Source organism: Microtus pennsylvanicus, chromosome 8 (genome assembly GCF_037038515.1).
Source record: "Microtus pennsylvanicus isolate mMicPen1 chromosome 8, mMicPen1.hap1, whole genome shotgun sequence".
Lineage (NCBI taxonomy): Eukaryota > Metazoa > Chordata > Mammalia > Rodentia > Cricetidae > Microtus > Microtus pennsylvanicus.
In genome coordinates, this window is record NC_134586.1 from 58,401,169 (window position 1) to 58,462,116 (window position 60,948).

Genomic DNA, 60,948 nt, shown 5'->3' on the forward strand with positions numbered 1-60,948 from the left:
AAAATGGGAGTAATGGGTCTTTTTGTTGCTTAAGAAGCTATTTTATGGGACTGGAAGTTTGTAAATTTATTTTCATATTTGCTCTACTTGGTATTAGTTATAGTTATTTTGAGACAAGATCTTGTTGTTTATGCTGACTTTTGAACTCTAGTCCAGGCAAGCCGTGAGCTTTTTGTTCCTTTTGCCTCAGTCTCCAGAACAGTGTGATGGCTATGCACATTTTTTTTTTTAATGGGGGGGGGTTAGGTTTCCTAGACAAGGTTTCTCTGTGTAACAACCCTGGGAGTCCTGAAACTCTTTTTAGACCATTCTGGCTTGAACTCATGAAGATACATCATCTGCCTCTGTCTCTCGAGTGCCCTCTGTCTCTCGAGTGCTGGGTTTAAAAGTGTGCACGACCAGCCTGGCTGATCTTTTTGTTTTTTTAGTTGGTTTTATTTCCAATTATGTGACTCCCTCTGCAGCTGGAGTCACAGGCAGTTGTGAGCCACCTGGTGTGGATGCTGGGAGCCAAACTGGTCCTCTGCAAGAGCCGCAAATGGTCTTAACTATGGAGCTGTCTCTTGATCCTTAATTTTTCTTCCTTTTTTAATGGACTTATTCAAGATGAAGCATGCCATTTCTAATATAAGTGGACTGACTTTGGGCTGATTGGCGTATTCGCATCAGCTGTCAGCACAGACAGGTGAAGGTCACGCCTCCCTGCAGTGTTCCACATGCCTGTTGGCAGCTTTCCATTCCCCTCTGCCTCAGAAAGACTGCGCTGGTTTTCGACCTGTGTGGTCACCAGCTGTCCTCCTGTTTGTTGGGGTGCCCATCTGTGTCCGGTCCTTAGTCACCGCAGTCAGCACTTGAGCGTGCACTTTGTGCACTTCCTTTCCAGCGGGCCCCTAGGTGATCTGTAAAGCCCATAGTCTTTCCCCGAAGTCCCATAGCAGCACCCCGCTTTTCTGAAAGGTCTGGAGCGGCGTAGGATGGTGCTGGCCATTGGTGCTTAAGTCAGACTCGCCGAATCTTTGCGAGAGACTAACTGTTGCCTACCAACTAAACTGGTTCATTTTAGTAGTGGTGTAAATAGTACAGAAACATTTTCATTTCCTTTTTTTTTTTTGGTTGCTGCTGAGAATGAAGTTTTTAAAATAATTTTTTAATCCTACACTATTGTGAATCTCTGTTTATAGTATTGGTCTTCCTTTATTTGCATGTTGATGACTTTCCTTACTTAACTTATTTTAAAATTTATTTGTTTTTGAGACAGGGTTTTACTGTGTATTCCTGGTTAGGTTGGAACTTGCTGTGTATATATACCAGGCTGACCTGGAACTCACAGCAATCTGCCTGCCTCTGCCTCCTGAATGCAGGGATTAAAGATGTGCACTACCACACTCAGCCCTCTCTTACCAATTTAAATGAGCAGTTTTATGTAGTAGACTGTTACAGTGTTGCCAGCGGTTGTAAAGCTATGACACTGGGTGTATGTGTTGGGAATGTTGACATTCATTGTTTCAGGGCGTGTAGTCTTGAAGAACTGATATTAGCAGTTTTGTTTTCTAGCTGGTTTAGGGGAATTCCGAATTCGAGACCTGAATGATGAAATTAACAAGCTGCTTAGGGAGAAAGGACACTGGGAGGTCCGAATCAAGGAGCTGGGTGGTCCTGACTATGGGGTAAGTAAGCTATAGTTTGATCTGGATTAAGGAGCTGGGTGGTCCTGACTGTGGAGACCAGTGGTACTCGAGACAAACTGCTGAGCTTGCTGAAGGGCGAGTCTAACTGTGCATTGTTTTCAGGTTCAATCCACGCCTATTCAAGGTTCTCAAGGGGAGCCAGCTGATAGTAACGAGAGCAGCTGCTACCTGTTGACAGGATACCTGTGGAAAGGATGGTGGCATAATCCTGAAATACTGCATAGCTCAGGCCTTAGCCTAGGCAAAGTACCTGTTTAAAATAGCATGGCCACCTTACATTCTTTCCTTGCGCTCCCCAGAGACATTCCTGCCTGTTGTGGGCTTTTCCCCCTTAGTATCAGATTATGGTAAGACACCCACACCCACACTTTTATATTTTTGAACAAGGTATCTATTGCATAGCTCTGGCTGTATTGGAACTCACTATGTAGATAAAACTGGCCTCGAGCTCACAGAGATCCATCTGCCTTTGCCGGGATTAAAGTCTTGCACTACCAATCCTGGAATACACTTTATTTTAAATTTAGATTTAGTTTTGCATAAGTACGTGTGTGTATGTATGTGTGTGTGTGTGTGGGTGTGTGTGGGTGTGTGTGTGAGAGAGAGAGTGTTGGTGCCCATGGAGGTCAGAGGAATTTCAGCTCCTGGGAGTTGGAGTTTCAGGCAGTAGTGAGCTACCTGATGTGGGTGCTGGTGATCGAACTCAGATCTTCTGCAAGAGCAGTACCCGTTTCTTAGGTCTGAGCCATTTCTCTAGCCTCAGCATATACACTTTATACTGCAATCTCCACATATAAAAGTATGCTGAGAAAATTCTGTGATATTCTTTGATATTTCCATTCTGTTTTTATTTTGATATTTATTATTGTTTTTCTTTTGAGACTGGGCATCATGTAGTTCTGGTTGGCCTCACAGTAACCAAGGTTAGCCTTGAACTGCTTCTTCCTGCCTCAGCCTCATGAGTGCTGCAGTTTCTGGCATGTACCACCACACTCGGTTTTGTTTGGTGCTAGGATTGACCCTAGGACCTTGTGCAAGCTAGGCAAGGCCTCTACTGATTGGGCTATATCCCTAAGCTCTTTGGTATGTTTTTTCTTTTTCTGTTTTTGCTTTAAGTTTTTGAGACAAAATCTCACTGTGTAGCCAGGGTATATGTAGTCTAACCTAGCCTTGGATTTTTGGCAGTCTTCTTGTCTCAGGCTCTCAAGTCCTGGGATTGTAGGGACGCACCACCACACCCAGTTTTATTTGGGGCTAGGCAAGCACTGTGCTGAGCTGTATTCATATCCATGTTGATTTTTCCTTTTGGCTTTTAATGTTTCTTAATGACATTTATTTATTTACATTTATTTATGTGTGCGTGTGTGCGCTTGTGCGTGTGTGCATGCATGTACATGCCACAATGCGAACTTGGTGGTCAGAGGACAATTTGTAGAAGTCCCTTTTCTACCATGTGGGTGCTGTGAAATTGAACATGGGTCATCAGGCCTCCTTCCTTTGCCCTCTCAGTGCTGAAGTTAGAGATGTGTTACCATGTCAGGCTGTGGTTTTTGTTTTTGTGGTCTGGGACTGAACCAAGGCTGTTTGCATGATAGACACGCACTCTACTCCTGGTCTATGTCTCTAGCCCTAGGTTAATTTTTAAGAAGTTTTAAAAACAATCCTCACTTGTTTTTCCATGTGGGGTGTTTTCCATGTATGACATTATTGTCTCAATGTATCTGTAATCACAGGAAAGTAGGTTCATGTATCAGATTCATTTTTCTTTTCTCTTCCCCAATAAGAAAGTTGGTCCTAAAATGCTGGATCATGAAGGTAAAGAAGTCCCAGGAAACCGTGGCTACAAGTACTTTGGGGCAGCAAAAGATTTGCCTGGTGTCAGAGAGCTGTTTGAGAAAGAACGTAAGTAGCTCATATTTGAGGAGGCCTTGGCCTTTAATTGTTGCTAGCGAATGAGAGAAGGATGCCATATACTATGCAGTGTAGGAGTTATTATATCCAGATTTTTAAAAATAGCTTTAGAGCCAGGTGATGGTGCGCACGCCTTTAATTCCAGTAATCAGGAGCCAGAGACAGGCGGATCTCTGTGAGCTCGAGGCCAGCCTGGTCTATGGAGTGAGTTCCAGGACAGGTTCCAATGTTACAGAGGAACCCTGTCTCAAAAAAACAAAAACCAAAAAACACCCCCCCCCCAAAAAAAAAGCTTTAAAATTTTATTCTTAATTTCATTTCATGTATTTGGATCACAGTCTCATGTAACCCAGGCTTTGAACTCCTGATCTTTCTGCCTCCACCTGCTAGGATTATAGATGCCTAGCTCGTTTTTTTTTTAAGACTTTATTCCATCTGGCCTCAAACTTGCCTTCAGAGTTTTGGAATTACAGACTTGTGTTACCATGTAGGATTTCTTTTTGTTGTTGTTGTTGTTAATTTTTTTTTTCATTTACTTTTCATCTTTCTTTATTGTAATTAACATTTCTCTACGGTATGAGTATTTGTGTGTGTGAGGGGTCATGTGTGCCGTAAGATCGTGTGCTACAGAGGACAGCTTGCAGGTGTTCTCTGCTTCCACCGTGTGTGCCGTAACATCGTGTGCTACAGAGGACAGCTTGCAGGTGTTCTCTGCTTCCACCGTGTGTGCCGTAACATCGTGTGCTACAGAGGACAGCTTGCAGGTGTTCTCTGCTTCCACCGTGTGTGCTGTAACATCGTGTGCTACAGAGGGCAGCTTGCAGGCGTTCTCTGCTTCCACCGTGTGTGCCGTAACATCGTGTGCTACCGAGGACAGCTTGCAGGCGTTCTCTACTTGACCATGCGTGTCATCAAGCCTTTACTCACTCAGGCATCTCATTGCGCCATTTACTTTTTTCTGAATGTATTTAATTTTTCTGCTATGTTAATTGAACCCTAGACCTTGTGCGTGCGTGCGAACACTCTACCGATGATTTATGTCTTCAGCCCTCAACGTGTATTTGTATTTTCGCTGTGGTTTTGTTGTTGACATAGAGCCCTTTCAGTGTTACTTAGGCATGTCGTAAACTTGTGAGCTCCAGGACTCAGATGACAGCCCGGCTCAGTCTCAAGTGGTGTGCATGTCAGGAGTGTCTGTCCGTCCGATCCCCCGCCCCAGACAGGGTATGCTTTGGAGCCTGTCCTGGAACTCGCTCTGTAGACCAGGCTGGCCTCGAACTCATGGAGACCCCTGCCTGTTTCTACCTCCCAAGTGCTGGGTAAAGGCATGTGCCACCATTGCCCAGCTAAAGAGAGAGTTTAAAGTCCCCTTGCTGACCCAATGCAGGTCTCCAGCAGAGATGACTGGAAACCAGTATCATCTTGGTGTTTCCGTCTAGGCCCTTCTCAAGGCCTAGGTGAAAGATTATTCAGTCCCAGTTGACGAAGAGTGTACATTTTCTCTTTTCTTTCACATGACTGGACTTTAAAACTAGTCCCTGTGGTCAGGAGGAAGGCAGTGCTTTTGTTTTCGCTAGTGTGATGACCACCCTGTCACAGGACATGAACTGAAATGGCAGATAAAGTTGCCATTTCCAACTGAGGTCTGCCAAACACGGCTGTCCCCTGCCTGCCGGGACACTCCTTGATGGATCACTTAACAGCTACTGACTGCATAGTTGGTTGTGAAGAATTAAAGTGCGTCCTGTCCCGGGCTTAAGCTGATGGGGAAGCACTTGCTGAGTGTGTATGCGGAGGCCCTGGTTTTGATCTTTAGAACCAAGAAAAATAAAAGGATCACCGTGGTATGAATTATTCATACTTAACCATTCTTTTGGTAGTATTGGTAGGCCTTTATTTCCAGTTTTCAAGTTCTCTCTCTCTCTCTCTCTCTCCCTCTCTCTCTCTCTTGCTTTTCCAAGACAGGTTTTCTCTGTAGTTTTGAAGCCTGTCCTGGAACTTACTTTGTAGACCAGGCTGGCCTTGAGCTCACAGACATCTGCCTGTCTCTGCCTCCTGAGTGCTGGGATTAAAGGTGTGCACCACCACTGCCTGGCTTCGTTTTCTTTTTTCTTTTTCTTTTTTTTAAAGACTTATTTATTATGTATACAACATTCTGCCTCCTTGTATGCCCACACACCAGAGGAGGGCACCAGATCTCATTACATATGGTTGTGAGCCACCATGTGGTTGCTGGGAATTGAACTCAGGACCTTTGGAAGAACAGCCAGTGCTCTTAACCACTGAGCCATCTCTCCAGCCCAAGACTTTTGTTTTGAGAAACGGTTTCTCTGTGTAACCCTGGATGTCATGGAACTCACTCTGTAAAGCAGGCTGGCCTCGAACTCAGAGATCACCTTCCTCTGCCTCCAAAGAGTGCTGTTAAACAGAGAAATGCTGTGTCTAAAAAACAAAAAAAAAGAAGAAGAAGAAAGAAAGCACAGTGTGAAACAGCATTAAAGTGGTTTCTGGATACCCCATGCTGATATTTATGGTATTAGCTTATCCCTAGTGTCTTCACTATTGTATGAATAGTTCTGTGATGCATATCTCTGCCTAAAAAGCTTTGTTCTGGATTGTGTATTGAAGAATGTTACTAGAAGGTGCTTCAGACTGAACTTGGGACCTTGTGCTTGCTTAGCACAGTTCATCACTGATCTAAACCCCCAGTTTGTGGATTTAAATCATGAAGATTCCGTTTATTTACTTGTTATTTATCTGGTTTTGTAATGTTGAAGGTTGACCCCAGGGCCTGCAGCATGTGAAGCAAGGCTCTAATCACTGGCTTACACCCTTAGGCAAGGGTAGATTTCTTTAATTTGAGTCCACTTAGCTTTAGAGAAGGTGATTCCACTTTCTTGATCCCATACATGATACAGAGAAATGCTGACTTTGTGGCATTTCCATGGCCATGTGTCATGTGTGGCTCTAGCACCGTATGGAGAAAAGTTTTGGCTCGAGGATGATCTTGATGGGAATCAGCTAAGTTGTTGCCATTTCTTGTAGCCCTCCCTCCTCCCAGAAAGACGCGTGCTGAGCTCATGAAGGCGATTGACTTTGAATACTATGGTTACCTGGATGAAGATGATGGAGTTATTGTGCCTTTGGAACAAGAGTATGAAAAGAAACGTATGTCTGTGGGTGCATCACTGTATATAGCTGTGGGCATGTCACCGTATATAGCTGTGGGCATGTCACTGTATGTAGCTGTGGGCATGTCACCGTATATAGCTGTGGGCACGTCACTGTATGTAGCTGTGGGCATGTCACCGTATATAGCTGTGGGCACGTCACTGTATGTAGCTGGCACCTGGCTTCTCTTCTCTCTCTTGAAAATGATTTAAAATAGTGCATGGTCCCAAAAGCTGCCTTTTATTGTGGCTAACAGTCTTCAGTGGACTATTAGTGAGCTGACATGTAGGTGGCAGGTGAGGCAGTCAGGTCTTGCTAGGCTCAGAACAGTTGGTGAAGCCACAGATCTTCCTCGGTCCTGATCCTGTTTCTGGCAGGTCACAGTCTAGATCCTTATAAGCTAGCTTTCCTTGAGCCTGTTTCATAGTGCCTGTATTAGTAGCTTTTAGATCTTTGTCTTGTACCATTGACAGCTTACTGACGGAGAGGGAGGTGGTGTCTGTACAAGGGAGTGCTTCCTCCTTGCAAAGCTACCATGCCAGCCTGAGATGTGTGTCCATATCTGTTCCCATAGCAATTTGGGAGTGCATGGTGAGGGTGGGACCCTTTTTCATGTGTGCTTGTTAGGCAGTCACTGGAGAGGATTTGGAGATATTGTTACAAAAACTGTGTTGCACGCACTTGAAGCTAGAGGCATTGTAGGACAGACTGTCCTTTGCAGCCATTTTCACCCTTTAGGGCACAACCAGGGTGTCCTTTTCCAGAGGGGCTACCTTGGCCTCATAGCCCAGTGGAATGTTTTTAAATACTCTTTATTCTGCTTTGTCTTCAGTCAGAGCTGAGCTGGTGGGAAAATGGAAAGCAGAGAGAGAGGCTCGGCTGGCAAGGGGAGAAAAGGAAGAGGAGGAGGAAGAGGAAGAGGAGATCAACATCTATGCTGTCACTGAAGAGGAGGTACTGGTGTGGGGTCCTCTTCTCTGAGCTACAGACTACACCCGGGAGGAGGCTGGGTCATGGCTCAGAGCCCAGCTGCCTCACCTGCAGGATGGAGCACAGGGAGGGTTCCAGACAGCAAGGGCGAAGGGAGCTCTCGTTAGCTTCCTTTGAACAGATGGGACAGTTTATAAACGCAGTTGAGGTCACATGAACTTTATTAGTCCATGACATCAGCACTTGGGTCACAGAAGTGAGTAGTCTGTAGTAGTCTTCCGTAGTCTTCCACACCCATTTCACAGATGGAAACAGGCCCCTGGGCTTCTGCAGAGGCTTGTGACCAGAGAGGGGGCTGTGGTCTACACCTCCCATGCAGAGCCCTTGGGCTCCAGACAAGTGTCCAGCATAGCCTTGCTGCTTGGACCAGTCAGAACACATCCGATTTGCTGTTCTGAGATGAGGTAGATTTTCCTTGTGCAGTTGACAGAACTTGCTTGTTCATCTCTGGGAAAGAAGCAGGAGCTGGGTGGTGGTGGTGCATGCCTTTAATCCCAGGCAGAGGCAGGTAGATCTTTGTGAGTTCAAGGCCAACCTGGTCTACAAGAGCTAGTTCCAGGACAGGCTCCAAAGCTACAGAGAAACCCTGTCTCGAAAAACCTAAAGAAGAAAAAAAGAAAGAAAAAGAAGCAGGTTCGGAGATGGGCTCGATGACTTGGTGAATGTGTTCCAGCATGTGGAGGTGTCTGCCCAGGTCCAGCTCACCTGCTGCAGAGATCAGTAGAGCGTTTAAAACAGGATGGCGGCAGTATGTCCTGGGCTTTCTCTGGGTTACAAATAATGCTTGATTCTTTAGGTGTTTAGTTAGTGGCGCTGTAAGCCATGCTCAGCCTCAAGCAGGAGCAAAGTAAGCAGCATGTGCTGGGAGACGCATTGCGAGTGAGGACTGAAGGCAGGCCAGGGGTCGGGTGTAGACAGGTGTAGTGCTGGGGTGATATGGCCGAGGAGTAGTGCCCCCCAAGTCCGACTTTCCTTTATGTAAAAACAATGGAAAGGATTTTTTCCTTTTAAATAATTTAGGCTTTGTTTGTTTGTTTTTATGGTACTGGGGGAGGTAAGTCCTATACCACTGAGACTGTCCCCGGGTCTCTTTAATTTGAGACAGGGTTTCTCTAAGTTGTTCAGGTAGGCCTTAAAAATTATTCTCCAGGGGCTGGAGAGATGGCTCAGTGGTTAAGAGCATTGCCTGTTCTTCCAAAGGTCCTGAGTTCAATTCCCAGCAACCACATTGTGGCTCACAACCATCTGTAAAGAGGTCTGGCGCCCTCTTCTGGCCTTCAGGCATACACACAGACAGAATATTGTATATATAATAAATAAATAAATATTTTAAAAAAATTATTCTCCAAACCAGGTGGTAGTGGGGCATGCCTTTAATCCTTGCACTTGGGAGGCAGAAGCAGGAGGATCTTTGTGAGTTTAAGGCTAGCCTAAACTACAGAGCAAGTTCCAGGACAGCCAGGGCTGTTACACAAAGAAACCCTGTCTCAAAAAAGCAAAACAAAACAAAACAAAACAAACCCCAAAAAACAACAAAAAATTACTCTCAAGGCCCACGGTGCTTGTGTTTTTTATTGTTAATTTTGGAGACAGGGTCACTCTGTAGCCTAGGCTGACTGGAACTTGAAGCAAGCCTATTGCCTCAGCTTCCCAAGTGTAGGGTTACAGGCTTGTGCTACCAGGTCCGATGAGTGACACTGTCTGCAGAGTGTGAGTGCTTATGTCGCTGTGACCTATTCATGGCTGTCTGTCTGTCTTCTTTAGTCTGATGAGGAAGGCAGCCAGGAGAAGGCAGGGGAGGATGGTCAGCAGAAGTTCATTGCTCACGTTCCGGTGCCGTCGCAGCAGGAGGTAGGATGGGTGTTACGCCCAGCTGAGCTTTCCTCCAGCTAGGCTCACCTTCCTGGTGTTTCTTGTCCTTCCATTCCATATGCAGCCTTTGGTCCTGACCATGTGCTCAGAGGACTGTGGGGTCTGTGAAGTACAGGGCCCGCTTGATGGGATTGACAGATGAGCTTTGGTTGAATGTTCCCAGAGGGAAATAGCTGGTTCTTGCAGACAGTCTTGACTATGTATGCCCCTGCAGGTATTCCCTGCCTGGGTTGTGGTAGAGGTGGAGGCCTTGCTGAGGGCTGACTTCTTCACTGTGGGTGTTCACAGATCGAGGAGGCGCTTGTACGGAGGAAGAAAATGGAGCTGCTGCAGAAATATGCAAGTGAGACCCTGCAGGCACAGAGTGAAGAAGCCAAGCGGCTGTTGGGGTACTAGGATGAGCCAAGCCCTTCTTGGACTCTGGGAGATCTGGTGGGTGTGCTTGTGACGCGCCTTGGGCCTACCCTCCTCATAGCTCCCCTGAGCTGTGGCTAGACTGACCAGTACTGGGAGGTCCTGTACTTTCTCATCCTTTCCTGGATATGTGAGCTGGCCCTGCCCCTGACTTCCCAGTAAGCTGTCAGGATACCGAAGACTAGCCATCACTTTTTACAGATATCTTTGCTACCATATGGCTCCACTTATTTTTATTTTGGAGTGTGTAAAATCAGCTCTCTCACTGAAAATTTATTCTGCCTTGTACTGTGATTTTGGGAAGAGAGAAGGATTAATTAGTAACCAACATTTAAAAAAATGCATGATTTTTATCCAAATCATGTTCAGATTCAAAGGCATATCTTCTCTGGAAACTGAGATGGTGTGTCTACCCTGAAATGGAACTCCACCATCAGCAGTAGAGCCTTCCCCGTGTGCTGGTTAGAGCTTTACTTTCCATGGTCCCCTCTGAGAATCTGCTTCACCCTCCCTCTCCTGTCTTGTGGACAGGAATTCTAAGTTTGCAGTTTTACTTTTATAACTTGTTTCAGAGAAAGCTACTTTTATTAAATATTTTTAATAAGAAAGGAAACATCTGTGCCTGGACCTTGTCCTGTGGTGTATCTAGGCCGAGATGACATGGTGTCGGTCAGGAAAGGTGCTGAGCACTGTGTAGAGAGGGTGGTGGTGCCAGGAATGGTGTAGATTCCAAGGCTCCACCTGGCATGAGCATACAACTAGCTCGTATTCACAGCTGGGGATGGCTGTATGCTAGCCTTTGTGGGTACACAGTGTACACCCTAAGTGACCGACTCCAAAGTACCACTTTGAGCTGAGTCTTTGCTACGGAACCAACCTGTCTCCAAGCCTGAGCAGTGTGAGCCACAGGCCTCCTGTTCTGAGGGTAGTGGGAGTGTCTGGGAGACTAGTGTCATAGTAAGTGGCAGGGATCCAACCCAGGCTAAGGGAACAAGGGCCCTTGGATCGGAGAAGCTTTCAGGGAAAGGATGTGGGCTGTTTAGAGACTGGGGAGAATTTGCCTGTGGAGCAGCATTATGGAGGATGGCAGAGCTATGTAGTGATGAGGCTAGCAGGTCTGCTTTTCGTCCTGTCCGACTCCCGCATGGCTAGCTTTACACCCGAAATAACAGCACACAAATTGTATTCTTTTTTTTTTTTTTTAAATTGTATTCTTTTAAACACTGCCTGGCCTTAGCCCTAGCGTCTAACTGGCTAACTCTCACATCTTGATTAACCCATTTCTAATAATGTGTGTAGCACCACGAGGTTACCGAGAAAGATTCAGCATGTCTGACCTGGCGGCTGGCTCCATGGCATCTGACCCAGAGAGGAGAGGCACGGCAATTGCCTCACTTCCCTCTTCCTCCCAGCATTCTGTTCTGTCTGCTCCACCCACCTAAGGGCTAGCCTATCAAATGGCCAAGGCAGTTTCTTATTAACCAATGAAATCAACACAAAACAGAAAACCCTCCCACACCAGAGCTATGTCCTGTAAATGGCCTTGTTGGAGGTGAGTCAAACAGGGCTGTGCTGGCTGACTCCTGTATCAAGGACATGAAGTATCATGGTTGGTATTTGATCATCTTTTCCCCTTGTTTTCTGGATTAGCTTTGGTGACACACAAGGAAAATTAGGGTGATGCTATGTATGGGCTGTATATTTTAAGATAAGTTCAGAAAGAAAGAAGATGCAAAAGGAATGAGGAATGAGAGGAAGAGGGCATGATTGTCTTTCTGACCCCTGGGGATTGGGTGGGTGGCTCTGAAACACACAGAGTGGTCTTTATCAGCTAAGATGGTGTCATCTCGTGACAGTGACTGTTAACGTCCACTCAGCTCACCCACTAACTTGTATTGTTTTATTTATTTAGTTTTTCGAGACAGGGTTTCTCTGTGGTTTTGGAACCTGTCCTGGAACTAGCTCTTGTAGACCAGGCTGGTCTCGAACTCACAGAGATCCACCTGCCTCTCTCTGCCTCCCGAGTGCTGGGATTAAAGGCATGCGCCACCACCGCCCAGCCCTAACTTGCTTTAAAAATGTTCATTCAGCTGGTGGTGGCTCACCTTAATCCCAGTACTTGGGAAAGTAGAGGCAAGAAGATCTCTGTGAGTTCAAGGCCAGACTGGTCTACTGAGTGAGTTCCAGGACAAGCTCCAAAGCTACACAGTGAAACACTGCCTCAAAAAACAAAAAGAAGAAGAAAAAAGTTAAATCTAGGAGTCCAGAAAAATGGCTCAATGCTGTCTTTGCAGAGGACCTGGGTTTGGTTCCCAGAGTAGTTCATAACTACCTATAACTCTAGTTTGGGGAGACCTGACTCCTGTCTTCTTTGGACCCTTACACACACATGGTGTATATGAACTTATGCAAGCACACAGACATAAACGTAAATGATAAATCATTTTAAAAATTAGTTTGTTATGTGGGATGGGGAGGGCACCATGGAGCGTGTGTAGAGGTCAGAGAACAACTCTCAGCAGCCTGCTTTCTTCCACCATGTGAGGACTGGAGGATCCAACTCAAGACCTTATGTTAGAAGCTAGCACCTTTACCCATTGAGCTGTCTTGTCCACTTTTATAAATTAGATTTTTACATTCCTTTTCCTTTTTTTGATACAGGATTTCTCTGTGTAGGCTGACTATTCTAGAACCCTATAGACCAGGCTGACCTGGTCTATAGATCAGGTCAAAAGATCCACCTGCTTCTACGGTGCTGGAATTACCACTACCACTCAGCTAAATAAATAAATCTTAAAAAAAAAAAAGACAACATAGGACTTGATAGGACTCAGCATCAGTGGGTAAGAGCCGCTAGTGGGTAAGAGCACTTTGCTACTCTCCCCGAAGATCTGAGGTTGTGGTTCTCAGTCACAGGCACCTGACTCCACCTCTGTGGTGGCCGATGCCCTCTTCTGGGCTCTGCAAGCACCTGCACAAATGTGGCCTTCAAACATACATAAATACAAAACAATTTTGTTTTTATTTTTGTTTTTTCAAGGCAGGGTTTCTCTGTAGTTTTGGAGCCTGCCCTGGAACTCACTCTGCAGACCAGGCTGGCCTTGGAACTCACAGAGACCCACCTGCTTCTGCCTCCTGAGTGCTGGGATTAAAGGTGTGTGCCACCACTTCCTGGAAAAAAATAAAATCTTTAAATCTTGGGTCACTTAAATTTGAGATACACATTATTTCAAAATTTGCAGTTGAAATAGGGCTTAATTCTTTTCTATAGGAAAAATAGTTTATTGAGTGTAATTTTGAACTATTCCATCTTAAGTGAGCATAATGCATTTAAAAAAATGCTGCTGTGCTTTTAAAAAATTTACTACCAAAAGAAGGGAAGAGGCTGAGTGATACTGGCACACACCTTTAATTCCAGCACAGGTGGATATCAGTGAGTTCAAGGCCAGGTTGGTCTATAAAGTGAGTTCCAGGACAGCCAGGACTTCTAAACAGAGAAACTCTATCTTGAAAAGCCAAAAAGAAAAAAAAAGGAAGTGCTGATCTTATCTGATGAGATGTGATCTGCACAGCGTAGAACACTCTCCTTGACACATTTTGTTGTATTTGTGTGTGTGGTATATGCATGTATGTACATGTGTATGTTGTGAGGCGGTGCCTGTGTATGCATTTATATGTAGAGGCCAGAGATTGATGTTGGGTGTCCTGTATTGTTCCCCCTATTGTCCCCCTTCCTTTGTTTTTAAAGACTAGGTGTCAGAAGGGCAGTGGTCCTGCATACCTTTAATCCCAGCACTTGGGGCAGAGGCAGGTGGATCTTTGAGTTCCAGGTCAGCTTGGTCTACAGACTGAGCTCTAGGACACAAATGGAAGAAAGGAAAGAAAGAAAAAGACGAAGTCTCATTTGAACCTGGAGCTTGCTGTTTTGGCTAGGCTATCTGGCCACGCCTCCAGGATCTGTCTGTCCGCTGTGTCTAGCACCGTGGTTTCAGGTGTGCACCTCCTCACCTGACACTTCACACGGACACTGGAGATCTGAACTCAGATCCTCATGTTTCACCGTGGGCATTTTATCCACTGAGCCTTCCCTCACCCCCGTTTCTAATGGCTTTAATACATTTCCTGAGTCATGTAGTTCTCACCACTGGTCGTTTTTTTATTGCTTGCTTTTGAATGTTTTTGTTTTCTGACACAGTTTATCCCTGAATGGCCTGGTACTATATAGATCAAGCTATCTTTGAACTAAAGGCAATCCTCCTGTCTCAGTCTTCCAAGTGCTGGCATTACAGGTGTTCATCACTATACCTGGCTTCACAGTCCAATTTTAAAATGTCATAGCATTCCGTGAATGAAAGTAGTGGGTTGGCTTTTGCTGACACAGCCCACATGCAGACAAAATCCCTTCTTCCCTGGACCCAGGGCAGAGCAGAGGCCAGTGAGCCATGACTAACTACCCCTCCCCCTTGCTCGTGCTTACCTGGCTCTGGGACTCCCTTTTCCCTTCACCCTGGGAGCTAGACCCAGCTGAGGGGTACTTCCCACCCCAGAGCCATCTTCAAGGAGGGCACCACTCTGGTTCAGCGTACATACTGGAGTGGAGGCAGTTTCTCCACCACCAGAGATGTGCCAAGGCAATACTCGGAATTCGTGCCCAGTGGCACTCTAGGGGTTCCTTGCTGGAACTGCTGGGCTTTTCTCACAGGGATGGAGTTTCAGCTGTTTCAGAACAAACGGCTCTTCTGCTTTCTCCATGTGCCAGTGAGGCTAGTCACAGGGCCCGCGGTGCTGGCGCCTGTAGGCTTGCTTTCTGTGTTTTCCCTAAGTTTTGGGAGATCCTCTTTCTCTTTCCTACTGGGGAAGGTTTAGATTTTGTATTTTACTCATGGATGGATCTCAAGGCACTAGAACAGTGCGTGGCCACAGCCATTAATGAAATCTATTGAATTAAATATCCCTGGAAGATCTAAAGGGTTGTCTGAAGAGACTAGAGCATTCCGAGTTTCCTCTCATCTTTAGGGATGGGGCCTGTTTGGTCTAGTTGAGACTGCTTACAGACATTTGGGTCCCATTTCTGCTACCTCTGGCTTTCCAGGCCAAACCTAGGAGCTGGTCGGACCACACGTTTTCCTTGTACCTCTTTTTGGGTGCAGGTGTGTTTTGGTTGCGATCTGGACTGTATTCCTAGGGAGTCCAGATTTGGCTGGACTCCTGTCTGGCCTGTCATTCTTCCGAATGGGACTCTGGGTTATTCTGCCCTCAAGAATTTTTCATTTCCTCTTCATTTTTGACCTAATGGAGGCTGCCTTTGCTGCGAGTTACCGGGGCTTTAGCATTTCTGAAGTGGCAACATGGAGGTGGTTCTGCCACAGCCCTTCATTGTCAGTCCTACCCCGGAACTATGCTATGGAGACCTCATGCCTGCTCCTGACTGGGTGCAAGCCAGGCGAAGGACAGAGGCAGGCCAGTGCGAGCTGGACGTTTGTCCCGGCTGAGTTGGGCAGGAGGTTAGGTAGGGATTGACTGGCCATAGCGGGCAGTTGTAGACTAGTAGGGGCCAAAGACTGCGAGGGGGCACATATTGAGACCGGGCTGAGGAGGGGCCAAGAGCTGCGGGGGGGGGGGGGATTAGGGAGGAGTTAGCTGGAGGGCAATGAAGAGGTGTGGGCGGATTTCCGTCTTGGATGCGGTGCCAAAGGCGAGGACCAAGCTAAGGCGGGTTCGGAATCACCAACCAAGGCGGGGTAAGAGGTGCTAAGGGCGAGGTCAGGGCCAAGTGGAGGATCAGGGAGCTGTTGACCACGGATCGGATCCGCACTATGAGGTGCTGAGAAGTGAGAAAGAACGGTGCTGAGGGCGGGATCAGGGTGATGTTGAGAGAAGAGTCGGAGGTGTTGACCGTGGTGGGGTGCGGGAGCTGCTCCGGGAAGAGCCAGGGAGGCGAGAAGCTTCGAGGGGTGTTTTGAGGGAGAGTCGGGACCCTACCGACAGGATAGGAGGCGTTGGCTACGGGAGGGGGCATCTGGGCGGTGCTGGGGGCGGGACCCAGACACGGAGCGGCCGGAGATGGGCGGTGCTGGGGAGCAGGGAGGCTCGCTCCGCCCCGAAGGCGGCACCCAAGCGGGCCTGAGGTAGCCCTGGGCCGGCCGCAGCACCGACGGCTGGGAGAGCTCTGCCGAGGGCCGGGCGCTGCGCTCCCGGGCGGAGCCGAGTCCGCGGGGCTCCGGGGCGGGGCGGGGCCGTCGATCGGTCAGCCGCGCAGCTCGTTCAGGTGCTGCGGCAGCTCCACGTAGTCAGGCGGCCGGCCGGCTGGGGCGCACGGACCTCGGCCCGTGACTGTCGTAAGCCCAAACCGGGCCCCTGCGTCCCAGGTCTCCCGCGGAGCCATGGCGGGCCCGGGCCCGGGGGATCAGGACGAGCACTACGATTTCCTGTTCAAGCTGGTGTTGGTGGGCGACGCGAGCGTGGGCAAGACGTGCGTGGTGCAGCGCTTCAAGACCGGCGCCTTCTCCGCGCGTCAGGGCAGCACCATCGGCGTCGACTTCACCATGAAGACGCTGGAGATCCAGGGCAAGCGGGTCAAGGTGGGAGGCGGCGCGGGCCGCTGCTTTGCTCCGGGCGGGCGGTTCCTGGCCAGTTCTTCAGCTTCCCCTTCTTTGGGAACGGGTCTGGGCCTTGATGTCCTCACTGGGTTCAGGTCAGAAAGCACCGCCTTGGGCTCTGGGAGCGGTGACAGTAGGCGGCTAGAGCCAGGAGGGGGAAGCCTGCTCCCGTGCTCACGGCATGGGGACTCCTCCAGAATAACTTGCAGTGGAAGGCAACCTGCAGGCCGGTCCGTGAGCGCCGCGAATGCCGGACAGACCCTTCCCTGCGCGGCCCTCTGGGGAGCACTCAGCCAGATTAACGACATCCCCGTGACCGGGAGGGACCAGGAAGTAGTGGCTGCTAGAACCGGAGGGCCAAAAGTTTTTTGTCAGAATTTTCCTCCGTGGCCACGCCTCCCTGCAGTCTCCTTTATGGACCTGGTGGTGGAACTCGACTCCACCAGGGCCAGCGCCGGGTGGGGGTGGGGGCCTCCCCAGCTGGGGTTTGCTAGAAACTGAAAACTTCACAGATACCGGAAGGTGGGGGAGAGAACCAAACTTTGGCAATGACCCCAGCAGAAACAGCAGGATGTGGTTGCCACAATGTCCTGGCAGTGATGTGATAAATAATATTTGGGATGAATGAAATCAGTTTCTTAACCTAGGTGGCTGCCCTCCCGATCAGTAGCATCCTGGACAGGACACAGCTTTGTTCTTGCGCACACAAGCACTCGGTAACTTGCCCGACTCGCACCCGACAGAAACCCTTTGCCATTTTTCATGGTTTCAGCTTCACAAGGATCTTCAAGACTTCTTTAAAGAGTACTGGGTGGGGGCTGCCCTCTTTTTTTTTTTTTTTCCAGGAAGTGAAGCCCGGGGATGAGAGTCTTTTTTTGACCCTGTTGCTGCTGTGCCTCTGTTTATTTGGGTGGCTGTAGGCCTGCCCTCTGTTGCCCTTGGCTGGGATACTTAGCTCTTTGTTTCTATAAAGTTGGGATAATTTCTGGGTGTAGCCTCTCTCCTGTCCCATCGCGTAGAAAGAGGAAAGTCTGCAGTCATTTTTATGTGCCTCTAGAGATTTTCCTGCAAGGTTTCGGTCTGTTTTTCTGTGAAGTGAAAAAGGGCGAGGTGCAGGTAGGCACTTTCGTTGTTCTGGGCCATCCCTTTGGAGCAGGTGGCCAGGGAAGGGCCCACATGGGTGGAGCCTGTCCATAGTCAAGTTTGCGCCCTCTGATAATGCCAGCAGTCAACATTCAAAGTGCAGTGTGGAGAACAGAAAGCAGAAGGAGACACTACCTTCTGGAAAGCTGTTGGCCTGGGCCTGGTGTGTGGATCCCGGTGCTGACTGGTCAAGGAGGGGGCAGTATTCCTGTTTACCTGTGGAGATAACCCGTCACCCAGTGTAGCCCTGGCTGGACTGTGCACTTGAACTTAGGTTATGCAATACAGGACCGTGCAGTTTGCTATCTCTTTTCCTTATGGTCACTCCAGAATTTCCTCTTAGGAGGCGATCTGGTGGGCCTGTGAGTGGCAGAGCTGTGTATGTGAGCTGCTTGTCCTTTCCAGAAGCTCTGGTGAGGCAGCTGTTTAATGGGTGTGTTCTATAGACTGGAGGGTATTGTTACAGTTAATTCTTTTTGTGGTGCTGCGGCTAAGTGCTTAAACTCTACCGGTAAGCCTGCCTCCCACCTGATCTGGGCTTTGTAAGAGTTTGGGGAACCCTAGAGACAGGCCACCTGTTGTTCCAGCTCTTCAGAGGTTGGAAGTACCCTGAAGTGAAGGCCAAGAAGGCAGAAGCTTTACTTTCCAACAGGTCAGAACAAAACCATCTTATTCCGTTTTGTGTTTCAGTTGTCAGAGCAAAACCATTTTTTATTCAGTTCTGTGTTTCAATTTTACTTATTTGTTTAAAGAATTCTGCCAAAATGGACCTTTGAAAGTAGCAGATCCAATCAAGTTCTTTTTTTCTGTAGTCATTTTCCACTATACTATCCTAGTTGAACAAAACCATCTTATTCCGTTTTGTGTTTCAGTTGTCAGAGCAAAACCATTTTTTATTCAGTTCTGTGTTTCAATTTTACTTATTTGTTTAAAGAATTCTGCCAAGGGCTGGAGAGATGGCTCAGTGGTTAAGAGCATTGCCTGCTCTTCTAAAGGTCCTGAGTTCAATTCCCAGCAACCACATGGTGGCTCACAACCATCTGTAAAGAGGTCTGGTGCCCTCTTCCGGCCTGCAGGCATACACACAGACAGAATATTGTATACATAATAAATAAATAAAATAAATATTTAAAAAAAAAAAGAATTCTGCCAAAATGGACCTTTGAAAGTAGTAGATCCAATCAAGTTCTTTTTTTCTGTAGTCATTTTCCACTATACTATCCTAGTTGACGAGATGGGCCTGTATGTCTCCAGCCCTGTTCTCTTCTCGGAGAGGCCCGGATTGTTCCTGCCACCACCTTTGCATCTTTCCCCCTTCTCTCATACTGAGCTCTGAGAGCCTGTATAACTGATATTTTATTACCAGGTTCTGCCGTGAGTACTGCTCCCCCCCAGTCCTCCCCTGACCTCCCAGGCCTTTCCCCCCTGTTGTCTCTGTGCCTGTAGCACTCACCTAGATGTGAACTCACCCAGGTTGTTTGTCTCTTCCTGTTGAAGATAAGCTCCTTAAGGACACAGAGATCCAGCTGGCCGGAGTCAGACACATGCTGTTCACTGTATGCCTGTTTACTGGTTAATGTTTATAGAGGAAGGGGAAGCCAGGAACAGTGAAGTAGCTGACTTACCCGAAATCTCCAGTAACTCAGGAAAAGTGAAGTAGCTGGCTTTCCCGAAGTCTCCAGTAACTCAGGGGCAAAACCAGCATTTGAACTCTGGATTTGACTGGCTTCTGGGTTCAGTGCCCACTTTCTGATTTCTTCTGCACCTGGAAAGGTGGCCCCAAAGTTCTGAAGCCCATGAGCCCAATGAACCATTGCACTCACTGAGAACAGAGTACACTCTTGGGATTTTCCTCTCCCTCTGTTTCGTTTCTTTTCTTTCTTTCTTTCTTTCTTTCTTTCTTTCTTTCTTTCTTTCTTTCTTTCTTTCTTTCTTTCTTTCTTTCTTTCTTTCTTTCTTTTTTCCAAGACAGGGTTTCTCTGTAGCTTTGGAGCCTGTTCTGGAACTCACTCTGTAGACCAGGCTGGCCTCGAACTCACAGAGTGCCGTGATTAAAGGCGTGCACCACCACCGACCGGCTCTTTGTTGTTTTTTTTCCCAGGATAGTGCTTCAGGTAGTCTAGGCTGGCCTCGAACTCACTATGCAGCCAAGGATAGCCCTGACCTCTTGATCCTCTTGCCTCTATTTCCCAAGTGCTGGGACCACAGGTGTGTTAACACTACAACCAGTTTTTTATACTTAGGAATCTTATAAATGTTTTTAATAATAAGAGTTGACACCAGAATATTTCAGGGTGTTTATCAGCTAATAGGGACACTGAGATAGCCCCACTCCAGGGGCGGTCAGATGATTCAGCAAGTAAAAGTCCTGGCTGCCTGAGTTTGATTCCAGAACTCAGGGTAGAGGGTGAGAACTGACTCCTGAAAGTTGACCCCTGATCTCCACACACATGTCATAGCAAATGTGTACACTTGTATATGTATGCATGTTTGACATATACATGTCATATATAGACAGACAATAAATTTTTAAAAAATAGCCCAGTCAGATCACACAAGCTGCTGCCTTTGCAAATGGTTATTTGAAGTGTCCTGTTGGTCTGAGACGGGATGTAGCGCGTGTCTTTCTGATTGGAGAGTCTGATAAGAACACAGGCCTTGAGTCTGAAGGCTTGGGCATTATTACTTCGGTCCTTCAGTTTGAGTTCTTTCTTGGGGCCTCAGGCTTCTTCATCTCTGAAATGGGACTAATGACTAATGCTGAACCTGCTTGGGAGGTTATTGAAAAACTCGATATGCTTGAAAGCATTTCAGATTTCCCTGGCTTTTAAAAAATTATGTTTTAAAAATTTATTATTATTTTTATTAAGGTATGTGTATGCATGCACTTGTGCAGCAGTAGGCTCTTGTTCTAGTCCCTTCTCTCCTTTGACTATGTGGGTTCTGCAAATTGAACTCAGGTTACCAGGCTTGGCAGCCGGCACCTTTATTCACTAAGCCATCTTGCTGGCCCTTCCTTGCTTTTTTCTCTTTCTTTTATTTTTTGAATAGGTGATCTATTCATGTGGTTCAAATTGCAAAATGTCAAAGACCTAAAGGATACTCAGGGAAGTTTCCCTTACCATTTTGGCCCCCAAGCTACTCTGATCCCCATAAACAAAACAATTAGTACTACACATTTCTTTTTTATTCCCCAAAATATATTATAATAAAGCCAAAAAGTATAATGTAAGCAAGCAGAAAGGTTTGTTTAATTGTTGCCTTTGCTTCCTCTAGATGACTGGGGTGGGAAGCTTCTCCTCCAGCTCTTGCCGTTCCCTGCCACCCTGAGTCCATTCTCACTGCTTCTTCCCTCCTTTATGTGGGCAACACAAAGGTCTGTTCTGTAAACTTGGCTTTGCAGATCACTAGGCACACAGGCCTAGTACAGGGAGCCTGGTGAGGATTTCCATGGCTTCGCTTCATCAGGTCTCCTGGCCACTTGGTGGAGACACTGCCCTGTAATCAACAATCAGTCTCTCTCTCTCTCTCTCTCTCTCTCTCTCTCTCTCTCTCGGTTTTTAAAGACAGAGTTTCTTGATGTAGCCCTGGCTGTTCTGAAACTCTCTGTAAACCAGGCTGTCCTTACTCAGAGATCCATCCACCTGCCTCTGCCTTCTGAGTACTGGGTTTAGAGTATGCCACTGCCCGGCTTCCACCATTTTTCTTCATGGGATCTGTGCCTTTGGACCAGGACTTCAGCTCTTTGTCTTTGACTCAAACTGTTCTTGGCCGCATAAATGTACTTTGTTTTCCTAGCTGCTGCTGTTACTTCCAAAGTAGCAGTAGGGAGGGATTAAAAGTGTGTGTGTTTTAGTGCTGGTGATGGAATCCATGGCACATGCACTCTAGACAGGTACTCTTCTACTAAACTACACAAACCCAGATTTCTTTGTTTGTTCCCCAGTTCTTTCAGTCTAAGACCTGGCTTTTCATCTGCGCACTTCCTATTTGGATAAAATCGATTTGACTTTTTGGTTCTGCTCAGAAATAGCAGAAGGACTGTTAGATAAGAGATGTTCTGGGTCACGGTGATTGTCTGAAGAAATCTGTTCTTGATACCAGTGGTCACCATCCTCATTGTAAACTAAACCTCGCCTCCTGAGGATTCTTACCATACTCAGGCAGTGCTTGTGTAGGGAGAGGGAGAGGGCTAGCTCTGGACTCACAGAGGCAGGCTAACCCTCAGCCTAGCACATACTACCGTGGCCGTACAGTGGCACCTCTTCTAACTGCCTGTTCTCTAAGATGCCTGTGTAGCTTTCACCCTAGTGGATTGTCAGCAGAATGGGAAGTGACAGTTCGTAAGTACCTGAGAGAGGAAGTGGCAGGAGGAGGCGGGAGGGTGGGCTCCCAGCCCACTTGACCTCCCTGCCTCTTTCTCTTTCCCTTCCCTTTTGTTATTTTGATAAAAGTCTTAATTTGTTGCCCAGAATGACCTTGAACCTGTGCTTCTTCTGCCTCCACCTCCCCAGTGCTGGTGTTTTGGGCATCAGATACATCAGCTATGGCATCTGGCTCCTATGTGGTTTCTTTGGGTACTTGGCCTGAGACATATTCAAAAGTCCGAAGCAGGAGGAGCAATGCTTGCATTTGTGCCTCTCACCTGATCATACTCTTCTCAATCATCCCTCCAGCTGACGTTTGCATCTCTTGTGGGAGATGTCTCCACCGTACGAAGCGGGAAAGGTGGCCTGGATGTGACAAATCTTGAACTAGGTCATAGCCTTTCCATTCCTTGTCAGGAGTTTTTCTGACTGTGTAGTGTTGTGCCCTTCACCACTGGCAGCAAGCACGTCCAACAAGTGAGGGAGGTGGGGATCAGTGTAAATCTAGTCCTGGGGGCCAGCGAGGTGGGTCGGGGGCAGTGTGCTAGCTGCCAAGGCAGACAGCCTGAGTTCAGTCCCTGGACCCACATAGTAGGAGATAATCAGCTCCTGAAAGGTGTCCTCTGGCTCCCACACTTGTTGGGTGGCACATCTGTGCTCTTCTTCCCCCAAATACGTGTTATTAAAAATTAAAAAAATAAGCTGGTTGGGTGGTGGTGGTGCACGCCTTTAATCCTAGCATTCAGGAGGAGAGGCAGGCCGATCTCTGAGTTTGAGGCCAAACCTGGTCTACAGAGCGAGTTCCAGGACAGGCTCCAAAGCTACACAGAAAACCCTGTCTCGAAAAACAAAAGAAAAAAACCCCAGAAAACAAAAACAAAAAACAAGCAATAAAATTAAACAATGAAATCTGCTTCTCATAAGTCATTTGCATTGTACATTTTAGTTAGCAGTTTCAACGTTGTAATACCGGGTGCTGTTATAAACAAATCCTTGTTAATTCAAATGAATTGGGCAGCGTTGGAAATGACCACTGTGAATAAGAAAGAAAACTTGTCTTCTAGGCTAATGTTCCAATACAAATGCTTTATTCACGTTGTGACTGAAACCAACCAAACCATGCTAGATAAGGAACCTCTACCCTGCTGTGAGTTCTTGAGTAAGAACCTTTGCCATTCACGGCTTCTTAGATACCATTTAATATCTTCCCTTTTCTGTTGTCATTGTAGGAGACAGGGTCTCGTGTAACCCTGGCTGGCCTGTGGTTGCTGTACAGCCCAGGGCTGCTCTAGATTGGGAACAGTCCTCCTGTCTGAAGAGCTGGGATTATAAACTTGCTTGCCTATACCTGGCCTCTTTTCCCCTCAATTGTCTCGCTTTGTCTTGAAGACCTCCCCTTCCTGGATGGAAAAAGAGAGCCAACACCCAGTGTGATGTTTGAGACGAGGTTCTTTATTTACAGTGCTGAAGACTGAACCCAAGGCCCAGCGCGCGATAGGTAAAGGCTTTACCATCGAACTGTATGTTCAGCCCTCTCTTTTTTTTTTAATTTGATTTTATTTTTGTTACGTAGGACTGACAGACTCAGAATTTACTCTCTGTAGCTTGGACCAACCTCAATGTTGTGATCTTCCTGTCTCAGCCTCCCGATGCTGATGTGAACCACTGTAATGGCAGGCTTCATTTTGGATCAAAGAACTGCTAATACAGTAGCAGGCCCTAGTGGTCTGTAGCTCTTCTTAACCATTAGGTCTACCCCTGAAAACCTGCCCAAAGAGGAAGTTCCAGGTTACAAAAAGATTCTGGATGTAGAATGTCACTGCTGATTGAACATTCAAGGAACCAACCCTGAAAGGAATAGCACCCATCAGAACATTTAAGTTCTAGGTTGTGATGTCAAAAATTCAGTCACGTTGCTATACTTCCCAGTCACATCTATATTTGTTTTTACTCTAATTTTATGTATATATACACGTACATAATTCTAACTATATCTGTTATATAGATCTACATATAACAAACACACACACATAGTTTTGTTGTTGTTGTTGTTTTTTGGATTTTTTCGAGACAGGGTTTCTCCGTAGCTTTTGGTTCCTGTCTGGAACTAGCTCTTGTAGACCAGGCTGGCCTCGAACTCCCAGAGATCCGCCTGCCTCTGCCTCCCTAGTCTGGGATTAAAGGCGTGCGCTACCAGCGCCCGGCTTTGTTGTTGTTTTTGAGACAGGGGTTTATTATGCAGTCTTGGGTCGCCTGTGTAAAGCCTGATACTCACAGAGATCAGACTGCTTCTGCCTAAAGAATGCTGGATTAAAGGTTTATGCTACTGTGGCCTGCTTTATTTTTGAGACAGGATCTATGTCGACTAGCTTGGCTTGCCTTGGTACTGTGCTCAAGGATTGTTCTGTTTCGGCCCCTAAGTGACTGGGATTAAAGGCATGGGTCACTGTAGCTGTTTTAGCAGTCCTATTTAGGATGGCATCACTGTGATCATGAACACATGTAAAACCTCTGAGAGCCAGCTGGTGGTGGTTCACACTTTTAATCCCAGCATTTGGGAGTCAGAGGCAGGCAGATCTCTGTGAGTTCAAGGCCAGCCTGGCCAGGACAGCTAGGGCTGTTACACAGAGAAACCCTGTCTTGAAAACAACAGGAACAACAAAACAACAACAACAAAAAACCCAAAAAACCTGAGAATGGATACTTTTCAGGTCCAATTGTACAAGCCTGCGATCTCAGCTATTTATAAGCCTTAGAAGAGAGGGTTGCAAGTTCAGAGCCTGCCTGGGCAACTTAGTGAGACCCTGTCTCAAAAACCAACCAATGGGAGTCTTTGGGATGGCTCAGGGATTAATGGTGCTTGCCTCCATGCCCTGATGACCTGAGTTTGGTCTCTAGGATCCACACGATGGAGGGAAGAATTTATTCCCAAAAGTTATCCTGACCTCCACATGCACATCCCTTTCCTGTACACAAGAATAAATAAAATGTAATAAAAATAAACAAGAAACCAAAACAACCCGCCAAACAAACAAAACCAGTTCTAGGGGTAAGTATAGCTCATTGCCAGAGTGTTCGCTTGCCCAGTACGCCCGCCTGTGTTCCATTCCCAGCACTGTAAAAAGTGAAAAAAAGCCATGTTACATTAGCGGGCACACCTGGGTCCTGAAGACAAGTCTGACATGTGGTGGGCTGATGTATTTCATGCTCTCTCCTTCCTTCCTTCCTTCCTCCCTCCCTCCCTCCCTCCCTCCCTCCCTCCCTCCCTCCCTCCCTCCCTCCCTCCTTCCTTCCTTCCTTCCTTCCTCCCTCCCTCCCTCCCTCCCTCTTTCCTTCCTTCCTTCCTTCCTTCCTTCCTTCCTTCCTTCCTTCCTTCCTTCCTTCCTTCCTTCCTTCCTTCCTTCCACAGAGTGTCTCTATTATGTAACAATGGCTATCGAGGACCAGGCTGGTCATGAACTCACAGAGATAGATCCACCTGCCTCCACCTTCCTAATTTTGGGATTAAAGGCATGCACCACCATGCCTTTAATTCATATTTAATATATTTTTTTATATTTATATTTTTGTTTTCTGTGTGCAAATGTTTACCTGCATGTATGTGTAACATGTGCATGCCTGGTGTCTGCAGAAGCTAGAAACAGTGTTATATTCCATAGAAGAGTTAACAGACAGTTAAGAGCAGCATTGTGGGTGCTAGGAATTGAACCTGGTCAAGCAGCCAGTGCTCTTAACACTGGGTCACCTCTCCAGCCCATTTTAATTTTGAAGTGGCTGCTTTTTAAGGGGACTGAGGACATCTTGACTTGAGACCTACCAGTTGGGCCTTCAGTCCACAGGCATTGGTTTGTTTTTTTGTTGCTAGCAGAATGCCTAAATAAATCAACATAAAAGGAGACTTTTGTATTTTCCTTGGCTGCTTTGGCCTGGCAAACAGTGCATCTGGGAGCAGGAGCTGCGGAAGACTTGAGAAAGAGAGATCTCAATACACCTTCCAAATCATGTCCCCAGTGATCCTCCTTCCTTCTACCAGGTTTCATTTTCTAAAAGTTCAACTTCCTACCTTTAGTGCACAGGCCGTCACCAGTTATTTAACACGTGGGTTTTTGGGGATACCTAATTTTCAAACAGCAGCATAAAGGGGAGTCCCTGGTCCATGAGGAAGCTGAGCTGACTCTTGGGAGGTCTTGCCATTTCACACTAAACAACAACTTGATTGGCATGGCTGTGGTCGAGGAGTGTAGAAACTGGGTGAGATTTTGGTGCAAGGGAACAGACCCAAGGCCTAACATAAGTAAGCATAAGCTCTTCTACCAGCTCCCAAATCCATCCATCCATCCATCCATCCATCCATCCATCCATCCATCCATCTATCGTCCGTCCATCCATCCATCCATCCATCCATCCATCCATCCATCCATCCATCCATCCATCTATCTATCTATCTATCTATCTATCTATCTATCTATCTATCTATCTATCTATCTATCTATCTATCTATTTTCTGAGACAGGGCTCCTTGACTGCCCTGGAACTTGGTCCGTAGACCAGACTGACCTCAGACTCACAGATCCACCTGCATCTGCCTCCTGAGTGCTGGGATTAAAGATGTGTGCCACTACTGTCTGACCCAAATTACTTTTTTTTTTTTTTGTTTTGGTTTTTCGGGATAGGGTTTCTACACTGTGTAGCTTTGTTTGTTTGTTTGTTTGTTTTTTTTTGAGACAGGGTTTCTTTGTGGCTTTGGAGCTTCTGTGTAGCTTTGGAGCCTGTCCTGGAACTCGCTCTGTAGACCAGGCTGGTCTCGAACTCACAGAGATCTGCCTGCCTCTGCCTCCCAAGTGCTGTGGGATTAAAGGTGTGTGCCACTACCGTCCTGCCTCCAAATTACTTTTTTAAAATTTAAAAGCTATAGAGAAACCCTGTCTTGAAAAACCAGAAAAAAAAATAATTTTGCTGAGAATTAACATAGGGCTCCATGCATATGAAGCAAGCACTCTACCACTGACCTAAATTTCCAGCACAATATTATTTATTTAGTCTCTATGTAACCCTGGCTGTCCTGGAATTTGCTTTGTGGATCAGGCTGGCCTTGAACTCAGAGATCCACCCAGCACAATATTCTTAAAGTCAGAAACATTCTTTGTATAGTTTCAATGGAAACTGAATTTTTTCTTCTTATATATATTAATTTCATGACCAAAACCAATAAATTACAGTTGTCAGAACAGACATCAGTTTGGTAGCTATGACTTGTTAACATCTTCTGTGTTTGTATTTAGGTGACATATGTAGAAAAAATAAAAATTTGAGGAAGTACATGAAAGTCTGAACTACATGGAAGAAACCACACAGAAGAATAACTTTGTTATTTAAGTGCCAGGGTAAATGCTTCCATATAAACTAAGTCAGTAGTTCTGACTTTGATTCTTGTTATATCGAGAACCCGGGCCTTGGCTATGGTAGCTCACTTAGTAGAGTCTGTGCTTGGCATGTTCAAGGCCCAGGGTCCCATTCCGAGTACTGAAGGGAAAGGAAGGTTTCCCAGCTTTCCGCAGGCCGGTTGAAATACAACTGATGGGGAGAACACGTGGAACCTGGCAGGTGCTCCGCGAACTCACTGCACTTGTTGCAGAGTCTGGGACTTCAGCTGCAAACAACTCTCCTGGCTCATAGTTTGCTCCTGGTTCCACAGTACCTGCCTTCTCTCGGGGAAGGTGGCCCCGAAGAGGAAAAGATACAGCAGAATCAGTCTGTGTTCTTCAGGCCTCGTCTCACACCCGGCATGTGATGCTCTTAACGCTGTCACTGTGGTGAGAGGAGAGTCTGAGGCAGGCATGGACGCCCTGGCACAAACAGGGCACGAGCAGGGCCCATGGTGCCCATAGCTGTCGCAGGTGTGCAGGGATTATGTTGCATGCTTGGATGAGCCCAGAGGAGGCAGCAGTCTACCTTGTCCAGGGTCATGGAGACAGGAAGGTGGACAGAAAGGGCTTCAGATGCCATGGCCATATGGATGCCAGACCATGGAAACACTGTAAGAGGTGTAGGCACAACTTGAGAGTGAGGAGAGACCGTGGCTATCTCCCTGGCCAGGCCCATTCTGTTGGCGTCTTGTCCACTGTGTTCTGAGGGCAGCAGGAAACAAAGTGGTCAGGAGGGCTGCCTGGCACTGTGTTCTGCCAGTCGATGTCTTGACTGAGTAGAGGAGGATGGGAGGGCCCAAGGCTGAGCTGAGGTCCCAAGCTGGGGCTACTTTCTCATTACCAAAGGAGCAGGGCACAGGGAGGGTGGAGAAGAGGTGGGAGAGTTGAACCTGTGGTGCCGTGCATCTGACTGAGGAAGTCTAGAAAACTCAGAAGGTCTGAAACTGGGAATGCAGCTCAGTGCTAGAACAACTCGCTTTGTGTGCACAAGGTCCTAGCTCAGTCTCCCCTATTTAAAAAGAAAGAACTAAAGCACAGTCATTTTACCTGGTGATAGAGGGATCTTGAGCTTAGAGACTTAACTGTGGAGGAGGCCCTGAGGGTCATGGAGGGACAGAACTTGTGGCCTGGACTCTAAGATTACTGTTCTTGTCACAAAAGACTCTCCTGGTAGGCACAACCACACTATTGGGAGCTGTCCTGGTCCCATGGTACCCACCTGAACTGGGCCAGGTGCCTGGGAGGGGTCCTGTGGTCCAGGCTCACCCCTCGGTGCTGCAACCCTGTGGCTAGAAGTAGGTGAGTGTTCTGAGCTTCCAGGAAGGGAAGAAGGGGTATTGGGAGCAGTGAGCCTTTTGTAAGCAACCGAGGCAGGGCTTGTTTGCCAAAGGCAAACACACCAAGGACATTCAGGCAAGGGTTTGATTCTTATGGGAGATGTAACTCACTGAGGAGATTTAGTGAAAAAGATTTCCATATGTTGTGGGAGCCTTGCACACAGTGGGGGCTTGGGATACCACTGCCACAGCTTCTCTCCTGTAATACTGTAGATGTAATCTGGTGGTGGGGCATGTGGCTCAGTTGGTAGAGTGCTTGCCCGGCATGCATGGATGGTGGCACAGGCCTGCAATCCCAGGACTCAGAAGATGGAGACAGGAGGATGAGAAGTTCAGGGTCCCTTTTGGCTACATAGAGGGTTTGAAGCCAGCTGGATATGTGAAAACCTGAAAGATTGATCTTGGGGTGACAGGAAATGCTGACACTTCTGGACATCCTGCTGAGCTCTGCCTGTCTGGATTCAAAGCATTATGGACCCGTTCTGTTAGTGTGGCTGTGAGATGGGTTGATGCTGTCCAGAGTGTGATGAGGAAACCTGCAGAAAGCTGGCGTGGCCATCCTGTCACATGGGCTGATGCTACTTTGCATTGCCACAGATCTCCCCTGCAGGAGCCACATTATAGCGCGGGACTAAAGTTCCTCCTGATGCTGCACCCTTCTAATCATGTTGAGGGAGTGGGAGGAATTCTGGGCACAAGGCCTTCAGCATCCCTCGGATATTGGCTCCTTTCAACCCCTCTGTATTTGCCTCCAGTTGATGTCCCCAGGCCAATGGTTTCAGCTTTTCTTGTCCTTCTAGTTCTCTATCAGATCAAGACTTGCCTCTGGGCGTTGGATAGAGTTAAGCACTGTTCAGTACGGTTAACCCATTCTCAGTGGTAATGCTAGGCCTTTATTGTAAGCACCCTTTTATGTTTACCTTTCCTTTAAACAAGTTATGTTGGGGGACTAACAGGATTTGACAGCTATTAAAGCTTTCCCTGGTGCCCAGGCTACCTTGAACAGAGGATTTTTTTAGCCAAGTAGTTGACTCTGATTGGCCTCATGGCTCCCATGCTGATGTGCAGACTGCACAGATTCCTTGAGGAAGCTAAGCAGCAGCCGCAGCTGCTGGCTACCCAAGCAGAGCGCCACCTCCCAAGGCTTCGCCCCATCTTGACTGCTTCAGACAGCTTGTACTAGATGGACTCTTGACATCCCGTCACAAGCTTGGCGAACTCCAGGACAGAAGAGGAATGCCTCTCTGGTGGCTCAGCAGGAGACCTGTGACTGAGGCAAAGCCAGTCCTTGGATTGTTTGAAGGGCAGATACCCCTGGACAGCACCTTTCTGGCCCTTTAGACAGGCAATCAGTTCACCTTCACACGACAGGACGCTCCCTTATACTGAACACTGGCATGTGACGTTAGGTCAGATAAAAGGTAACATGAGGGCTGGAGAGATGGCTCAGAGGTTAAGAGCATTGCCTGCTCTTCCAAAGGTCCTGAGTTCAATTCCCAGCAACCACATGGTGGCTCACAACCATCTGTAATGGGGTCTGGTGCCCTCTTCTGGCCTGCAGGTATACACACAGACAGAATATTGTATACTAAATAAATAAATAAATATTAAAAAAGTATTAAAAGGTAACATGAAGAGAGGCAAGAGCTGAACCAGAAGCTGTGGCAGCAGTGAGCCCCCATGGGGTTGCTGGGAATTGAACTCACAACCTCTGGAAGAGCAGGCAGTGCTCTTAAACTCTGAGCCATCTCTGCAGCCACAAGCTGCCAAGTGTTAAGGGCCAGGGGTCCTGGACACATTTGGCCTGAGAACTGCTACACCAATCGCTGTAGGAGCTAAGGCTCCCAGTTGAGGTTCATTAGGAGTATAATACAAGCTGGGGGAGACTGAGGGTTACAGTAGCTGCCACGTGACCACTGGTGATTAAAACCCAGAGCGGTGAGCCTCCAACCTTAGGATCTGGAGACATGAGCCTTTGACTGCTAAAGCCCAGAGCAACATCACTAGCTCGAGCCGAAAGGCTTCCATTGCAGTCCAGGGCCATGGGAGGTGGGGGAAAGACCCGCAGTGCTAGAAGAGCTTTCATCACTTCCGGTTCTCACCCAGAGAGGACGGCAGACAGCAGAGTGAACTTGCCCACCTGCCGCACTTCCCCTGGAGCCATTGCTGCTTTTCACCAGTTAGTATAAGACGCCGTGGGTTCTGCAGAATCGCAGAAGCTGCGGCGGAGCTCTTCCCTAGAGGACAGCACAGGAGGGGAGGCTGGTAAGGAGGAGCCCTCAAACCCTACCTCCTGTTTGACTCATGTCCCAAGACATCATAAAAAATAGCTCAGGAACTTGTATTTGGGTCAGTCTGACCATCTCCGTTTTTGCCTTGAGAACTAACTTTTCCAAGGTTCTCTTCTAAGAAAGAAGCCTGGAACTTTCCACTGTGTGCTTACTCAGAACAGACTACTTTTCCATTGGGAGGAACAGGACAGGACACAGGTCTTGGAACTGAACTTCCAGAGCTGTTTTTAACCTAATAAACAGGATTGATTTACTGCAGCCGTGTGACTTACTTCGTGGGACTGTGAACCTTGAATCTCTGGAAAGCAGCACACGGTTCCCTGCTTCTATATGTGTGAGTGTCTGTGTGTGTGTTGTGTGTGTGTGTGTGTGTGTGTGGTGTGTGAGTGTGTATGTTGCTGTATCTCAAGCTCCCTGCCTAGCTCCTAAAGTCATCTTGATGCAGGATACGTGAGTGAAATAGACGATGCTCTCTATGGTACGAGCTGTTAGAGAGGGAGGACCGTGAAGGGTCTTCTATTTAGGACTGGAGCATGAGCATCAAGAAGAACTACCCTAAAGTGATAAAGGATGGGTAGGAGAGTCTACATGCTAAAAGGTATTGCTATCCTTCCTGAAAAAGGGGCCTGATGATGCAGACAGTACTGCTTCATCATGGGCTCCTGGAGGCGTGTGGCCCAGCACGGACTGGGCGTCGTTAAGTGTGCAGCTTAAAAGAGAACAGGAGCCCCACCCTTACTGAGGATACCGATTCTCAGTCTTTCCATTTCAGGTCAAAGAAGGGACTGAACTCCCCTGCTTACCCCTACTTAGTGGCAGAGGAGGGGCAATGTGTTTTTTGCACATGTATGCCCTGGGAGCCCATTTCTGTCTTCATTGGGACTCTGAAGTGCTCTGAGCCCCACAGTTGCTCATGGACACGACTCTAGATATCAGTAGCCTGAAGAATTTCTCCTAAAGGTCAGATGCAGGCTGAGAAGGCTTGCTGGGAAGGATTGAGAAGCAGGGTATGCCAGGAGAGAGTACAGAACCAAGCCCTACTGGGCCGTCCATGAGTGGCAGTAGTAGGAACTGTAGTAAGTGTCAGCGCGGTAGGGACTGGTGTCAGCGTGGTAGGGACCGGTGTCAGCGCGGTAGGGACCGGTGTCAGTGCGGTAGGGACCGGTGTCAGCGTGGTAGGGACCGGTGTCAGCGCGGTAGGGACCGGTGTCAACGCGGTAGGGACTGGTGTCAGCGCGGTAGGGACCGGTGTCAGCGCGGTAGGGACCGGTGTCAGCGCGGTAGGGACCGGTGTCAGCGCGGTAGGGACCGGTGTCAGCGCGGTAGGGACCGGTGTCAGCGCGGAAGGGACCGGTGTCAGCGCGGTAGGGACCGGTGTCAGCGCGGTAGGGACTGGTGTCGGCGTGGTAGGGACCGGTTTCGGCGCGGTAGGGACTGGTGTCGGCGCGGTAGGGACTAGGGTGTCGGCGCGGTAGGGACCGGTGTGTCAGCGTGGTAGGGAATCTTGGCAGTTTGGCTGATTTATGCACTCTGTGCAGTTGGAAACACTTTCAACTTTCATAATGCTCAAATCAATCCACTGTCCAAAAAGAAAGCAAGAAAAATTGGGGTGATGGAGTAGATGGGGCTGCTCTGTGGAGGTGATGACGGGGTGTTCATTAGAATGAAAAAAGAAGTGATCACACAGGATAGAAGCCTGGCTACTGCCATGTAGTAGCTCAGGAAGCCTAGTAACTGTAGTAAGTGTCAGTGCGGTAGGGACTGCTTTTTGTTTGTTTTTTTTTTATCAGTTTGATTATGATCTGCTAAATTTATTGTTTCTTCTGTTTGGGATTTGTTGGTTTCTATGTATTTTTAATTTGTTTGTCTGTTTGTTTATTGGTTTTTTGAGACAGGGTTTCTCTGTAGCTTTGGAGCCTGTCCTGGAACTAGCTCTTGTAGACCAGGCTGGTCTCGAACTCACAGAGATCCACCTGCCTCTGCCTCCCAAGTGCTGGGATTAAAGGTGTGCGCCACCGCCACCCGGCTGTATTTATTTTAAGACTCTTATTTTTTGGTTTTCTCTGTGTAACAGTAGGGGCTGTCCTGGAACTTGCTTTGTAGGCCAGGCTGGCTTCAAACTTACTGAGATCCGCTTGTCTCTGCCTCCCAAGTGCTGGGATTAAAGGCATACACCATCATCGCCTGGCTTTCTTGGATCTTAAAATCATCATCTTTTATTGATTTCGTGGCCATTTGTCCTTTGATTATCCCTGACAAGGATCATCACATGTACACGCCACCTCTCCAGTGCCATGCCCAGCAGGGTGCCTACACATAGGGCACTGTTAAGTGAAGGAATAAATGGAGAAGGATCCTATGCCCCATGCTTTGGTGAAGGTAGATAAGCAGGTACCTAGTGCCCCAGTCCAGCCTCCTCCCCACCAGCTGTGGAATCATTAGGAAATCCAATACTGTACAGCCTAGACCCAGTAAGCTTGCAGCAGAAAAGGCCCAGATGTATAGCCAGCCTGACCTTATTGCTCCCTGGAGCCAGTTCCTCACCTGCAGACTAGTGATCAGCAGCTCAAGGGTTAGAGGGAGAGCCAGTCCATGGAGGACCCAGTTCAGAATTGCCTCTTGTCTTCAGGGACCCCAGAGTTGTGAAACAAGTGGCCCCACACCCCCTCTTCTCTTCTTCCTCATACTGAATCTCTGAGGTGCTTTTTTTTCCTTTCATTTATTATTTTTTTTTTGTATTTGCATGTGCACATTCAGAGGCCAGGAGAGTTGGGTGTGTTGTTACTACTTCACATCTGCTCCTTTTGTGACAGGGTCTCTCCCTGAACTTGGGGCTTGTGTTTCCTTGGTTAGGCTAACTGCCAGCAAGCTTCAGTCTCTGCCGCACTTAGCACTGAGGATACAGGTGTGCAGAGATTTGTTAGGTGAGTGCTGGGATCCAAACTCTGGCCCTTTGGATTGCACAGCAATCCCTCCAGACCTCTGAGCCATCGCTCCCGTCCTGAGGCTTCCTGAGGCTTGCAGGAGACCATTGCTGTGGGCCAGCATTCGGCCAGTGGACTCACTGTTCTGGGCACGGGTCTGTGGGGCTGCCCTTCCTATCCCTTTGACATGTGTCACTGGGTTGACCTCTTTCTTCAGCTACAGATTTGGGACACGGCTGGCCAGGAGAGGTTCCGAACCATCACCCAGAGCTACTACCGCAGTGCCAACGGGGCCATCCTTGCGTATGACATCACCAAGAGGAGCACCTTCTTGTCGGTGCCTCACTGGATCGAGGACGTGAGGAAGTATGCAGGCTCCAACATTGTGCAGCTGCTGATTGGTGAGCTAGGGCTGGTGGCCGGCGGGGCCTGGGAATGGGTCTTATCTCTGCCCTTGCCTTTATTCTTCTCCAGTATGGGGCAAGCCTGCCTGGGGAGGGAGGGAGTCTGGCCAGGAAAGAGCCAGAAGTTGGACCTGGAGCTTGTAGTCAGTTTGAAAATTGGACAAAATTGAGATTTGGAGGCAAGAGTGTGCTGGAGTAGGCTTTGCGGTCCCTGTGCATTCCGGAGCAGACCCTCTAGCTCTAAGGCATGGCCTTTCTGCCGACAGTGCTGCTTCTGCGCAGAGGAGGCAGTGTTTGCTGCTCGTTGGATGAGCACATAGCTAGTATGTATGAGTAGACTTTATTTATCCCCAGCACATAAAAACAAGATGAGAGACCACAGAATAAGAACTTTCCTTTTGCAGTTTAAAATTATATTTATTTAGTGTGTCTGTGTCTGAGCATGTGTGCATGTACATGTATGCACTGCAGTGCATGTATGGAGATCACATGACAAACTTGTTAGCATCAGGTCTCTCTTTTTACTAAATGAGACCTGGGAATGGAATTCAGATCACTGGACTTGGCAACAAGTGTCTTTACCTGCTGAACCATCTTGCTGGCCTAGGATAAGAGTTTAAACTTTCTGAAATCCCTCTGTCTGCCTGCCTTCTGTCTGTCTGTCTATTGTGTGGATATGGGTATACTCATGTCAGAGCTCAAGTGTGTAGGCCAAAGGACACTTACGGAGTGTATTTCCCCTTCCGCCACGTAGGCACTGGGGATCGAACTCAGGTTATCTAGTTGAACAGCAAGCACCTCGACCCACTGAGCCGTCTTGCCAGCCGAGTGTAAGAGCTTGTCCCAGCTCTCAAGAGGCTGATGGGGAGGAGGATTGCTTTAATTAGCAGTTCAAGTCTAGCCTGGGCAACCTAGAGAGAACTCTCTATTTTTATTTTTTTACTTTTTGAGACAAGGCTTCTCTGTATAACCCTAAATATTCTGGAACTTACTCTGTAGACCAGGTTGGTGTGAACTCAGAGATCATTTGCCTGATGTGGTGCTGCTGCTTGAGAACAGGTTTTTTTTTTTTTTTTTTTTGTGTTGTTTTGTTTTTTGTTTTTTTCAAGGCAGGGTTTCTATGTGGTTTTGGAGCCTGTCCTGGAACTAGCTCTTGTAGACCAGACTGGTCTCGAACTCACAGAGATCCGCCTGCCTCTGCCTCCCAAGTGCTGGGATTAAAGGCGTGCGCCACCACCGCCCGGCCTGAGAACAGTTTTTAAAAATGATTAAAATATAAATATTCTGGGTATGGTGGAGTTTGTCTTTATTCCCAGCATTCAGGAGGCAGAAGCAAGCAGATCTCTGTGAGTTGATGGCCAGGCTGGTCTACATACTGTGTTCCAGTGTAGCCACAGCTACACAGTAAGACCCTATCTCCAAAAAAGAAAAGAAAAAGATTAAATAGGGGTTAGAGAGATGGCTCAGTGGTTTTGAGCACTTCCAAATGACCTGAGTTTTCCCAGCACCTACATTTTGGCTCACAGCCATCAGTAATTCTAGGGGATATTATATCTTCTGGTCTTTGTTTCTAGGGGATTTTATATCTTCTGGTCTTTTTGTTTCTAGGGGATATTATATCTTCTGGTCTTTTTGTTTCTAGGGGATATTATATCTTCTGGTCTTTTTGTTTCTAGGGGATATTATATATCTTCTGGTCTTTGTTTCTAGGGGATGTTATATCTTCTGGTCTTTTTGTTTCTAGGGGATGTTATATCTTCTGGTCTTTTTGTTTCTAGGGGATATTATATATCTTCTGGTCTTTGTTTCTAGGGGATATTATATATCTTCTGGTCTTTGTTTCTAGGGGATGTTATGTCTTCTGGTCTTTTTGTTTCTAGGGGATATTATATATCTTCTGGTCTTTGTTTCTAGGGGATGTTATATCTTCTGGTCTTTGTTTCTAGGGGATGTTATATCTTCTGGTCTTTTTGTTTCTAGGGGATATTATATCTTCTGGTCTTTTTGTTTCTAGGGGATATTATATCTTCTGGTCTTTTTGTTTCTAGGGGATATTATATCTTCTGGTCTTTTTGTTTCTAGGGGATATTATATCTTCTGGTCTTTTTGTTTCTAGGGGATATTATATATCTTCTGGTCTTTGTTTCTAGGGGATGTTATATCTTCTGGTCTTTTTGTTTCTAGGGGATATTATATCTTCTGGTCTTTTTGTTTCTAGGGGATATTATATCTTCTGGTCTCTTTGTTTCTAGGGGATATTATATATCTTCTGGTCTTTGTTTCTAGGGGATGTTATATCTTCTGGTCTTTTTGTTTCTAGGGGATATTATATCTTCTGGTCTTTTTGTTTCTAGGGGATATTATATCTTCTGGTCTCTTTGTTTCTAGGGGATATTATATATCTTCTGGTCTTTGTTTCTAGGGGATGTTATATCTTCTGGTCTTTGTGGCTCCAGGCATACGTTTGGCTCACAGACCTATTGTAAGCAAAGCACCATCCATATAACATTGTTATAAAATAGAAAGGATATTTTAAGCCAGGCAGTGGTAGCACATGCCTTTAATCCCAGCACTCAGGAGACAGAGGCAGGCTGATCTCTGTGAGTTTGAAGCCAGCCTGATTTACAGAGTGAGTTCCAGAACAGCCAGAGGTACAAGGAGAAACCCTGACTTGTGGGGGGAAACAAAACAAAAACGAATAATCAATCAAACAAACAAAAAACCACACCACCACCGCCACCAAAGGAGTGTTTTAGGACTGGTGAGTCGCCATGCCCAGCAGTGTCTACCTGGAGCTGCTGAAGGGGTCGTGCTCTCGGGCTCCTGGTGTGGCTCAGCTGAGAACTGTGCTGGCCTGGTGCTGTGGGTCTTCTCATGCTCTGCCTGACTTTTCTCCACAGGGAACAAGTCAGACCTTGCCGATTTCCGGGAGGTCCCTCTGACTGAGGCGCAGAGCCTGGCCGAGCACTACGACATCCTCTGCGCCATCGAGACCTCTGCCAAGGACTCCAGCAATGTGGAGGAGGCCTTCACCAGAGTGGCCACTGAACTCATCATGAGACACGGGGGCCCTATGTTCAGTGAGAAGAGCACCGACCACATCCAGCTAGACAGCAAGGACATTGCGGAGAACTGGGGCTGTGGGTGCTGACTGGGGGGGCAGGGCAGGCAGGCCAGGCCAAGACCTCCCCACCTCCCTTGTCTCCAGCCTGTCAAGCCCCACCATGCAGAGCCGGCCCTCCAGGACACTGGCTTCTCTAGAGGGATTCTGCACCCCTAGCCTGGATGCTGGGTAGAAAGGGAGAAGCAGGGTGCCCTATGCAGAAGGCCATTGGCCTAGGGCAGGTTGTGGAGCACCCTGCCAGCCAGCATCTGCTCCCCCATGCTCTCACATTCCAGGACTAGCCTGAGCCTTCCAGCATAGACTGCTGTGGGAAGCGGTCCGGCCATGCTGCCCAGCCCCCACGTGCTGGTCTTACCTTCTCCTGCCTTGACTGCTGCCCTCCAGGGATGTGGCTGGAACCCCAGGTTCCTCCAGGTCATTCTCCGGCCTCTAACCAGAGTGTAAAAAGCACATCAGTTAGGCCAACAGGCTGGCGCCGAGCCTTGTCCCTGGGAAGCCTGAGCTCATCAGGTGGAAGCAGCGTCCTCCCTTCACTGCCAGCTTGGAGCATTTATCTCCCTGGGCCTGGCTCGCTGCCTTACCAAGACTTCTCGAGTTTTTCTGCTTTTCCATGTAGCATCTCATTTTCACTGACACAAGTGTAGGGTCATGGCCAGGGGCCAGCTGGGTACGGTCTGTTGGCCTGAGGCCCAACATTTTGCCAGTCAGGTTGCCAAAGCAGCTAATCTCTCAGTGTGGTTGAGGGTTAAGATAGGAAGGGAAAAGCAGCAGCTTGTGGGGGCGGGGAATAACTCGCCTGTGGAGCACCTGCTGAGCACACGCCAGGCCCTGGGCTCAGCCCTCAGTGCCAGAAGCGACAGCAGCAAAACAGCAGCCTCTTTTGTGTCCCAGAGGTGGAGGTCGAGGGCCCTGTGGTTGCCAGTCTTGCCTCGTGGAGTTCCCTGCCATAGTTCAGTTCAGGGTGACTCTAGTTCCCCATGGTCCTGGCCTAGCTTACGGTTTCCAAACAAAGAAGATGAGGACGTGGTGGCCTGGGACCTGGCCGTCTCACACCTCACTGGTCCCTTGCCTGCCTTAACAGATGCTTCCTGCTGGGGTCAGAAGGAAAAGTGGGGTTCTTAGGAGGCAGGGCTGTCCTTTGGGGCTCAGGGATCAAAGGACTGATCCCTGAGGAATTGAGCCAGGGAATGTTTCTGAGAGTCCTTGGCCCTTTGAGTCAGCCCAGTTCTGTGCCCTTCTACCCCCTCACTATAGACTACACACCCAATCTGCCACATCAGCCACGGGGCCCCAGCCATTTGGGTCAGGCTCAGTCCAGTCTAATCATGGGTCAGGTATTGTTCCTTGCATCTCCCTTCCTGCTGGTAGCCTACCCTTGCCTCTCCTTTCAAGCTTTCTGGTCTGTCAGCCCCTTTCCTAGGTATATCTGGCCACGGGGCCAAAAGCAGGGCTTTGCAGCAACTCCCTAACAGCCTAAGGAGAGAACTGTGCTGAACGAGATAAACAGGGCTAGACCCACAGGCCCCTTTTCTGTTAGGAGACCTCAGGTAGCCTGTGGATGAGCTGAGCCTGGTTCTGGTGAGGTGGAGGGTGGCCCAAGTGAACCAGAGCCTGCCTAGAGTGCGTGTCTGGTGGGGGTCACTGAGGCTGTGCTGGGTAGGGGCTGCACTAGCCGCAGCATTAGGAAGGTTGAGCACCACTGCCATAGGGTAGAATGGGTAGAGCTGAATAAGCCCTTTTTGGCCCAGGGAGCCTTCATTGGTGGCTTCGTGGCTCACCCAGCAACCAGGAAGATCACCTCACTTCCCTTTTCATAATCCCCAGGCGGAGGTGTGGCTGAGGCCCATCCCTGTGCTCTTGAGTAGGGGCAGCCCTGCTCTCAGAGTTTAGCCCAGACACCAAAGTCTCCTTGAGCCCAGCACTCCCCGCTGCCCTGGTAACCACCCTGCCAGTTCCACTGCCAGGCGCAGGTCTGGAGGGCCAGGCCCAGGGCCCTCATTATGGCCTCCACAGCCTGCCCACCTCTCTACTCACTGTCAAGTCTGGGCCCAATGTGACCCTCCTCTCCCAAGTCTCTGCCAACCTGCCTTCTTATTGACAGCACAGAATCCCACAAGTGACCCAGAGGACATCTCTGAAGGGAGATGGCCCCTCCCCAGCGACAGGCCTTATCTTCAGTATCCTGGCAGGGACGAGTTCTTCCCTTGGACTCCTGGTTCTGTGGCCTGGGAGGTCCCTGAGTCCAGGACTGAAGCTGGGTCCTCTGGAGAAGCTGCTGCCATCCCTGCAGACAGTAATGCCCAGGCTCTGGCCCTCTGCTGAGGCGCCCGCCCCACTCCAGTGCACAGAGAAATCTCAGGAGCCCTGAGCCTTTGTCAGGAGCCCTGGGCTTGAGGACCAGAAAGCAGGCAAGTGTGAGTCAGGAAACAAAGCAGCTGCTTTCCTTGCCCTGGGCTGGCTGGGCTGGCTGCCAGCAGCCCAGGGCCTCTGGGCAGCAGGAGCAGGTGGAGGCTGGGTGCTGGGGAGGGCAAGGAGGTACCCACAGAGGCTGGGCAAGGCCAGCGTGACTGCAGCAGGAGGAGAGTGAAGGACTGAGGGCTTGCCCACTAAAGGTACCAAGAAGGGGCTCCGTGTTTCTTTGGGTGGAAGTCTGTCTCCAAGGACACAGGCCCCAACTGGGGGAAATCTACAGGGAGCCCCTGGTGCACATTGAATTGGTTGCCCTGTCCCAGGATGCTGCCAGTGGTGGGCCTCCAGCCAAACTCACCCCTGCAAGGCCTGGACGGGCTGAATTGCCAGCCCAAGGATGCCATGTGCACTGGGGAAATTTCACATTACCTATTTATGAAAATGTAAGTCTTTCTATCAAATCTATTTTTGGAACATGAAAAGTTGCCTTTCTGGATATGTCACAGAGCCAGTGTACAATTCAACCATTAAACATTTCTGTACTGAGTTCATGCTCAACCGTGTGCTGTCATTCCTGAGCCCAGAGCCTGTGTGGAGTCCCTAGGCTGGTCTCCAGGATGGCTGGGTGGGTGGGTGGGAACACCTCCTCGCTGTCCTGCCTGGTGTGGAGAAAGGACCCTGACTATGACCCTGCTCTAGTCCTGGGCCCTCTGAGCTAGAAGCAGTCAGAGGTTGGGCCACATCTCTGCCAGCAAACTTTTGATCATGCTGGGGAGGGCTCTTGGATGATGGCCCAGTCTGGAGGGGGACTCAAGCCCTGCTGAAGGGCCTCAGAGTTAGCATTCTTGTTTTGTTTTGTTGAGACAGGGTTTCCCTGTGTAGTCCAGGTTGGCCTCAGACTCAGAGATTCACCTGCTCTGCCTCCCAAGTGCTAGGATTAAAGGCATCTGTTACCACCCCAGCCCAGAGTTAGCATTCTTGTAGAGGTTCAGACGACAGGAAGAAACAGGATTGTAAGAGCCCAGATTGCTTGCTGCTCTGTTCCCAGGCAAGAGAAGTCCCATAAGATGGCAGGTTCCCAGGTGATGAGGGTCAGAATTGGGTCCATGAGCTGGTAGCTCACCAAGGTAGGAGTCTGGGACAGTCTACCTGACTGTGACTTGGGCAAAGTTATTCCCTTTCTCAAGGCTCCAGTTTCCACAAATGGAGGCTCTAACTGGTCTAGTGATACCCCAGGAAGCCCTAAGGAGCCCTCACAGTGCAGAATGTAGGACCCTGGAGACCAAGTGTCTCTGGCTTTCAGAAGGGACATATCTCAGGGAGAAGGAATACCTGCTTATGTCAAGAAGTGACACAGCCCACTGTGTCCATGAGATGTCAAACCCAGATCTAGGTCTGCCTGAGACCGGCCACTTCATTGCCTCCAAAGGCTTAGATCTAAGCTTGTCTGTCTCCAGGATTCGCCAATGCCTCTGTCCACACTGCAGGAATGCTAAGACTATGGGCCAAATTCGAAGGAAACCAGGTGCAGTCCTGGACTTTGGAGCAGGGAAACAGGTCGAAGGCCATAAGAACTTTTTCTAAGCCCTGAGTTCCCTCCTGAGCCTGACTTCAGCTAGATCTGAGCTGAGTTCTGGGCCCAGAGTATTACCTGCCTTCGCTGAGGATCACCAAAGCTCCACGCTAGACCTGTCCTTTGTACCCAGTAGCCTTGGTGCAGTGGGGCCCACCAGCCCTTCTCAGGGCTTGTCTGAGAGCGAGTTAGACATTGACTAGACCTCAGCTTCCTTGCTCAGACCGTTTCATGGCCTCTGGTGTCTTAGAAGGTAGCGGACACAGCTGCTGAGTCTGCTTACCTCTGACACGGCTGCCTGCAGCACACACCTCTACCGTTCTCCGTGCTGCTGCGGGGTCCACACCCTCCCCAGCTGCTGAATAACTCACACTGTTGCTGTAGGATGGGCTTCTCCGGGCCAAAACCCCTGTTCCCAGGTCCCCGTACCTGGAGCGGGACCCATGTGCCTAAGGGATAAGCTTTTGTTCTAGCACTGATCTTACGGATGCTCACACTATCCTTAGGGTAGCCTGGGTCCCACGTTGCCCATTGCTGTAGTCTCAGGAGGGTCCTAATAGGTGCTTTGGACTCAGTCACTGGGTGTCCACCAAGTGCATACATACGGGCCAGCTGATAAACTGTCCTCATCTGTGACATCGTAGGGTCTGGTGGGATGCTCTGCCCCGCCTCCATCCCACATGGATCCATCTGGTTCCTGCCCCGTCCTGTCCGGGGCTTGAAGAACTCTCTGCATACGATGCCCTTCTGAAACTGCGCTCACACAATGGGTTCTCGTTCATAGTAGATTCAAAGACCCCCCCCCCCCACCTCTGAGATAGGATCTCACTATGTAGCTCTCCTGAAACTCACTATGTAGGCCAGGCTGGCATTGAACTCAGAGATCTCTATGCCTCTGCCTTCTAAGTGCTGGAATTAAAGGGATGTGCCACCGTGCCCAGCAGAAGTTTGTTTCTTATGAAACTGTTTGCTGAATTCTGGCCCTCCAACCTGCAAAATTCCAGGGCCCTTTTATGGGGAAGCGTGAAAGAAGGTGGTTGGTACTGAGGGGTCAAAACTGGCTCTGCTGTTCCTCATATGGCCTAAGGCTATCAGCCAGTGACTTGTTTAAAGTGTGGACACTGCCTTTACCTCAGATTCTTTTCTAATTTTTTTCATTTTCTTTGTTTTTATTTTATTATTTTTTTAAGGTTTATTTGTTTTGTTTTTATGTTGTAAGCTTTCATGTGGAGCTGGGAATTGAATCCAGGTCCTCTACAAGAACAAGTGCTCTTAAGTGCTGAACCAGCACTCCAGTCCCCTATTTTTATTTTAATTTTTTGTTTGGGTGTTTGGTCTGTATGGATGCCCATGTACCATGTACATGCAGTGCCCATGGAAGCCAAAGAGGGCATAAGACCTACTACCATCCTGGGACTGTTATCGATGGTAGTGAGTCACCATGCGTGTGCTGGGAACTGAGCTTGGGTCCTCTGGAAAGCAGCCGGTGCACTTGCATGTGCCCTCTCCTCATCTTTTTTTAAATATTTATTTATTTATTTATTGAGACTTGGTTTCTCTGTGTAGCCCTGGCTGTTTTGGAACTCGCTCTGTAGGGACTGGCCTCAAATTCACAGAGATCCACCTGCCTGTGCCTCCAGAGTACTGGGATTAAAAGTGTGTGCCATCATGGCTGGACTATCTTTCCCTCTCTAATTGAATATTTTTTATGCAATATATTCTGATTACAGTTCCCCTCCCCCACCTCCTTCCAGATCCTTTCTACTTCCCCACCCACCCACCCAAATCCATACAAACAGGAATCTTTTTTTCATTTTTAAAAATTTTTATATATTTTTAATTGATTTTTATTGAGCTCTACATTTTTCTCTGCTCCCCTCCCTGCCTCTCCACTCCCCCTTCAACCCTCCTCCAAGGTCCCCATGCTCCCAATTTACTCAGGAGGTCTTGTCTTTTTATACTTCCCATGTAGATTAGATCCACGTATGTCTCTCTTAGGGTCTTCATTGTTTTTTTTTTTTAAATATTTATTTATTTATTTATTATGTATACAATATTCTGTCTGTGTGTATGTCTGCAGGCCAGAAGAGGGCACCAGATCTCATTACAGATGGTTTTGAGCCACCATGTGGTTACTGGGAATTGAACTCAGGACCTTTGGAAGAACAGGCAATGCTCTTAACCACTGAGCCATCTCTCCAGCCCCTAGGGTCTTCATTGTTGTCTAGGTTCTCTGGGATTGTGAATTGTAGGCTGACTTTCTTTGCTTTATGTCTAAAAGCCACTTATGAGTGAGTACATGTGATATTTGTCTTTCTGGGTCTGAGTTATCTCACTCAATATGATGTTTTCTAGCTCCATCCATTTGCCTACAAAATTCAAGATGTCGTTGTTTTTTTTTCTGCTGTGTAGTACTCCATTGTGTAAATGTACCACAATTTCCTTATCCATTCTTCAGTCAAGGGGCATTTAGATTGTTTCCAGGTTCTGGCTATGACAAACAATGCTGCTATGAACATAGTCGAACACATGTCCTTGTGGCATGATTGAGCATCCTTTGGATATATATCCAAAAATAGTATTGCTGGGTCCTGAGGAAGGTTGTTTCCTAATTTTCTGAGAAATTGCTGTACTGATATCCAAAGGGGCTGTACCAGCTTGCATTCCCACCAGCAATGCAGAAGTGTTCCCTTTATCCCACAACCTCTCCAGCATAATTTGTCATCAGTGTTTTTGATCTTGGCCATTCTTACAGGTGTAAGATGGAATCTCAGTTGCTTTGATTTGCATTTCTCTGCTGACTAAGGATGTTGAGCATTTCCTTAAGTGTCTTTCATCCATTTTAGATTCCTCTGTTGAGAGTTCTCTGTTTAGGTCTGTACTCTATTTTTTTTATTGGATTATTTGTTCTTTTGATGACCAATTTCTTGAGTTCTTTGTATAGTTTGGAGATCAGACCTCTGATGCGGGGTTGGTGAAGATCTTTTCCTATTCTGTAGACTGTCGTTTTGTCTTGTTGACCATGTCCTTTGCTTTACAGAAGCTTTTCAGTTTCAGGACAAACAGGAATCTTACTACTACTACTACTAACAATAATAAATAAAATAAAAAGCAGAACAGAAAAAAGCATCCAAAGTAAAAACACAAGAAGAAACACATACATATGCTGAGAGAAACAAGTTTACACACACAGAAAACCCATAAAAACAATAGGAAACCATAATATACAAGCAAAAAATTTGTAAGGTTAAAAAAAATAAAAGATGCCCAGACAAAGCATTGTGAAGCAAAAAACCTCCCCAAAATATCTTGACTTCATGTTGCATTGTCTACTACTGAGCCTGCGACCTCAACTTAAATGTGGTTTGTGCATCTAGTGAGATTATGTTTTTTTAAATTTTTTTTTTAAAAAGCAAAACTAGTTTTTCCTTTGCGAGTGGTTCATTGGAGATAGCTTCTGAATTAGGGAAGGGAGCTTGTATCTACTTCCCCTCAGAACTGGGACCCCACCTGACTTAAACCTGTGTGGGCCCTGTGCATGTGCCACAGTGTGCCACAGTCTCTGAGTTCATATGTACGTCAGTCCAGTTGTGTCTACAGCCTTGTTTTCTTGGTGTCCTCGTGTCTGTGTTCATCAGCCTGTTTGTGTGTTGTGTGTCTGTGTCCCCAGCTCTTACAATCCTCTTACCTCCTCTCCTGCAGTGTTTCCTGATCCCTGGAGGAGAGGGATTTGATGAAGAATCCCATTTAGGACTGAGTGTTCCAAGGTCTCTCACTCTCTGCTCACAGTCCAGCTGTAGGTTTCTGTGTTTGTTCCTGTCTACTGCAGGAGAAAGCTTCTCTGTTGATGACTGAGCAAGATACTGATCTATGAGTAGCAGAATGTTATTAGGAGTCATTTTATTGCTACATTTCTGTTCCTTTTTTTTTTTTTGTTTTGCTTTGCTTTGCTTTTGTTTTTAATGGAGCAGCAGCATTTGGTTTCCCTCTAGGCCCATGTCTTATCTAGTCTCAGGTTCTTGGCCACACAGGCAGTGTTGAGCATGAGCTCCTTCTCAGAGCCGGCTTTAATTCCAGCCAGCTGTTGGTTGGTTACCCCCACAGGCTTGGTGCCACTATTGCGCTTGCACATCTTGCAGGCAGGACCCCATTGTGGATCAGAGGGTTTGTAGCTAGGTTGACGTTTATGCTTCTTCTCAGATAGTAAGCAGAGTACCTTCCAGTACCATGTGCACTAGTCAGTATGGGCGAAGGCTCCAGGTGGGTACCAGCTGGGTTATTTAGATGTTGTCTTCAGCAACAGGGCCTTACCGTCAATTTGTGGAGAGCAAGCAATGGCCTTGGCAGTAGCCTGGGTTGGTTGAGGTTTCCGTAAGACCCCTTTCGCCAACAACTCCACTAGATGCAGCCTGTTCGCAGCACTGGAGGATTGATTTGATGGAGAGAGATGTCTTGTGGGGCTTTGGCTCCCTCGTTGTTTGGTGATTCCAATTTAGTTTTCTAGACACACACATATATACCCATATATATATATGAACCCATATATATATATATGAACCCATATATATATATGAACCCACATATATATATGAACCCACATATATGTGTGTGAACCCATATATATATATATATATATATATATATATATATATATATATATATATATATATATTAGGTTTCCATAAGACCCCTCAAATGGCCATGAGTTTTAGCTGTCTCTCCCCATACCCCCTAACTTGCCTGTCTCTTCCTCCACCTCCCTATTTGATCCTGCTGTTCTAGCGCCACCCTCTCAAATCCTTCCATAACTATCTATTCTGTTTTCCTTTCCAGGGGGTTTCCTTCCTCCTCCCAGTGTCCTAGTGCTGAGCCATATGTCTAGTCCCTCAGATTTTTTGTTTGTTTGGAACTCACTATGTAGACTGAGCTGGCTGTAAACTTACAGAGATCCACCTGCCTCTGCCTCCCGAGTGCTGGGATTAAAGGCGTACACCATTATGCTGGGCTTCTCAGATTTTTAGAAATAATAGTGTGATCTTATCCTCCCCAAACCCTCCTTCCCTGCAGAACCCCACAACGTGTGTCCCCCTCCCCAAACAAGTATTCCTCCTTCTTCTCACCTTTGTGGTTTTTTTTTTTCTGGTTGTTTGTTTATTTTTCAAGTAACTCACTGAGCCCAAACAGTGCTGCATGCATGGCCAGCCAGTGACCACACTGAACAAAATGATTCCCTCAGCAGTCATCAGTTGGCAGTAGCCCCCAAGCTATGAACGCCTCCCTCATCCGTGATGGACTCTGAGTGCTTTGGTCTTGTCCAGGTAACTGTGGATGCTGTGAGTGCATCCAGAAGATGGCGTTTGATAGAATCCCTCCTGATCTCCTGGCACAAATGTTCTTCCCACCTCTTCTTCTGCAGTGTTCTCTGAGCCTTGGAAGGGTTGACACAGATGTCTTGTTTAGGGCTGAGCCCTCACAGTCTCCTTCTTCTGCATTTGGACCAGCTATGAGTCGGCACTGAGGGTTGTTCACTGCAGAAGGAAACTCCTCTGTCCGAGGTTGAGAAAACCAATCTATATCCACCCCAGGTTCCCCAGCCAGTCGAGATTTTATTTTTTTACATTTTTATGTATTTATTGTATTATGTATCTCTCCCTGGACCAGCGTGGAGGCACAGGAATAAAGACACAACTCACATGGCTTTATCGGGAGGGAGATTCTCTGTGATCCCTCATGAAATCCTGAGTTTACATGATGAAGAATTCCCCTCATTTATTCTCCAAACAGCTTTTATACCAAAATGTAAACTGAGGGGTAAAATCATTAGCATTCTGTTTCCTAGGTAACCAGGTGAATGGCTTTTAGTCACTTCCACATCTACCTGTGTCTCCTCTGTCATGTATTCCCGGTCTGTATGCTAGCTCAGTCATGTAGGCTTGAATTAGCATCTCTAGTCAGGTATCCTCCAAATTACAGAGAAGGAGCAGAGCAACTCCTGACCTTTTGTTTGGTTAGCGGCAGCCTGTCTGGAAAGTTACCTGACTACCTCAGGTACTAACTATGGCCTGAGAGCCTAGCTGTCCCACCATGTAGACATATGGGCCTACAAATGAAGCCCAGGCTGTCTAGTTACCCCAGTCCCTACCTCTCCCCATTGTCTTCCCTCCTGGACTTCTGGCTCCTACTCTTTACTGAGTCCTGCAGGCTGGTGTCATATAGGGCACTCTGCCCTCTTGGCCTTCCTAGTAGAACCTCTGACTCATAGGCCCACCCTGGTTGGTACAGTTCCTAGCTCACAGGTAACTATGGAACTTCCATTAGAGATAAATAGATAGATAGATAGATAGATAGATAGATAGATAGATAGATAGAGGTGTCCAGGGTAAAACTCTGATATTGCTTAGGGCAGGATGGGAAGCTGCTGGTGCCAGCACGTGGGGAAGAGTTGTTTTCTCCTTTGCACTGAAGGAGCAGGTAGAGAAGAGTGAGGAGGTCAGAGGAGATGCAGGGAGCCCCCAGGCCTCTCATGCTGGAACAGAGGTCCCAGGACAACTGGGAGAGCACCATGACGATGCTCTCTCTCCCCTGGGTCTTCAGTTCACTCTGCCCTACCACTGCTGTGTCCAGGAGGGGGCCTGCAGTCCTGTGCCCAGTCAGCTGGGTCATGTGAGGCTGCTGGCAGAAGCCATGAGAACTGGTCCCCGGACCTGGCTCAGGCTGCTCAGAGATTATGGAATTGGGGTGACTGGGTGGGAAACTTTAGGAGAGAGAGAAACCTCAAACCAGGTTCAAATAAAATGAATGCAGGTTTCTAGAAGAAGCCAGATTTAAGAAAATTACTATGTTGAGCTCATACAAAAAGGTTATTCAGCTGGGCGATGGTGGCGCACGCCTTTAATCCCAGCACATGGGAGGCAGAGGCAGGTGGATCTCTGTGAGTTCGAGACCAGCCTGGTCTACAAGAGATAGTTCCAGGACAGGCTCCAAAACCACAGAGAAACCCTGTCTCGAAAAACCAAAAAAAAAAAAAAAAAAAAAAAAAAAGGTTATTCAGTGGGTTCATTGTTGATTTTTAAAATCGCATCTATTTATTTGCTGTGCATCAACAGAATGAGCATGAAGGTGAAATTCGGTTCTCTCCTATGATATGGGTCCTGGGGATTGAACTCGGGTCTTCAGACTTTGCAGCAAGTGTCTTTCCCACTGAGTGATCTCAGCAGCTCCTCCTGTGTGGGCTTTAGATGGCATGGACCAACTCAGGCTGGTGCTTCTGGGCACCCAGCTTAGGTCTGGACTTCCAGCCTGGTATCATGGACTAGGCTCAATTCAGAGGCTCTGTGAATGTGCTCAGCAAGCCAGCCAGCAGGCCCAGGCCCAGTATGGCCACAGCTACCAGTGCCACATCCCACCAGATCCCCGAATAGGCCCAGGATGGTGGCAGCTTCCAGCCGCAGCTGCCCAGCTCATAGCCTGTCAGCTGGCCCAGTGGACGCTTGGTGGCCAAGTCAGGACTGGCGCAGTAGACGTGCAGCAGGGCCTCTGGCATGTGGTCCTCCAGCCAGAGGCGCAGGTAGGTGAGGCCGCAGTCACAGTGCCAGGGGTTGTGTGTCACATCGAGGTTCCACAGCTGAGGCATGTGGTCGAAGGCACCTGGTGGCACTGAACGCAGGCTGTTGTTGGCCAGGAAGAGTTGGCGAGTGTGAGCTGGCAGCAGAGGCAGGGCTGTGAGGCCCCGCCCCTCGCAGTTCACCTTTAACCCCATGGTTTCCAAGGCCTGGCAGGTGCAGGGCGTTGGGCAGGCCTGGGTGGCTGTGGCCACGGGCCAGAGCAGAAACAGGAGCCCCCAGGTAGTCATCCGGCAGGCCTGCTGTGGGCAGAGAGCAATGAGATTGGGGCCTGTCAGCCTACACCAGGATACCTGTGCTGGACAAAGGTGTGTCCCTTCTCTCCAGGCCTCTGGAGGGTGCAGGAACTTTGTGCTCTAGGTTGGGTTGGAACTCACTATGCAGCCCAGGAAGTGTGGTAGCAAGGGACAGGTCTTCCTGGTCTCCCCAGCCCCTGCTCAGATAGGGGAGCGGTGACTGCTGAGGGACTCCAGTCTTAGTCCCTGGCCACAGAGGCTAGGAAGGGACCTTCCAGACCTAGTCCCTTGCCTGAGCCTGGAGTCAGGCCATGGCATACATTCTACACCTTGGCCGTCTCTCATGATGCGGGCTTTCCAGCTGGCAGCACAGAGGGGACCTCAGAGGGACCTGTCTAAAGCCACTCGTCTAGGCCAGTGGCCAGAGCTGAGGAATGAAGGCCCAGAGAAGGGAAGCACTCGCCCAGGGTCGCCCAGAAGTCCACGGCAGACTGCAGAGTCAGGAAAATGTCTCAGGACCGTCTGGTTCTGCCTCGTTTCCCGCCTTCCCTCCCAGCTTAGGACTAGGGACTGTTTCCCCCTCTCAAACATTTGCTCCCCTACCAGGGTCCAGCTCACAGGAGGCTTCAGGGAGTGCCCATTGATTGACACACGGCTCCTGATTCAGCCAAGTTGCTGGCTGACATCGCAGAGCAAATGTTCTCCCACAGTCCATCTTTTTGTGGACAGGGTCAAGGGAGAGGCACAGTGTCCCCTCTCATTCTGCCAGCTCGTCTGGAGTGGGCACCAGGCAGGAGGTCATGCTGGAACTAAGGAAACCACTTACCTGTGAGGCCTTGGGTGGGGCATACCTTCTGCGAGCTGGTGGCATCCTGGTCAAGGCTGTGGTGGTGTGTGAGCTGTGGGAACTGGCAGTGGTGGTGTGTGAGCTGTGGGAACTGGCAGTGGTGGCTGCTGCTTGAGTGGAGGAAGGAAACGATGAAAATAGCCTGGCTTATCCCCTAAGTACAGCCCTGAGGGCCTATCTCAGAGGTAGGAGGCTCCCAGGGTCCCCTAAGTACAGCCCTGAGGGCCTATCTCAGAGGCAGGAGGTGCCCAGGTTTCCAGGGCCCTGGGCATGGAAATGTAGGCCAACTTCACTCTAAGGGAGGGGCACTTCTGTACCACAACCTATGGCCTTGTGTGGTGTGTCTGAAGGCCAACCGGGGTGCCCCCTGCCTGGTCCTAGTGGTTGGAGAGGGCTTCCTGGAGGAGAAGATGCTCAGCTGAGTGATGGCTGACTGTGAGTTCCTTATAAATGTGGGCAATGGCCCCGGCACTGCACCCCTCCCTGAGGAGTGGGGTAGAGCACCAGAATGCCTGTTTGTAGTCCTCCATTCCTCTGAAGTGGTGAGGGAGGCCCCTTTTTGTCCGTGGTGTCTTTAGCACCTTCTCCTTCCATTTCTAGTAGAGATGCAGGTTTGCAGCTCCGAATCTCTCAGAGGCAGAGCCCGGCTGCAACCAGAGACCAATATAATATCTCATAGTTGCTTTTACAGCCTCTTTCGTTTGAGTGTGATATCATTTTCCACCCCCCCCCGTTAGAAACCATCATGTTTTCTTTACAAGATAAATGTAGTTTCCGTTCAATTAGTGCTTTTGGCATTACAAGATATTAATCAAAATCAGGCCTAATGGTCAGATATAAACATCATGATATTAAAACGCGAACGGGTGTATCTTTATAATAAATCATAATTCCACAGTTGTGAAATGGTGACTATTAACCATGTCAGTCGATACTCATCAGACGTTCATGTGCACAGAAGATGGGGGGCTGGTAAATCCTGGGCTAGGGTGACACTTGCTGAAACTGGGGCTCCTGGGACTGTGGGAGGAAGGATGGACCATGGGGGAAAGGAAGAGACCCCTGGCCAGCGCTGTGGTCATGGCTGGTTGGCCAAGATCAACAAACACAGTAAGGATTGGCCTTTGGTCTGGAGAGATTCAGATGGGTTTAGGGATGGAGAGGGAAACTGAGGCAGGAAACAGCAGTGCCCCCACCTAAGATACACTGGATCATTTTCATCAGGGCAAGTGTCACGCCACCTGGGACAGAGGCCACCAACATGTCCTGTGGCTGGTTCTTCAGCACTTCTAAGGTAGCAGAAGACACACTGGCCCAGAGTCAAGGCAGAGGGTGATATTCCTCTTTGCCACATGCCTCTTCCCCTGCGCAGACTGGCCCCTGTCCCTCCCACTAGACAGGTCTTTGGGCCATGACTGGGTCTCGCTCCAGGCCCCTAGGGGCCGTGTGCTTTCTTCACGTATTCTGCCCACTTCTGCTTTCAGTATGGGGACTGAATATATGCGGAACTCTCATTGGCTGAGCTCTGGTCCTCCGGGGCCAGCTTCCTCAACCTTCTGCAGCTGACTCAGAGAGAGTAGGGAAGGTCTTCTCTGGCCCCTGAGATTATAACTGCCTAGATCCTATGTTCCTGTGTTTGTGAGTTCTCTGGCCCTGGTTAGGGCCTCAGCCACTGTGAGTCGTCCCCCCCCCCCCACTCCTTTATGGTAGTGCCTTGGGCATCAGGAGTTTTCATTCTCCCATCTTCAGGGCAGCTGATTTCTCCTCAAGGTGGGGCCACAGTCCCTGGGTAAGCGGGGATCCCACAGCCTCCAGGCTGTGCTCCTGGCTAGGCCTGTGTGGTCCATGTCTCATCTATTCGGGTTTCTAAGATTTCCTTATTTTTTGCAGGCTACAGTAGCATCAGCAGCAACAAAACTCTACACACACAATTTTTCTTTCTTGTGGAAAAATTGTAATGCTCAAAAGGATAGAAAGAAGAAAATTAAAAATTTCTTTACCTCTCCCCCAACATGAATAAGAACGCCTCTGGGGGCTGGTGTTAGGGTGCAACTTAACATAGGGCGCTTGTCTAACACATGCAAGGGCCCGAGTCTGGAGTCCCAGGTCACACGTGTACCAAATAGAAGTATTTTTGCTCACCCAGGTAGAGTCATCCAGAGCTCACACTTTCCTGGACCTTCCCCTTCCCACTGTGACTAAACCCCCATCCAGAGCATCGTTCTGGAGGCTTAGCATCGCTTTGTGGGTGTGGCTTCCTCATAGAGTCCTCTTATCTGGGTTGCACAGGGCCTTTGTGGTACCAGAGGATCAGAGGTGCTCCCTGGGGGCAGGGCTCTGGAACCAACGACAAACAAGTCCCGCTAACCGCGGTTGGAGCTGTTCTGCTCGGCTTTCATAAGAAGCTGCAGTGTCGTCTTTTTTTTTTTCTCCTTTGAGACAGAGTTTCTCTGTGTAGTTCTGGCTGTCCTGGAACTCGCTCTGTAGACCAGAGTGGCCTCAAACCCACAAAGATCCACCTGACTCTGCCTCCAGAGTGCTGGGATTAGGGCATGCGCCACTATGCCTGGCTCAGGTCCTTATTCTTGACAGCCTTGGGCTCAGCTCTTCTGTGGTTGCCTGGGACTGCTCTCACGGCAGTCCTGCTAAGCTGAATACTGAAAGAATGGATGGCCTTGAGGAAGCTGCACCCAACCACTGCTCCTTTCTGCTGAAATACAACTCCTGCTTTCGCTAGTCCATGTGAACTCAAGCAACCGCTTTACCCAGATCAGAGTGAGAGCTGGCCTCAAACTCCCTGTGTAGTTGCGGAAGATCTCAAACTGCTGGTCCTTCTGCCTCTACTTCCCAAGGGCTGAGATTCCAGGCCTGTGCCACTGTGCCCTGCTCAAAGAGATAATTCCCATTTTTGTTCTCATCCCCTCCTCCTCTTCCTCCTCAGGATTGCACTGGCGATTCTGGCTCTTTTGTATTTCTGCATATTTTTAAGGAAATAGTATAAAATTTTATTTCATGTTTATGCGTGTTTTGCCTGCTTTGCATCTGTGTATCATGTGTGTACCTGGTGCCTGCAGAGGTCACAAGAGTCATTGGATCTCCTGGAACTCAGCTTATGATGGCTGTAAACCCCGCGTGGGTTCTGGGAACTGATCCCAGGTCCTTTGCAAGAGCAACAAGTGCTCTTAACTAATGAGCCAGCTATCCAGTCCCATTGTAGGAATTTCAATAATTTTTTCCTATTTCTGTGAGAAAGTCATTGGTATTTAGATGGGAATTGCATTGATCTATAGGTAACTTTGGGCAGTGTGGTCCTTTTAGCATCATTAATTCTTTTGATATGTGAACATGGGTTATCTTTCAGTTTTTGTGTCCTTTGTTTTCCTCCTTTCTTTTTTTCACTTATTCTGTGTCTTCGTGTGTGTGTGTGCATGCGTGCAAGCATACGGCATGCATGCTAGGAAGGGCAAGGAACTATAGCAGGAGTCGGTTTTCTCCTTCCATCATGTGGGCTCTAGAAATTGAACACAGGTCATTAGAATTAGAAGTACGTGACCTTACCTGCCATCTTGTCAAATTACCTTTTATTGAAAACCACACTGAACACTAAATTTCCACCTTTATGATGAACAAATACAGTAATTGCCACACAAAGGCAAAACATACTTTGAATAGTCATTGTCTTTCTATTTGGGACAGCTTCATGATTATTCCTTTGTCATAAAAGGAGGAATATATTCTTCTATAATTCCTTTAAGTTTAATTTACTTATTTTATGTATATGAGTGTTTTGCCTGCAAGTATGTCTGTGTACCACATGCATGCAGTGCCCATCTAGTTTAGAAGAGTGTGTCAGATCTGTGGAACTGGAGTTATAGATGGTTGTGAGACACCATGTGAGCTCTGGAAGAGAAGCCAGTGCTCTTAACTTCTTCTTCTTCTTCTTCTTTTTTTTTTTTTTTTGGTTTTTCGAGACAGGGTTTCTCTGTGGTTTTGGAGCCTGTCCCGGAATAGCTCTTGTAGACCAGGCTAGCCTCGAACTCCCAGAGATCTGCCTGCCTCTGCCTCCCGAGCGCTGGGATTAAAGGCATGCGCCACCACCGCCCGGCTGCTCTTAACTTCTTCCACCAGGGTTTTTTCTTTTTAGTTTTGAATATTCAGCAAGTTCGTCATTAGCATATGGACTATCATTATAGCAATGTATAAAGATAAATGTAACTAAGTGTATATAAACAAAATAGATATGATACTAGTGGCATTATTTTGGGCTTGAGAACATGATTTTTAAAAAACGTTTTATTTATTCTTTGTGGCTTTCCCATCATGCATCTTGATCCCATTCATCTTCCCGTCCCTTTGTATTCACCCTCTTCCCTTGCAACCTCCCTCTCCAAATAACACAAAATTTAAGAGAAGAAAAAAGAAGGGAGAAAAAAAGAAAGAGAAATCTCATCATGGAAACTGTACTGCGACATGATGAATCACACAGTATATCCTTCAGTTCGTGCATCTTTACTTGCAAGTGTTCACTGCAGAGCCATTGGTCTGGTTCAAGGCCTCTGGTTTCTGCTACACTATACTGGGCCCTCACTGGGCCTCTTCTTAGATATCCTGTTGGGTCATGGAGATCCTGCAGTTTTGGTTTAGAAGGACCAGACCCTTCATATGCTCCAAAAGATCATAGATGGGATGGGTGTTGGTGTGGGCCAACTTATAGCCCTAGTTCTGGGCCTGGGTGATTACACTGTTGGTTAGCTCACCAGCTCTTCCCTATCCTCGCCACTAGGGAGAGCTCTCCAGCACTGCCCTGTCTAGCTCACCCGATACAGCAAGGAGCAAGGGTCGGGTCTGGTTCTTTTGCTTTCATACCCTCAGGACCTGCTCACCCACATGTAAACAGATGTTTCCTGTCCTGACTGCCTGTTCCCAAATTACTGGCAGCTGCTTCCCAAATTACCACACAGAGGCTTATATTAATTATAAATGCTCAGTCGATAGCTCAGGCTTGTTACTGGCTAACTCTTACATTTAAATTAACCCATTTTTATTAATCTATGTATTGCCATGTTGCTCATGGCTTTACCTGTTCGTTCTCTAACATGTCTTGCTTCCTGTATGGCAGACTGACTCTTTTAAAGGAGCCACACCTCTGTTTGCCACCAGCAAATAGAGCCCACTGGAGAAAAAGTGGTTACCAAGAAGTCAAGTTTGACTTTGTTTTTGTGTCTAGAATCCTTCTTTAGCTTTGTCAGGTTTTATGTGGACATTCTGGCCCCATGTTGGGCGTCAGATGAAGTGTTAATCTAATTAACCTTTATCAATAAAAAACTGGGTATCAGACACACACACTAATATACTCACAGACACTACACAGACATATGACACCTCTCTCTCTCTCTCTCTCTCTCTCTCTCTCTCTCTCTCTCTCTCTCTCTCTCCCCTACTCCACAATATTTAGTTACCATAATAGTGTCATTTGGGTGGGCCCATGTTTTCTGTCTCCTTCTCCTTCCTGTTCAGTCATGGTTATTCCGGAACTCACCCTGTAGACCAGGCTGGCTTCAGACTCATGGAGATCCACCTGCCTCTGTCTCCCAAGTGTTGGAATCAAAGCTATACAATACCACATCTGGCTATACTTTACATAATTAATGAGATTCATCACTCATCCATAAAAACAAGTGATGGAGGAAGGTCATTGGTTAAATAAAAAGAAATTGCTTGGTCCTTTAGCTCTAGCCCTTACTGGCTAATTCTGATATCCCAATCAACCCATCTCTAATAATCTGTGTGCACCGGTCTTACCGGGAAAGACTCAGCATGTCTGACCTGGCGGCTTGTTTCATCGTGTGTGTCTGTCCGGGAGCGGGGAGCATGGTGTCTCTCTGAGGCGTCTGCTCCCGAGAGGAGAGCTGTGGAGTCTGAGCTCACTTCCTCTTCCTCCCAGCGTTCTGTTCTGTTTACTCCTCCTACCTATCTTCTAACCAATGAGGACCAAGCAGTTTCTTTTTATTTAACCAATGACTTTCCTCCATCAAACAAGGGACTGAAATACAAATATTTTTATTAAAGGTATGTGACTATTCTCCCTCCTTACCTTGATTCATAACCCAACAGTTTTATGCACTCTCAAACAGCTACACTCTAGGTCTTTTATTATGAAAAATAATTAAGCCAGATGTGATGGTATTGCTCCTCACTCCCATTACAGGGGAGGCAGAGGCAGGAAGAGTGTCTCAAAGTTTGAGGCCAACATGGTCTACATGGTAAGATCCAGGCCAGCCAGGGCTACACAGCAAGACTTTATCTCAGAAAAAAAGAAAAAGAAAAAAGAAGCAGTTAGAGATGCCAGTAACAGGGTCCTTAACAACCAACGACGAAGACTTTCACCCCGAGATGCAGCACATAGCAGTTAACAAAAAGAAAACCTTAAATTACTTAAACTTCCAAATTAAAAAATGGGTGGACTGAGAAATTTGTTAATGCTAACTGAATCTATTTATATCTTACAAAACTACTTTGATTGAAAAAATTAACCTAAAAAAAAAACAACCCTACAAGACAGGAGAAGAGTTCTTGTTACCTATTGCCATTAAAAGGGAGAAATGGTTCATGGGAACAAGCATAGATAAGAAATTATAAAATCCTGCTGGGATAATCTTCTTGTACACTGTGAAGATGTCTCTGTCCTCCTCACCTGCCTAAGGCACCTTCTGATTGGAGGATAGGCGGGACTTCCAGGGAGAGATACAAGCTCTGGGAAAGAATCTGTGCTGAGATTTGCCAGCTGTTGCAGAATATTTGATCATACTGTGTGAAAGGCACCTTCTGATTGGTTTAATAAAGAGCTGAATGGCCAATAGGAGAGACTAGTCAGGACTTCTGGGGAGAGAGGGGAGCTGGGAAAGAATCTGATGTGCTGGGGGACACTAGCAAACATGGGGACAAGCCTAAGCTAAAGGCCAAGCTTTCATAATTAATAAGTCTCTGTGTCATTACTGGGGAGCTAGGGAACCCCCATAAATCAAATGAGAAAGTTCAACTACAGTTAGCCAGATGTAGAGGAAGTGAGACGTGTACTCCCGAGGAGCCGTAACGAGCCGTGTGGCAGAACGTAGGCTAATATAAACAGGTTAAGTTAGTTGGGAACAAGCCTAAACTAAGGCCAACCTTTGCTGCTTAATAAGAAGTCCGTGTCATTACTCAGGAGCTGGTGGTCCAAAGAAAGTCTTGTTACAAAACCCCCTTATTGAATGATGCTGTTTCTATTACTATTCTCGTTTCTGCATTCTATTTTAGTAATGACTAGTTTGAGCAGCTCATTGATAGATTTAAGGGCACTTCAAAGTCTGCACTTCAGTTAGATGAAACAACCACTTTATTTTATTTACTCAATTGTTCATTCAAAAAGATGTATTTATGTGTGTCTGCGCATGTGTGTGTTCAACAAGTGCACACATGGGTACAAGTGCCCATGGAGGCCATGGGCAGTGTCAGATGCCCAGGAGATGGAGTTACAGGTGGCTGTGGGCCACCTGACCTGAGGGCCTCTCCAAGTCTGCTCTGCTGTCCTTCCCTTCCCTTCTCCCATCTTTCGCTCTGTCTCCTTTTCTATCTGAGGCAGGGACTCACTGTGTAGCCCTGGCTGGCCTAGAACGCCATATAGACCAGGTTGGCCTAGAACTCACTGAACTGGAGTGCTGGGATAAATGGCTCGTGCTGGGCACTGTGCTTGGCACCATGTACTCTTGCCTGCTGAGCCATCTCCCCAGCCCCATTTTATTTGATTTAATTTTTGAGACAAGGTCTCATGTAGCTCAAGCTGGTCTTGATAGATAGCCAAGGATGACATTGTATTTCTGATTCTCCTGCCTCCACTCTCGCAGTGCTGGGGTTCTTGGTGCGCATCACCATACCCAGCTAAACAACTGGTATTTCCGAAGGGTAAAAGTGACAACCAGAGCAAGAAACCAACCGATCACTGATCACCCTGACTCTGACCCGAGAGCCAGAGAAAGAAACACACCCTGTATTTGAGGCCTGAGCCAGGAAAGAAACATCTTTATCCCTGTACTCAGAACTAAAGACATGTGCCATGGCTCTGAAACTAGTGTCAAAGAAACACACGTTGTCCCTAGAATTAGAGCCAGTGAAAGAACTACACCCTGGTCCTAAGATCAGAGTCAAAAGGCTAAAAAGGACCGGTGAAAGAAACACAATTTGGCCATGAAGGCAGAGCCACCTCTGCCTCTAACCAGCTAAATTGACCAATCCCTGAGCAGGGAAAAACTAACCAATCCCCCTTCTCCCTGGGAAAACTCCACCCCTAAGAAGCCCTATAGAAGCCTCTCCACCCCTTCAGATAAGAGCTGCCATTAATCCTGCCCTGGCAGAGGCAGCCACTCTCCTGGATTCCTCCTTTCCAAATAAATCTCTTTCTCAAAAGAGTCTTGGGTGACGACCTTCATTTGCTGACACAAAGCAGAAGAACCTGGCTGGGGCATCCCTTAGGGGACTGAGCTGAAAAACCTTGCTGAGGTGTTCCCTAGGGACGGCAGCAAGGCAGAGCAGAAGAACCTTGCTAGGATGCTCCTTAAGGGGGGTTGAACAAGGCCAACGGGGCGGGGGGGGGAGGTAACTGAAAGACCCTCAGAGAGGACCTTTCCTCTCTGATGAAGACCCCAGAACCAGGACACTCCGAGACCAGGCCACAGGATGCAATTAGCAAGAGGTTTATTGAGTAAACACAGGTACCTGCGGGCAGCAAGTCTTTCGGAGGACTTGCGCACCTGCCAACTGGAGGGCGGGCTTTTTATAGGGAAGAGCAAAAAGCAAGTTTACAGAAGCAAAAGCGTGGTTATCGATCGACCGGAATGAGGCGGGGGCATGAATGGTTTCCCCTCTCAGCATGGGTGTCAGCAAGAAGCAAGTTTTCAGAAGCAAAAGCGTGGTTATCGGAATGCGGCGGGGGGCATGAAAGGTTTCCTCTCTCAGCATGGATGCCTGGCAACAGTCATCCTGTTCCTATCTTATAGCTAACCTGCTTTGTTGACATCCTATCTTATTGACATCTTGCCTTGCAGTCTTCCTATCTCTATCTCCTGCTCTCTCAGGCACCTGGGATGTTCTTACGGGAGCAGGCTGGCTGCTGATCCGGAGATTTGTTTAAAACAAACAGGACATTCCCCCGGGAGCATGCTAGCTGCGGGTTTTGAGGAGGGGGTCTGTAGGGTCTTTCAGTAACAACAGAAGAACTTTGCTAGGATGTTCCTTAAGGGGGCCGAGCAAGGCAGATGTGTGGAGGGGGCATGGACAGATGGACAACTTTTCGCTGGAGCTGGAGATTGCTACATTTCTGCAGGGGGCTTCTCTTTAGCAGAGTGTTAGCAGAAGAAACACATCTTGAGTGGGAGAAGAAGCAGATAGCTCTGTTAGGACACTCCCACAAGGGAGCAGAGCAGAACTCAGCTGTAGCGGCTCTCCAGGAGAGCAGGATCCCTATATCCTGCAGGGAGACCATCCCCCACTGCACCCCAGTTTCAGGTAGCCTGGCTTCCTGGTAGTCAGGACACCTTTCCTCCCGGGCTGAGCTGTCCCATTGCAGCTCCAGCCTCCAGAGCTGTCCTATCGCGGCTCTACCCCCCCCACCTCCGGAGCTGTCCTATCGTGGCTCTATGCCCCCACCCCCCCCCAGAGCTGTCCTATCGTGGCTCTACCCCTCCCCCCCCAGAGCTGTCCTATCGCGGCTCTATGCCCCCACCCCCCCCAGAGCTGTCCTATCGTGGCTCTACCCCCCCCCAGAGCTGTCCTATCGCGGCTCTACCCTACCCCAGCTGTCCTGTTGCAGCTCTACCCCCCCCCCCCCCCAGAGCTGTCCTATCGCGGCTCTACCCTACCCCAGCTGTCCTGTTGCAGCTCTAAGCATATCCTGGATTCCTGATAAGTCAGGATATCCCAGCAACACTACTGTAACACATTCCCCTACAATTTCTCATTTTATGTAAGATATGTTTATAAAGGGCACACCTTGAAACGGATGAATTTTTTACAAATGAAGCATACGCTGCATGGGTGTTTGTCCAGCCAGTGTTGGAGGGTTAGTGGTGAGAATGTTGGGTTTGCAGCTGTAGTTCAAGCTGGTGGCAATGAACATAGGGCTTCTACTTACAGCATGGTCCACCAGGAGGCACTCAGAGCAAAACAACGTCACTAGCGTTCCACCCCACTATTTGCCATGTCACCGAAGTCAGCAGTGTAAGAGCGGAGCCCTCAGTGGTCACTTGTTTCAAACCTTTGCAAAGACGTGGACCTTGACCATGAAAGCTTATTATTACTTCTGGAGAGGAGGAAGCTCTTGAGGAGGTGGGTGGGGGGTGAAGTTGGAACAGATTATTGTAATTCAAAGATGAAGTTTTTAAGAAAATAGAAATGTGAGCAAGTGTGTGGTGTATGTCTGGTGTATGTGTGTGTGTTTGTGTGTGTGTGTGTGGGGGCCTATGCATACACTCAGAGGCCAGAGAAAGATGCTGAGTATTCTGCTGGAACATTTTCTGCTTCATTCCTTTGATACGGACGAGCCTGGTCTACACAGTGAGTTCTAGGA

The 60,948-nt window shown here is 48.0% G+C and overlaps 3 protein-coding genes across 4 annotated transcripts in view; 2 read left to right on the plus strand and 1 right to left on the minus strand.

The window, feature by feature from the left end:
* The window catches only part of Isy1 (ISY1 spliceosome associated protein), a 15,291-nt gene extending 4,632 nt beyond the window's left edge, over positions 1-10,659 (plus strand). The window contains exons 6-11 of the mRNA XM_075983571.1: positions 1,555-1,667; positions 3,473-3,590; positions 6,645-6,767; positions 7,603-7,724; positions 9,525-9,611; positions 9,921-10,659. Coding sequence (XP_075839686.1) covers positions 1,555-1,667; positions 3,473-3,590; positions 6,645-6,767; positions 7,603-7,724; positions 9,525-9,611; positions 9,921-10,028 — 671 coding nt within the window. The 3' untranslated portion in view covers positions 10,029-10,659. The remainder of the gene's footprint in view (positions 1-1,554; positions 1,668-3,472; positions 3,591-6,644; positions 6,768-7,602; positions 7,725-9,524; positions 9,612-9,920) is intronic.
* A 5,634-nt stretch (positions 10,660-16,293) lies between these two features.
* On the plus strand, positions 16,294-40,617 carry Rab43 (RAB43, member RAS oncogene family). The gene is made up of 3 exons (XM_075983572.1): positions 16,294-16,627; positions 34,351-34,534; positions 37,438-40,617. Exons 1-3 carry the CDS (start codon positions 16,430-16,432, stop codon positions 37,686-37,688), a joined length of 633 nt encoding a protein of 210 aa, XP_075839687.1. The 5' UTR covers positions 16,294-16,429; the 3' UTR covers positions 37,689-40,617.
* An 8,107-nt stretch (positions 40,618-48,724) lies between these two features.
* On the minus strand, positions 48,725-50,456 carry Gp9 (glycoprotein IX platelet). 2 transcript variants are annotated; one of them, XM_075982015.1, is made up of 2 exons: positions 50,328-50,456; positions 48,725-49,504 (listed from the first exon to the last, which is right to left on the minus strand). In XM_075982015.1, the coding sequence occupies exons 1-2, from the start codon at positions 50,370-50,372 to the stop codon at positions 48,962-48,964; spliced, it is 588 nt and encodes a 195-aa protein (XP_075838130.1). In that variant the 5' UTR covers positions 50,373-50,456; the 3' UTR covers positions 48,725-48,961. The 2 variants fall into 2 exon arrangements, with proteins under 2 accessions (XP_075838130.1, XP_075838128.1); XM_075982013.1 differs by having other exon boundaries at positions 48,725-49,507.
* Between the last annotated feature and the right edge of the window lie 10,492 nt (positions 50,457-60,948).

Bases quoted from the DNA above. Each gene is read 5' to 3' on its own strand.
- Rab43 (XM_075983572.1), top strand. From the start codon at position 16,430: ATGGCGGGCCCGGGCCCGGGGGATCAGGACGAGCACTACGATTTCCTG. The intron at 16,628-34,350 runs GTGGGAGGCGGC...CTCTTTCTTCAG, and splicing joins TCCAGGGCAAGCGGGTCAAG to CTACAGATTTGGGACACGGC. The intron at 34,535-37,437 runs GTGAGCTAGGGC...TTTTCTCCACAG, and splicing joins CATTGTGCAGCTGCTGATTG to GGAACAAGTCAGACCTTGCC.
- Gp9 (XM_075982013.1), bottom strand. From the start codon at position 50,372: ATGCCACCAGCTCGCAGAAGGTATGCCCCACCCAAGGCCTCACAG. The intron at 49,508-50,327 runs GTAAGTGGTTTC...CTCTGCCCACAG, and splicing joins CCCCACCCAAGGCCTCACAG to CAGGCCTGCCGGATGACTAC.